The sequence below is a fragment of the Rhinatrema bivittatum genome, chromosome 2 (assembly GCF_901001135.1).
Source record: "Rhinatrema bivittatum chromosome 2, aRhiBiv1.1, whole genome shotgun sequence".
Taxonomy (NCBI): domain Eukaryota; kingdom Metazoa; phylum Chordata; class Amphibia; order Gymnophiona; family Rhinatrematidae; genus Rhinatrema; species Rhinatrema bivittatum.
In genome coordinates, this window is record NC_042616.1 from 640,840,688 (window position 1) to 640,912,776 (window position 72,089).

A 72,089-nucleotide genomic window follows, 5' to 3' on the forward strand; every position below is an offset into this window, starting at 1 on the left:
CCCACTATGGTTTCTGATGCTAAAGCATACATCAATTCCTGCAATACCTGCGCTCAACAGAAACCCCCGGCCAGTCAGCCATGGGGATTGCTCCAGCCACTTCCAGCTCCCGAGGAACCGTGATTGCACCTCTCCATGGATTTCATTGTGGACTTGCCACCATCCAAGGGTCACACGGTTATATGGGTTACCAGAGATAGGTTTCCCAAAATGGCCCATTTTGTTCCTTTACCAGGGCTACCATCAGCTCCACAATTGTCACGCCTGTTTTTCCTCCACATATTTTGGCTGCACGGCCTACCCAAGGACATTGTTTCCGACAGAGGACCACAATTTGTTGCCCGTTACTGGTGCGCTCTTTGCAATAAATTTGGCATTAACATCAGTTTAACTGCAGCGTACCATCCGCAAGTCCACTGTGGTTTCTGACGCTAAAGCATACATCAATTCCTGCAATACCTGCGCTCAACAGAAACCCCCGGTCAGTCAGCCATGGGGATTGCTCCAGCCACTTCCAGCTCCTGAGGAACCGTGATTGCACCTCTCCATGGATTTCATTGTGGACTTGCCACCATCCAAGCGTCACACGGTTATATGGCAAAATCAACAGCATCCTCCTACATCTCCCCACCAAGCCCTCCCCCACTTCCCCTCTCCCAAATAACACCAATCATCGCCTTGGATCCCTCGACCTCACATCCACCCTAGAGATAGAAACTATCCTAAAAAAGATGAAACCAGCCTCTCACATAGCAGACACTATCCCCTCAAAAACCCTCCTTGCCATACCTACCACCATTGCTAAACCCTTAGCTAACATAATTAACTGCTCACTCACCTTCGGCAAAGTCCCAGATCCCCTTAAGCTCGCTGTGGTCAAACCCCTTCTTAAAAAACCCAACCTCGACCCCACTGACCCAGCAAACTACAGGCCCATCTCCAACCTGCCCTTCATCTCCAAGATCCTTGAGAAGGTAGTTAACATCCAACTCACAGACTTCCTTGAGGACCACAAAATCCTCCACCCCTCACAATTTGGCTTCCGTAAAGGTCGTAATACTGAAAATCTCCTCCTAGCAATCTCTGACTCCATCCTCATAGGCATGGACCATGGTAAATCATACCTCCTCGCCATCCTTGATATCTCCGCAGCCTTTGACACAGTCAACCACCAAATTCTTATTTCCCGGCTGGCTGAAATAGGCATCTCTGACACTGCACTATCCTGGTTCTCCTCCTATCTCACCCACAGAGAATACTTTGTACAAATTGACAAGTGTAAATCCTCACACATCCCACTGATACAAGGTGTCCCCCAAGGATCTTCCCTATCCTCCACACTTTTCAACATCTATCTTCTCCCCCTCTGCCACCTCCTATCTGACCTAGGCCTGAACTTTTTCCTGTATGCAGACGATGTGCAAATCCTCATCCCCATTCAAACAACACTCAAGGCTTCCCTACAATATTGGGAATCCTGCCTTTCCGCCATTAACTCCCTATTAGCCAACCTCCACCTTGCACTCAATGTAGCAAAAACTGAAATCCTCGTCATCTCCAATCAACCTGAGTACACAACCCTTCCTACTGATCCCACCCCCGCTCTAACCCACTCACCTTTACCCTCTGTAAGAGACCTAGGAGTCCTACTAGACCAACACCTCAACTTTAAACCACACATTAAGTCCCTACTAAAAGGAGGTTTCTACAAACTCCACATTCTTAAAAAACTGAAGCCACTCCTCCATGCCCAAGATTTCCGATTAGTTCTGCAGACGACCATCCTTTCCAAACTCGACTATTGCAACTCCCTTCTGTTAGGCCTCCCTCATTCCACCATCAAACCCCTACAAATTCTACAGAATGCCATGGCAAGAATTACTACCAATACCCGCAAGACTGAACACATAACCCCTATACTAAAGGACCTGCACTGGCTACCAATCCCTTTCCATATTCAATACAAAATCCTCACCATCCTGCATAATGCCCTGCATAAAAATAACTCTACATGGCTCAAGGACATGCCACGCTTCCGTACGTCTAATCGCCCACTAGAACTGGCCTCGCAGGCACCCTGCACACCCCACCCCTCAAAACCGCACACCTTACCAATACCAGAGAAAGAGCTTTCACCATAGCCAGCCCCACCCTCTGGAATTCAATGCCTCCCCATCTACGACTTGAGCCCTCCTTACATGCCTTCAAAAAAGGCAGTAAGACATGGCTCTTCAGGCAAGCCTCTCCAGAAGTTAGTCAAACATAGCCCTCTTCCCCCTCTACATCTGCGGTCGTCCTCCTTCCTACTCGCTCCTCCCTCTCCCCCTCCCTTTCCTCCCATCCTATCTTTACACCCCGTCTGCCTTCGAAGTGTTACCCCTCCTACCAATTTCTCGCTCTGCTTCCCCCCTCTCTCCCTCTCTTCTGTCCACCGTCCGCCATGGAGACGTCCCAAGCAAATAATGTAAATTATGTAAATATGTTTTTTGCCTCTTAAGTTATCTTTTAAGAATACAGTTACAGATATATTGTTCCTCTTACTGTTCTTTTATTGTTCATTCCTGTCACTTCTCACTCGCCTGTCCTTTATCTTTCCAGCTGCTCTTGCCACTTGCCCCCCCTCCCCCTTCTCACCTGCTCCTCCTACCCCTACCATGTTTATTGTAACTTCTGCCTGCTTCAGTTATTTGTAAACCGGCGTGATGTGACCTACGAATGTCGGTATAGTAAAAGCTTTTAAATAAAAGCTTTTAAATAAATAAAAATAAATAAATAAATAAATAAGCCAACGGGCAAGCTGAGCAAATGAAATGCTCTCTAAAATCCTTTCTTCGTGCCTATATCAATGACCGTCAAGACAACTGGTCCGAACTCCTACCTTGGGTGGAGTTCTCTCAGAACTCCCATATTGCCACTGGTACGTCGCCTTTATCTATCGACACCTAAGCCCAGCTGGCCCCAGTACCCAAAGGCTCAACCCGTAGAGAACAAGGGCTGTATTGGTGAAGCTCCAGCTGGCCTCCATCCAACAGCCCACTCCGACTGCCAATGATGGGGACCCGTAGGATCCTTCCAACAGGTAGCGTCAACCCCACCTCAGCCCAAGGACCCACCTCCGGTGCAACATACATCTCTGCAAACTTGCTTTGGAAGTTTTCTTCTCTAGAAGGGCAGTTCCCTTTTTTCTCTTGCAACAGGTTAGATCCATTAAGTCCCAAGCTAGGGTTTGGAAATGAATTGTTAAATGGGCTAGACAATAATGAAGATTATAAAATACCACTGAGGGCTTTGGATTGGCCAATACATTTATCAAGCAGTCCTTCTTGTTGCTGTGTGCTATTGTGTCTCCCTTTATTAAGTCCTCTCTCAACACATGAACAATATCTCCGCATCAGTACCTGCAGAATTCGTACCTCCACTATTAGTATTACAACATCAATTTAACTACTCTTGTCTCTGTGAGCATGGAGAAGGCAAGTAGTAGAGCAAGAAAACTTCACAAATTTAAATTTAAAAAGCCATAAGAGATCTGGAGTAAAAGTATTGTCCAAGTTTTGCTGTTTGAAGTAGAAATCTCTAGAGGAATATCTAGCTCTGTGGAAGTCAGTATATCTTTATTAATATAAATGGATGTGATAAGTCTTCAGAAAATAATAGGCAATTTCTATCTTTAAATGTCCCAGGGAAATGAAAATAAGTGTTATGTGCTGAACAATCGAACAGTTCTGCTTGTCTGTTTTATTAAGCTATAATATAAAAAAAAAAAATTCCTGCACTGCATTTCAGTGCTTAAGCCTGTAATTGTGCTTTAATTGTAAATTTTCCTTTTCTAACCTATCTGAAAGATTTTTTTTAATACAATTCACTATAGCAGAATTAAGGTCCAATAACACTGTTTTCTTTATCTGAGAGCAATTTCAACATCTAAATTCATAACCATAAAGAAAGTAAATTGAATATATTTAAGTTGCTGCCAAATAAAAGAACAGAAATTATGAGGAATGACTGCAGATATTGTAGATATTTAATGAAGAGTAACAGTTTTCTGTGTTGCCATCTTCCTTTAGCTCAGGGTAAAAAAAAGAAAAACACATTAAGAAAAAATTGTGACTGTGTGTAAATCATCACTGGCAAGGTTGATTGCTGCTCTGCCCCAGTGAATAAGAAGCAAGGCTGTAAATAATAGAGAACTATTCTTTTGGTAAGGATAGCTGAGTCATGTAACTCTGATCCATTTTAAAGATTCAGTCTATTGCCCGTAGGAGATAGAAATGAGAAGTCACCTAGAGCATTTTCTGTACAGAAGCCCTTATTCCCTAAATCCCTCACAATATCACAGGATACTTAAAACCCTAATTGAAGATTATGGAGGACATTTGAAACCCACAGAACACTGAAAGGTAAATAAATTGGTTTTGTTTCTAAAATGTTGTCCTTTTAGATATTTGTCATTTATTCCTCAGTTAATTAAATGGCTTGGCCTCTAAGCTTGAAAAAATGATGGAATCCAAAAAGACCCTGCAGAGAGTCCAACTGTTTCTTCATCTGTATAGGTTTCCTCATATGAGTTCAACTTACATAATACCCAATATTCCAATCAAATATATGCTTCTGGTTCCAGAGATGACTCAGCATACTTTTTTTGTTGGTGACTTATGGGTCAGGGTATGTTGAAAGTTCACCAGTTTTGTTATGCTGTGCTTAGAAGCAAAATGCCTTTTTGCAGGAAACAAAACCATGCTTTTCTGCCTTTAATCATCTACTAAACTCATCTGAACCATGTGTTACCTCTGCCCTCCAAAATGTTCATTATCATCTCTCCTTGAATAACTTGGAAGGTGTGAACCATAGCCTCATGGTTACCTTCCTGATTCTAGAAAGCAAAATCATTACCTCTTTGACCTCTCATAAAGAATTCATATGCATTCTCTTGCATATAGGTATGGTCTTCTTTGCCCCATTAGTACATGCAAGACAGAAGAAGAGATAAAGAAGGTAATATGGGCATCTTTGACCTCACTTACTCACATCTGCCCCTTTCACAAATCAGGACCACATACACCAAGGTTTGGGTTAACAGGGCCACATCTTTATTAAACACCAGGGAGGCCCGAGCCTCACAAATAACATGCATAAATTCCAAACGACAAACGCCCTGACCGTCCGCCGCTTCCCCAGCAAGACGGCCGGCACCAGCCACCCGGCTCGTCCCTCCAGCCCTTACACCAAGTTCAGACCCCCGCCTCCTCCCAGCAAGAAGCCAACCTGGTGGACCCCCGCCACTAGCCTGCAAGGAGTCAGGGCAATGGACCTCCGCCGCCTCCCAGCAAGGAGCCCGTACCCGACAACTGCCCCAGTTGTCAACCATCACAAATTTTAGCAGATAACCATCTTGACAAATAACAATTATAAACTGTAGTGGCTCAGGCCATCTGCAATGACAACTCCCCCCCAGCTGCAACAAACAATCACCCCACTACAATCAAAATACAATAACATAAAGGGCGGGTGGGAGGGAAAGAACAGCCGGCTGCCCAGACGCCAATGAGCGACTGAACCGACAAGCCTCGCTCAAGCCCCCACCTCCTGTTGCTGACCTCATGCTGGCTGCCCAATCCCAGCCAGCCAGCACATCCCCAGCTCCCTGCCTGTGCCATGCCTGGAGTTTTTCACTGTGGGAAATGGTGTACTATTTCTTAGATTTCATTTTGCCATAATATTATTTTTTTTATAGTCCAGGGATTCAATGAAGAAAAGCTGCATATCTAAAGACGTGAATATACTATTTTTCATAAATGAGAGCAGTAATTCATCATTTGAAGGATATCCCAATGATGATGATGATCTAGACTTTATTTTAGGAGGTGTTGACTGCTCTGTATCTGAAAATCACATTTCCCATGAAAGTTGATGGGGATGGTGTTGAAGATACCTACATTCTCTAAGTGAAGAAATTAGACAATTTCTTTTATCCCCCATTTTTCCTTTATTTTGTATGTAACACATGAACCACATTGTGTGTCCCAGAGCAGAGGCGGTTCTATAATGAGGCAGGGTGAGGCGGATGCCTCAGGCAGCAGAATTTTGCAGTTACAAAAATGCCCCTCTTAGATCGCCGTTGTGGTGTCCGCCTCACACTGCCTCAGTGGCAAATCAAGGGGGGGGGGGTGGGCAGAGCACATCAGGAAGATCGGCGGGATCGTGGTGCTATCACAGTCCGAAGAAAAAGTCACCCTTAGATGCTTCTCCTCCCTCCTGCCTGCGGCAGCCCTGGAAGAAAAACATTGCTGAAGCCACACGGACAGGAAAGAGGAAGAGCATCCGCCATGTGCAGAAGACTAGCTACATCCTGTATATGTGGCACGGCCGCCGCAGATCCCATCTCGCGGCAGCTGAGAAGAGGAGGCTGGTAGCAGGGCCGCTGTGGATCCCAGCTTGCGGTGGCCTGAGAAGAGGAGGCCCAGCAGCAGGGCCGCCGCGGATCTCACCTCATAGCGGCCTGAGAAAATTAGGGCCACCGTGGAGCCCATCCCGCAGCGACCCACAAAGAGGAGGGCCAAAGGTGAGAAAGGGGCTGAGGCCCAGTAGAGTGTATGTGTGTATGAGAGTCAGTTGAGAGATTGAGTAATTTGAGAAACCGTGTGTGGGCGTGAGAGCCTTTATGTTCGGTGAGACAGCATGTGAGAGTGAGAGCCTGTATGTGTGAAACAGCATGTGGCTGTGAGAGCCTGTGCCTGTGCACATGTGTGTATGTGTGAAAAAGAGAGCCAGAGAGTGTGTGTGTGTGTGAGAGAAAGAGAGAGAGAGAGACAGCATGTGAGTATGAGAACCTGAGTGTGTGTCATTTCTTTGGGAATTCTGACCCTTCCTTTCCCCCTTCTTGTAGCATTTCCAATCACCGGAAGGGCCAGACTCCAAGGGGACTCTCTGCGCCCCTCCCCCATGACCCTCTCGATGATTTGACCTCTGCTTTGCTTTTGGAATGGGCGGGTGCCACCTCATCCCTCGTCTCAGGCAGCAGATTGCCTTGAGCCGCCTCGGTCCCAGAGAATGTGAATCCCAGTGTTTTCCTCGGTAATAATTTCCCAAAGAGAAATGTGAGCATGTTCTAGAGGACATGTGACAGGTTGATGTTGGAGTTTCATGTGTAAATGAGCACTTGTGAGCAGCTGCAGTGAATGGAGCTGAAGGAGAGAAAATTCACTGTGGGAATGGCTGGACAAGGAATGCCAATCTGAAAGTGAAGCTCTGAGCTCCTTGAAGAAGAAGTAAGAAACCTGAGCTGTGCGATGTTTCCAGTCAGTGAGGACAATTGAAACAGCACATAAAAGAGGATCCTCACCACATATGTACATTCTAAGAAGAATCTTCAACCTTATAATATGGTAGCTCCGCAACAGACAGGATTCACTGGGCAGTTCCTTCTAAAAAAAAAAAAAGGGAACTGTACAGTACAGAATGAGTCAGAAGATCTTTTTCTTGGGTAAGCTGTGGAGAAGCTGCATGCTTTAAAATCCCAAAGCCTTACTCTGCTTAGCATATTTGAAGTTTGAGTAAGATATAGTGATGATTTGTCTACCGGGTTCAGATCTGTCGTCCCAAAGCGTTAAACTCATACGGGAAGAAATTATTTCAAAGAGGAGAGATTTGTGAAATCTGCGAACTGTGAAATGGAATGTTGAATGGAATCCTTTCTGCTCAGCACAGATAATTAGTGTCTGTATACACTAAAATTGTGCCTGTGAAGTCGTTTGTTATTACTTGGACTGTAAATAAAATTCAGACCAGTTGAAGCCACAGTTATTTGAGTTATCTGCATTCTTTTTAGGTCTTGACTAACATAAATCAGGGTTGCTGCAGAAAGGATTTGGTCAATCCTGCTTCTGAGTGCTTTAAGTCCTGATGTGAGCTTAGAGTCCCTGAGCTTTTAACAGCAAGATTGTCTCATCTGACCTGTCCCCTTAACGGTGCAGGAACTTAGAGGCTGGCCTGAAGACCCTGGCACATAGAATCGAGGCATGATGATATTTTTGGGGTTAATTAGCCTCATAGATGACACCTCTTATACATAAAATGGAGGATGCAGCAGTCATTAAATTCATTTGACAATATAATAAGATAGGAAAACAGAGCTCTTAATTCACTCAAACTCTCTGAATAGGTAATCCCCTCAAAGTAAAAGAGAAAAAAAAAAGACAGTATGATGACTTGGGGTAACAGAACTCTGGATTTTTAATTCACTCACAAGGTTTGTGAATGGACAATCCACTCAAGAGAACCAAAGAACTAACTTCTATAAGTTCTCTGAGTATAGCCAGAGTGTCTGCTTGTTTCATCAAAAGAATAATGCTGGATTCCCTTGTACAGCTGTAAGAAGGAACTCTTTAGAAATATGCTGCATGTCCCAAGAGCAACCCTGACTTTCCCAACAAAAACACTAGATATGCCTGCATATAGAACAATACTGGATCTCCTCATATAACTGTGAGATGGATGTGTTTTTGGTAAAATTGTAATTGTGAATGCTGTTATTGGTAGAATAGCATGTAGTTGTTGTTAATAAAAGTGAATAAGTATAACTCATATTGTGTGACTTTTGTGTTATTGGCAAGTAACTTTAAAGACCTGCTATCCTCTCACAATGACTGTTGCTGTGATGATTGTGCTGAATTGGTTGAGGAGTACAAAAATAGGAGAACAAACCTCTGGGCACTTTAGATTGGAGGCTCCTGGCACAAGATCACAGCATTGGTTCCAGTAGAGCAGAAACCCAAAGAAGCAGGAAGAACTGGCTGGTCCAAAAAAATAAACTAAGTCATCAATTAACTGAACTTATTTAAGAGCTTTTTCAATGTTTGCACAACCTTCCAATGGCATGTTGGAGGTAGAAAGAAAGGGCGACCAAAATGATAAAGGAGATGGAACGGCTTCCATATGAGAAAAGGCCAAAGAGGTTAGAGATGTTCAGCTTCGAGAAGAGATGGCTGAGGGAAGATATGATGGAAGTCTATAACCTCATGAGAGGGCTAGAATGGGCTAATGTAAATTGTTTGTTTACTCTTTCTGATAATACAAGAACTTGGGGGCATTCATTAAGTTAGAAAGTAGCTCATTTAAACAAATCAAAGGAAATTATTTTTCATTCAATGCATAATTAAGCTCTGGAATTCATTGCCAGAGGATGTGGTTAGGGCATTTAGCTTATCTGGGTTTAAAAAATGTTTGAATCAGTTCCTGGAGGAGGTCCATAAACTGCTATTATTAAAGTTGACTTAGGAAATAGCCATTGCTTATTACTGTCATTAGTAGCATGGGATCTATTTAATGTTTGGATACTTGCCAAGTACTTGTTGTTATGGACTCTGCCTGCGGGTCTCCCCACGAGCAGGCACTCACCTTCCTTTCATGCTTCTGCTGCCCGACGAGGCTGGTGCCGCCGGAGTCGAGCCTTCAGCGCAGCCGGAGCCGCGGACTTGCCGTTCCCCTGCGGCCCGGAGGCAGCCCATCAGGTCTCTCTTCGCCATGGCAGGAGCCGCGGACTTTGCCCTGCCTTCTTTGCGGCCAAAGCCGCCACCAATGTCTTCTCCATCTTCGCAGCCGGAGGCCGCAAGCCCCTGTCTTGCCTGGCGGCTGGAGCCACCTCCGGGGCTTCCTGCAGCGGCTGGAGCCGCTGCCGTCATCGGGGCCTGTGTTCAGGCCCAGTCCTGCTTCCTGCACACAGACGTCAGTGCAGGACCACTGTCCATGGTCCTGCACAGCCCTGCTTCCTTCCTTCTAGGTGCGCGGCCGCGCCTTTCTTCAGAATTTAAAGGGCCCACGGCCGGATATGCCCTGGGCCCCACCTATAGACTATTTCCTGCTACAGCCCTATAAAAGGGCTTGTCTTGCCATTGTTCCTTGCCTTGCATCGGAGTTACTTCACTCTGGAGGCTTCTGCCTGCCAGAGCTCCGTCAGGTCTTCTTCGTGGAGCTCCTCATCATCTCATCTTCTCATCATGTCTTGTCACGTCATGTCTTGATTGCCTGAGGTCCCTGTCCAAGTGTCCTGGTGTCTCATCTTTGATCTTCCACTTCCTGATATCCCAGGTTCCTTGGTATCTTGCTCCTGTGTCTTCAGCGCTCCTGAGCCTTCTGGTCCTGTCAGGCCTTGGTCCCTTGGATGACGTCTTTCCCGAGCATGGAGTGGCCTGCAGGTGGAATTTGTTTCTGTGCTCCTGAGCCGTCTTGTCCTGCCAGCCTTTGTGGAGCTCCGGATGACATATGGCTCCGTCGTCGAAGTTCCGCCTCGGACCACCCTGTCCCACTACCTCTTCGGGTAGTGGGACAGGGTGGTCCATGACCAGCCCATTGGGTCCACCCATGAAGGTGGGCTGAGTAGGGCGCCCTGAGAGACAGTACCAATGTCCTCCTGCCCAGCTTCTCGTCTCATCTGGACTTCATCAAAGTTCCTCGTCACTGATGCCGTTGCATCAGCCTTGGTGTCATGTCTTCGCGTCAACCCTTGTCCCTGATGCCGTTGCATCTGTCCTGGTGTCCTGTCTTTAACTCACATCAACGAAGGTGTCAAGGCCTCCGTCTGCCCTCATCCTCAGGCTGGCCTGCTGCTCCATGCCGATCCAAGCGGCAGGTCCGAAAGGGCTCGGAATGGTTGGAGGACCGTTCCCCTACCAACATCATCTTGTTGTTGGTGCTGGGAGCTTGCAGGCCCGACAGAGGGTAAGACCGTAGTCCCACCATGCTGGAACACGCCGTCAACCCTCGGTTTGGTCCTGGATCCATCTGGGGTCGAGCTGAGGCCCAAGGGCACACTAAAACACCTGGTACGTAACACTTGTATCCTGAATTGGCCACTGCTGGAAACAGGATGCTGGGTTTGATGGACCCTTGGTCTGATGCAGTATGGTAATTTATGTTCTTATATATGTTCTATGTGGAACAGAATCATCTTATTGATATGTGGGTGGTTTTCTGAGGAAACACTCTCTCACCCCATGATACAATGCGGATGCTCAGTTCAACATGCCAAATTCATTAAACCAGTCTGGTACTGGCAACAATTAAAATAAGCGTGATTATCCCCACCGTTTTGTCCCCAAATTAGTCCAGTATTCCCCTGGTAGAATTCTACAAACCATCAAGCTGAATTTTCCACTTGAGTGGGAAGAGAGAGCCAGAAAGTAGATGAGCTGGAAGGCTCATCTGCATACTGCTCCCAGCATCCCCCGGGAGAGGAATCCAGAGGTCATAGCAAGTGATCCAGGGATTGAATTCCACAGCCCCAGCTTCCAGAGGCCCCACACCCTTTGCAGTAGAAGAAGACCAGAAGGCTTATCTGCATACTGCTCCCAGAATCCCCCAGGAGAGTTCAGAGGTCACAGCAAGTGAGAGAGGGCAGAATCTCAAATTTATTTAGTGGATTCAAAAAGGTAGGTCATGCAGATAGGGACGTGGACCCGGATATAAACAATGGGATAGCTAACTTTCCTTGAATAGTAAAGAAGTGCATCAACCCTTCTCCCTTCGAGGAACCTAGTTCCAATACCTCTTAACTTTGTTTCTGGTTCTTACCACCAGCCACAGGGTACATTTTAGCATAGGGCAAACATTTCAGTACTGATTTCTCAGAGTTTATGGGATATACAATAAACTATCTGGTACTCCAGGATTTAAAGTAGCAGCCTCACAGTCTTCACTTGAACAGAAATCAGATCTTTTCAATTATCTCATCTTCACCTTGTTCCTCATTACCCCTTATGGGAAATAATGTATATATCCCCAACATCCCCCTGGTCACTCACACCTGACCCCCACTGGTTACACACAAACTCATATACCAATCTCCTTGTGTCTTGGGCCTCTCCCCTCAAACTATGTGCAAGATTCCCTTGACTCATCCACACTCCAGTTCTCATTTTCCTCAGGGCTCCCTCTCATCTCTGGACTCTCCTTCATCTCCTCTTCCAGGCATTCTCTCTTTCCATGACCTCTCTTGGGGGCTCTCTTCCTCATTCACACTCAAATGCTTTCTTCCTTAAGGGGAAGGAATCTTCTCTTTCTCTACTCTGTGATGCTGGATTACTGGTTTACTGTACATGGTGGAAGGAAAGATATCTGAGTGAGGAGGTATAAAGACCGGGTCAATTTGGCAGGAGTTGCCCTTTCTAAACTAGAGTTTGTAAGAGAGGGATATACAGGATGTAATGATCCTGGAATAGACAATCCATGAGCTGGTGGGACCACAGAGACCCCTTCAGTGAAGAAAGAGCCCTACACGGGCTTTTCTCTTCTAGGGGAAAGGCGCAAGGGCATGGAGGATCATCCTAGAAAAGCTGGACAAGAAAAAAGGGCCAAACCCCACCCAAAACTCCAAATTTTATACCTCTTGCTAAACCTCCTTCAACCAACCACCTAACACCAAACTCTTAAGGCGACCCACAAACCAACCCTCATTCACCAATGTGACGGGGTCACTATGCCAGTCCGGATAGGTAGAATAAAGCCAGGAACAAAAAAACTCCCTGGAACCAAAGTCCTAGAAGGAGGGGGAAGAAAACCCGGGCGACACAGAGTCAAGGATATACACTGGTGGTTTCCCCTGTAATAAGAACATAAGAACATAAGAAAATGCCATACTGGGTCAGACCAAGGGTCCATCAAGCCCAGCATCCTGTTTCCAACAGTGGCCAATCCAGGCCATAAGAACCTGGCAAGTATCCAAAAACTAAGTCTATTCCATGTAACCATTGCTAATGGCAGTGGCTATTCTCTAAGTGAACTTAATAGCAGGTAATGGACTTCTCCTCCAAGAACTTATCCAATCCTTTTTTAAACACAGCTATACTAACTGCGCTAACCACATTCTCTGGCAACAAATTCCAGAGTTTAATTGTGCGTTGAGTAAAAAAGAACTTTCTCCGATTAGTTTTAAATGTGCCCCATGCTAACTTCATGGAGTGCCCCCTAGTCTTTCTATTATCTGAAAGAGTAAATAACTGATTCATATCTACCCGTTCTAGACCTCTCATAATTTTAAACATCTCTATCATATTCCCCCCTCAGCCGTCTCTTCTCCAAGCTGAAAAGTCCTAACCTCTTTAGTCTTTCCTCATAGGGGAGCTGTTCCATTCCCCTTATCATTTTGGTAGCCCTTCTCTGTACCTTCTCCATCGCAATTATATCTTTTTTGAGATGCGGTGACCAGAATTGTACACAGTATTCAAGGTGCGGTCTCACCATGGAGCGATACAGAGGCATTATGACATTTTCTGTTTTATTCACCATTCCCTTTCTAATAATTCCCAACATTCTGTTTGCTTTTTTGACTGCCGCAGCACACTGTACCGACGATTTCAATGTGTTATCCACTATGACACCTAGATCTCTTTCTTGGGTTGTAGCACCTAATATGGAACCCAACATTGTGTAATTATAGCATGGGTTATTTTTCCCTATATGCATCACCTTGCACTTATCCACATTAAATTTCATCTGCCATTTGGATGCCTAATTTTCCAATCTCACAAGGTCTTCCTGCAATGTATCACAATCTGCTTGTGATTTAACTACTCTGAACAATTTTGTGTCATCTGCAAATTTGATTATCTCACTCGTCGTATTTCTTTCCAGATCATTTATAAATATATTGAAAAGTAAGGGTCCCAATACAGATCCCTGAGGCACTCCACTGTCCACTCCCTTCCACTGAGAAAATTGCCCATTTAATCCTACTCTCTGTTTCCTGTCTTTTAGCCAGTTTGCAATCCACAAAAGGACATCGCCACCTATCCCATGACTTTTTACTTTTCCTAGAAGCCTCTCATGAGGAACTTTGTCAAACGCCTTTTGAAAATCCAAGTATACTATATCTACCAGTTTACCATTATCCACATGTTTATTAACTCCTTCAAAAAAGTGAAGCAGATTTGTGAGGCAAGACTTGCCCTGGGTAAAGCCATGCTGACTTTGTTCCATTAAACCATGTCTTTCTATATGTTCTGTGATTTTGATGTTTAGAACACTTTCCACTATTTTTCCTGGCACTGAAGTCAGGCTAACCGGTCTGTAGTTTCCCGGATCGCCCCTGGAGCCCTTCTTAAATATTGGGGTTACATTTAAGAAGGGCTCCAGGGGCATAGAGATCATAGAGACAAACACACAGGTGTGAGAGATTAAGGGTGGGACTTCCCTGGAACCAATCATCTGGCAGAAGAGGAGGAGTTACAAGGTATAAAAGAGACTCCCTAACCTAGCAGTTTCAGTCTCCCTCTGGGGACTGAAGGAGAAGGACCATGCTACCTGTTGCTCTGCAAGACTGGAACTTTGGTGTTCCTGCTTAGATGGAAGATGGATGGCTGGCGTGACTTCCAGGAAGGTGAGCCAGGATCTAAAGACTGTTTTAATATCCGGATGTGCCTACTTAAGGATATTGTTTGAGAAACTGTCAGCGGGTAGTTGTATCTGAAGGGACAAGGAAACTATCCTGAGAGATACTGTGGGAGGTGGCAGTTAGGCCCATTGGGCCAGACTTTTGAACTTTTGAAGCCAGTCTTTGTAGGGTGAGTCACTGGCTCACTGAGGAGGCCATCTGCCTTCTAGCCAGGCTGGGAGGGTTCAAACCCTGCCTGGGGACTTGTGAAGGTAAATTACAAAGAACTTCTATTTGAGTTTTCAAGGGACCAGGAAAGCTCTCTCAGGGGCTGGACCTTGGAAACAAGTGCACAGACTGGAGGAAATGTGACAACCAACTAGGAACATTACATTGTCACATTACTCATCTCTGACACATGCCATCCAGTGGTCGTAACTATTACTAGAAGTACAAAAAGTTAAAACATTTCCCAACAGGTCAAACACGATAAATCCTGGGTCTTCTCCATCCAGAATATCCAAACAGAGGGTCAAATTTGGAAGTTTTCCCATATGAATATTCTGGCATACACTAACAAACATTTCCATGTTTTATATTAGATTATAAACGTTGTGTCTGTATAATTTACTTTCCTTTTACTGGATAAGGAAAAGGGATTTTAAGTATCAGTATAGGGAGGAAACCTCATGGATGGGGAGAGGAGAAAAAAGGGGGAGAGGACCAGGGATGTGGAGAGGAAGAGAGGAGAACAAGAAGTAGGATGAAGAGAAGGTGAGGACTGGGAACAGGGAGAGAGAAGGAGAGAATATCAAAGATGAGAGATGGGGAAGATTGAGGGGCGGAAAGGGAGATCAGGTAAATGGGATGGGAGTAAAGGAGGGCGAGGCCAAGATTTGAGGAGAAGGGAGAGGTTGGAAGGATAGTGGACAATTTTCAAACTGATTTATCAGGATAAATTGCTTTTCAAAAATTGCCCATCCCAGGACTAATGCTTCTTTATGAAATAAAATACATTTTTTTTTTCCAGAAAGTGGTATCATGGGGAGGGCAAATTCCTAAGCCATTTCAGCAAGTAAAGTGCCTGCTCTGTATGCAGGTAAAATTATATGCTCAGGATCTGTATGCACGTATTTTTACCCGCAGTGAGGTGTCCCTAGGGCTGGAGTTGGAGAGAGGTTTACACTTAGATGCATTCTTTTTATTTTGAAAAGTATGAGCATAATTGATCTTGGGAAAAATTACCCACACAAATTAGGAAGTATAAATATGTGTGGGTACTTTTGGGAGATAATTTTCAAAAAGAAAGTACATGTGTACTAGGGATGTGAATCGTTTTTCAACGATTAAAATTATCGTCCGATAATGTTTATATCGTCTTAAATCGTTATAGAACACGATACAATAGAAATTCTAACGATTTATCGTTAAAAATCGTTAAATCGTGTTAGTGCGCACTAACTCGATTTAGTGCGCACTAACTGAAAATGATACAAATAAACACTTTCCAGGTCACTGAAGGTCAGTTAGGAATGAATATGTGTTCCTATTGGCTGGCTGCCCTCTTATCTATTGATGTTACCAAGGTTACCACTGAGGTGATGGTTGGGGGGATGGGAAATGGAACTGGAAACTAACGAACACCAACAGAAAATGAAACAAAGTGTTCACACTTCCCAGGTCAGTAAAGGTCACTTAGGAATGAATATGTATGTATGTATTCCTATTGGCTGGCTGTGCTCTTATCTATTGATGTTACCAAGGCTAATACTGAGGTAATGGTTGGGGGGATGTGAAATTGAAACAGTTGGAAGCTTGACAAAAAAAGTAATGTAATGATCAGCACTCACGTGACTAGAACTTGTTTGTTTATTATTTTTGTTAGCAGGCACCTGAAATGCTAGTGCATGTTGAATTTGCCAATCACTGTGCATTTTAGAAAGGTGGTCCTGGCTGGAACTGTACACAGTTCAAATATATGTAATTGATTGTTGGTAAGTGTATTTTTTAAGTAGCCACACTGGCACAAGTATGTTTACTTTTCCTCCTACTTAACTCACTAGCTCAGCTTTGTAAGAAGGGCTTCTCTGCTTGTGTGTTGTTTTTGTTTGGTGTGAGGAGAGCAGAAACATCAGATCTTTATTCAATCTACTACAGTCATCTCTTACAGTGCCCTATCCCTATTAATACCAGGAGTGTTGTGATCTTCCTGCACACAGTGCCCTAACCCTGATACCAGTCTGAGACAGCTCCCTCCCTGCATTACTAGTGAGAGGCTGGCTTCACAGACAGGGGGGAGCTGCCTGACCCTCACTCCTGACTTCCCCCATGTCCCAGCTAGTGAATGGTGTGTGGGTGAGGGGGGGGGGAGGATGGTGAAGTCTGAGACAGCTCCCTCCCTGCATTACTAGTGAGAGGCTGGCTTCACAGACAGGGGGGAGCTGCCTGACCCTCACTCCTGACTTCCCCCATGTCCCAGCTAGTGAATGGTGTGTGGGTGAGGGGGGGGGGGGAGGATGGTGAAGTCTGAGACAGCTCCCTCCCTGCATTACTAGTGAGAGGCTGGCTTCACAGACAGGGGGGAGCTGCCTGACCCTCACTCCTGACTTCCCCCATGTCCCAGCTAGTGAATGGTGTGTGGGTGAGGGGGGGGGGAGGATGGTGAAGTCTGAGACAGCTCCCTCCCTGCATTACTAGTGAGAGGCTGGCTTCACAGACAGGGGGGAGCTGCCTGACCCTCACTCCTGACTTCCCCCATGTCCCAGCTAGTGAATGGTGTGTGGGTGAGGGGGGGGGGGAGGATGGTGAAGTCTGAGACAGCTCCCTCCCTGCATTACTAGTGAGAGGCTGGCTTCACAGACAGGGGGGAGCTGCCTGACCCTCACTCCTGACTTCCCCCATGTCCCAGCTAGTGAATGGTGTGTGGGTGAGGGGGGGGGGGGGGAGGATGGTGAAGTCTGAGACAGCTCCCTCCCTGCATTACTAGTGAGAGGCTGGCTTCACAGACAGGGGGGAGCTGCCTGACCCTCACTCCTGACTTCCCCCATGTCCCAGCTAGTGAATGGTGTGTGGGTGAGGGGGGGGGGGGGGAGGATGGTGAAGTCTGAGACAGCTCCCTCCCTGCATTACTAGTGAGAGGCTGGCTTCACAGACAGGGGGGAGCTGCCTGACCCTCACTCCTCCGGGGTATTGTGATCTTCCTGCACACAGTGCCCTATCCCTATTAATACCAGGAGTGTTGTGATCTTCCTGCATGCAGTGCCCTATCCCTATTAATACCAGGAGTGTTGTGATCTTCCTGCATGCAGTGCCCTATCCCTGATACCGGGATGTGTGCAAGAAGATCACAACACCCCCGGTATCAGGAATAAGGCACTGTGTGCAGGAAGATCACAACACCCCCAGTATCAGGAATAGGGCACTGTGTGCAGGAAGATCACAACACCCCTGGTATTAGGGATAGGGCACTGTGTGCAGGAAGATCACAGCACTCCTGGTATTAATAGGGATAGGGCACTGTGTGCAGGAAGATCACAATACCCCTGGTATCAGGGTTAGGGCACAAGTTCTAGTCACATTGACTGATCACATTACTTGTTTTGTCAAGCTACCAACTGTTTCCATTTCCCATCCCCCATATACTGTCAGTAGGAAACTTGGTAACATGAATAAATAAGAGGGCAGCCAATAGGAATACATATTCATTCCTAAACTGACCTTAACTGACCTGAAAAGTGTCAAATTGTATCATTTTCAGTTAGTGCGCACTAACTCCCGTTAGTGCGCACTAACTCGAGTTAGTGCGCACTAATCGGAAAAAACGATTTTTAACGATTTTTTAACTAAAAAATCGTGCCTAAGACGATTTTCTTGCCCTGCCACACGATTTCTATCATTAAGACGATATGGAAAACGATTCACATCCCTAATGTGTACTTTCCCTTTGTAAAGTCTGCAGATAATTGACTTTAGAAATTAGGGATGTGCCTTCATTTTTAATAAATACGTAACTTGAAATGAATAAGGCCAATTTTACTTTGTTCTAAACAGAATAATCCGAATGGCTAGTGCCTGTAATGGAACAAATTGTCATTTTATTCATTTTCTGCAATTTCTACATGCAGTTCTGTAGCTTTCACACACATTGGCAAATCGTGCACACAACCACCAATATTCACACAAGCTACCGAACTGCATACACAAATTGCTGAGAACGAGAGAACAAAAGAAACATACAAAAAGAAATGGATAAATAATATCTTGTAAAAAGATGCATTCTTGCAAGATAGCATTGGAGTACTAACATCGTGAGCGTGGAGTTCTTACCTCTGGTTTATTTTTTGAAAAATGCTGTTTGAAATGCCCCATTTGACCAGGAAAATGCAAGCCCGGGAAAAAACTATCCCTGAAGTTGCTCATGGGACCCCCAGAACCGGTCCGATGGATGTCCACGTTCTTAGAGGAGCTGCAGCATCGGGAGTTGAGTCGCAAGGGCAGGGAACTGAAGGAGAGGAGTTAAGTTCCCTACCGGACTCTGAAACAACTTTGTCCCCGATGCAAAGGCAAGCGCCAAGGAATCCTGCGACGCTGAGAGACCCGGATGGGAACCCGGAAGCGCTGCAAGCCGAAGGTGCCAGCGGCGAGTACCGGTCAGGGAGTTCACCAACGGGAGAAAACAGTGGGGAAGAACAGCCCGGAGGGCTAGAACAGCCCGGAGGGCTTGAAGCTGACCTTGGCAGCCCAGACAGAGGCGGATTAGAGTTCAATCAACCTGGGAGTACATCTACGCCACAGCAGTTAAGTTTAAAAATGTTTCCTTACAATCCACAAAAACCGGGACAGATAACGTTAGAATCTTTGTGGGAAACTATGGTCGAGTTGGGGAATCTGATGATAAAACAGACTGAGCCATTTAGAAATAAGATTGAAGATCATGAAAATCGAATAAAATCTTTAGAAAATACGATAAAAGCTATTAATAGTTCCGAAACTGAGAAGAAAGTGTTATTGGATTCTGTGAAAACTAAACAAGAATATATAATTAAAGATAATTTGGTCTTGTTAGATAAAATTGAGAATATGGAAAACTTGTTAAAAAATAAAAATTTGCATATAATTAATTTCCCAAAAATTTCTCATATAACACCAAGAGATATGTTTAAGAAATATATACAAGAAATTCTAAAAGTTTCCTTAGACCAAACTCCACCAATTACACGAGCTTTCTATGTACCTGAGAGAGGGGCCATAAGAAAGGTTTCCAGCGAGACTTTTGACCCTGTGAAGGGACTAGTAAGAAAAGAAAATGGAGCTGCAGATTTAAATTTAACGGACTTTTTGGAAACATCAGACCAGACCCTAGCTGAGCCAGCCACATTGATAGTAAATTTTGCAATGGAAATGGATAAAGAATGGATTTTAAAGTTATACTTTAAATATCGTTTAGAAAAATTTATGGGTTTATAAATAAGGATGTTTCCTGATGTTTCTAAATCAATGCAGAAGAGGAGGAAGCAGTTTTTACTGCTGAGGCCTCAGGTATTACAGATGGGAGCAACCTTTACATTAAGATTTCCGTGCAAATGTCTAAGTTTAAGGATAAGTCTTTTCTTTCTTTTTCTACCATCTCAATTAACACAGTTTTTGTGTGATAATCTTGGAAGTCGGCGTATGTGAGCACCAGTGATTTAGTTTCTTAGCCTTGAAAATGTTTGGGTTAGTCTTACCTTATTATTGAACTTAAGCTCCTGCCGATGTTATAAAGATTAAGGTTATTTTATGAAGATTAGAATGTGATGACCTCTTGGATCTATATTGTGGACTTGTAATGCTTACATATAATTTAATAATTTTTTTTTAACTTAATATTGAAAGTTATGATGTAAACATATGATTTATTGTCAAGAAAATTTATCTTGATGTTATTTAAAAAATTAATAAAGATTAAATTAAAAAAAAAGATGTATTCTTATTTTTTGGAATTCCTGATTATATCATTTTGTTGTAAATGTTATAATTTAATAAAAATTAAAAAAAAGAAACAAAACATGTTGAGCATGCACACCCCTTGTTAGAAATCAGCTCTCCTGCTGATTGAAACCTGGCAACTTTCATGCATGGAGTCTGATCCATGAAGTAGCGACTTGTAGTAACTGGTGAAGGAGGAAATCATTTCTTCCAGGAAGCACTCAGCCTATATGGGAAAAAAAAAACTAAAGATGGAGTAGCTTGTATACACATTTCAGAAGAAAGAACTTCTTTTAGGCTGTGTCCCCTGTCCCACCCTTGGCACAGAAAAAGAGACACATTTGAGTGTTGCTGGGTCTCGGCTAACTTGGTGCAAAAATGCAAGACATTACTTCAGAAAGAGGAAATGCTTAAGAATGATTTATACTGTGGCTTACCTTTATAATTCTTCTCAAGCACCTCACTGCATATTCATTGTGGAGATACTGTAAGGGTGTTCTGCAGAGATTTTATGATGAATAAACTCTCCGCCTGTAAAGGGTGCATCCCTGAGCAGTGAGGTGCTTGAGAAGAGGTATAAAGGTAGGGCAGGGCTTCCCAATCCTGTCCTTGGGTCCCCATAGCCAGTTGGGTTTTCAGGATATCCACAATGAATATGATTTGCATATACTCGAGTCCCCATGCTATCTACCTCATGCATATTCATTGTGGATATCCTGAAAACTCAAAATGGCTGTGGGGTCCCTGGGACAGGTGTGGGAAGCTCTGCTTTAGAGAAGGAGCCTTCTGGGCTGTTCCCCACATTGAGACTGTATACACATGATGAAGAGCAGTTCTTTCACTTCTCTGGAACTAAAACAAATGAGATCCTATTGAATACCTTTCAGCCAGCAAATCTGTAGACTTTCTCCATGAAGGGTAGGGAGGCCTCCTTCTGACTTTCCTACTATAGAACACTTTCCCAGAGTAAGGAAGTCAGAAGGCGGCCTGGTATGCAGACTGTACAAAAACCTTTAAATCTTTGGCTTTCTTTCTTAAACAGGCCTTCGAATGAACATTTATACTATGCATCTTGCTTCAAGTTGGCAGTGTTTGCATAACTTGTTAATGTTGTAGATGTATTTATTTTTTTAAATATTTGTCTTGTTGTTTACTTTTGTACTATTTTCTATGAACATTTGTTTGTACACTACTTAGTGCCCTTGGCTTAGGCGATTAACAAATTTTAATAAACTAAACCAATGGTTCTCAACCAGTGTGTTGCGATACTTCCCGGTCCCCCGCTGAACCAGCTGCTCCCCTACCCAAGAAAAATAGGTCCTCCACCCAGGCAGAACTTGGCAGGACAGCTGGAGTCAGCAGCACCGGCATGCTCTCTTCTCCCCCCCCCCTCCTTCTTCCCACGGCCTGGAAGAGGAAGTGGTAAGCAGCGGGTGCATGCTCGGGAAGAATAGACCATGCTAGTGCGGGCAGCGTCGGCCCAAAGAAGAGAAGAGAGGCGCAGCCTGAGGAACGAGCAGCATGGCTCGGAGAAAAATGAAGAACAACGTCAACCCCTGCAGCCGATGGGACTTTCTCCATGAGGGCTGAAGGAGGTTGTTGCTGCCTTAAGGTTGGAAGTGGACGAGGCTGCTGCTGTTGCTAGTTCAGGGAGGAGAGTGAGTGAATGAGCAAGCATATGTTTGAGGTGCTGTGTGTGAGTGAGACAGCATGTATGTGAATGATTGAGGCGAGTATGTGTGTGATTGAGATCCTGTGTGTGAGAGAGCATGAATGGAAGTGTATGACTGAACCTGTATGTGTAAGTTTGTGATTGAAAACCTGTTTGTGTGAAAGAGTATGCGTGTGTGATTGAGATCCTTTGTGTGTGAGAGAGATCATGTGTATGTATGATTAAGAGCCTGTGTGTATAAGTAAAAGAGCATGTGTATCTGTGTGTGATTGAGAGCTGGTTTAGGTGAGGGAACATGTGAGTATGTGATTGAGAGCCTGTGTTTAAATGAGAGAAAGAGAGAGCGCATGTGTGTAAGCATGTGAATGAGAGTCTGTGTGTGAGAGAAAAAGATAGCATGTATGTGTGCGATTGAAAGCCTGTATGTGAGAAAAGAGACAGTATGTGTGTAAATGTGTAATTAAGAGCCTATATAAGTGAGAGAAAAAGCAAGTGTATATGTGAGCGATTAAGAGTCAATGAGAGAGAGAGAGGAGAAAGTTGCAAGCAAACCATCCCTCCTCCAACTAATTCAAAACAATCTCAGGGCACCTGTATATCAAACATTCCCAGGTATGCAGAGCAAAACATTTTTTGTATCCTTATTATTTTTCATTATTGGGCCTTTGTGTCTGCTATTTTGAAATATTTTATTGGTATCTAGAAATTTTTGATATGAGTTTTTTTTTTAATTATTGGATATTCCATTCATCAGCTGTTTTGAAATAATCTGTTCTTTTTGTTAGTATGATTTTGCTGCTATTGATTTTATATTTCTTGATTTATTTTATAAGGATGGGTGATGTTTCTTTTTTTCCTTTGTTGCACTGCATACAGAGACTCTGGCTTGTTGCGGTTTCCAATTCAGTTTTTGTCTGCATGGTGAGACCGTACCTTGAATACTGTATACAGTTCTGGTCGCCACATTTCAAAAAATATATAGTTGCAATGGGGAAGGTACAGAGAAGGGCTCTTTTGGCCTCTTTATTCCTTGTTAGGTGAGGGTCAGCACAAGTGATTCAGGTGAGGTTTTCTGCTGGCATGTAGCTTCTTTATAGGGCTCTATAGTAGCCTGGCTTGTTCTGTTTTCCTAATAGGAAGTATATTGGTGTCTTTAGGCCTGGTGTAATATTTTCAGTGTTGCCTTTTCTTAAGTAAGGTGTTTGAGTAGTAGAAATTGGTGCTGTTTTGGTGTGGGATGTTTACTTTTTATGCAATTTCTGTTCAGACAGTATATGTATCTTTCCCTTGTGTCATTCTTAACAATAAAAATAATACTGGGCCTTTATTTTTTATTTCCGCTATGAATTGTAATGAGCAGTGAGTCACATGTGAGCGTGGTCTGTCAGGTGTGTCACGATGGGAAAAAGGTTGAGAACCACTGAACTAAACTGAGACTAATCCCAGTGTTCACCACTCTGTACCTCTGTCTTCTCTGTCTGTCTGGGATTAGTCTCTGGATCCTTTAGGAACCCAAGAATGTCCTTTAATCTGGGGTGTCTAAATGCTCTTCCCTCAAGCATCAGTATACTACTAGGAAAGGAAATTGAAGTATTTATTTCATTGCTTTGTGTTCTGCTTTTTAGGCACTGGAAATCAGATTACACTCAGGTTCTGTAAGTATTTCTCTGTCCCCAGATGGACAAAAAGAGAAGAAAGAACAGGAGCCACAGTTGTGACATGAATTTTATGAAACAAGCTCCTCAGTTCTCACTGGACACCTCCTTCTAAGGAGAGCCAAAGAACACTACACATTCCTATTCTTACTACATCATTCAGTGGCTGTAAGGAGCTAATATCTCTAGAAAGGAAAACTTTTGGTGACATTCTTATCAGAGGAATGATAATCTCCATGAATAAAGGAATAAAAGCTAACTACTTGAGAGATTAAGATCTTGACTGCAGGACGCTAAATTCGGAAGATTTCAGGTTTAGTAATAAGATACTTTTTCAATAAAAGAGAAAGAAATGTTAGTTTCAAGAAGAAAAGGAATAACATACTCCATCGCTTATGTGGTAAGCAAATGTAAAGCATTGAATGCTGAATTAACGAATTATTTTTGCAGAGTTAACCTGTTGGTATGGATTAATATGATTGACAAGGAATATCAATGGAAGGAAATTAATCTGAATACAATTACTGGATTTTATGCTATAAATCCAGAATGGCTTTAGTTAGTATTAAAAGTAACAAGGATTATGGTTCAAAGTATTATCTAATATTATCTAATTTTATTTCTCTCAGTGACATCCTCTAAGTAGACATCTTGACAGTGAAGATAATGAAAGTAATGACAGAATCCGGGCCACCATCTCAGCAGGAGGGCCACATATCTTCAGCACCACGGTTTCATACACTTTTTTTTTTTTTTTTTTTTTAAAGAAAAAGAAGCTCGCTGGATTACTTTTTTCTGTTACATTTTAAAGACTGGACAGGGTAAAAAGTTGCATTAAAGAACAATCAACATAGTTTTGATTTCTGAGTAAGAAACGCCATTTATTTATTTATTTATTTAACATTTTTATATACCGACATTCATGAAAAAATATCATATCGTATATGATAACATCAGTACAGCTGTTTAGAGGAATATAAAATGAGTAGCTTTCTGTAGCAGCAAGTGAAGATGCAGAGTAATAGTTCTGCATTCACTTGGATTGTACAGTAATTTAGTGAAAAAGTTCCTTTTTCTGAAGTGTGAATGGATATAACATAATTCATTACATTCCAGTAAATCTGTAGACAGTAAACTACAGCTTGTGGAAAAGTCAATCTTACTTTTCCAAATGCCTCGGTTCGTGACATCGTTTTTTCACTTCAGCATAAGTGCCAATAGGTTATGTAATAGTCTCTACACCATGATTAAAGATAGAGCCAACCATAATTCACAGCTGTGATAACAAGAAGCAGGAATACCAAGAGGTCCAGGAGAACTGTTCAGTCAATGACTGTGATGAAGAGTGAGCATACTTCACTAGTTACATCTGATTATTTCCTTTGTGAACTTGATTTTGATCATGCAGGGGCAGAATGTGATGCTTTGGAAAGACTGAAAGAAACCTGCCACAAAAATGGCACTATTTTTCTGCTTCTTGCTTCCTTCATCTATTTATTTTTCCCTCATTCTGAAAATATACAGCACAAACGTTTTTTTATCTTTAATTAGGTGACAATGACAACAAATTCATCTATAAGTCCCTGCTTTATTGATCCATGAAAGGTATGCTCCAGGAAGCTTCATTGTTATTCCAAAATGGACACTGTCTCCAAAGCTTAACTTTCCGGCCCAGGATGTGGTCAGGCTGGCCTCCCTCATTATTGCAAACAAAGACCAATTCATCCTAATCCGGGAGGAGAGGGAGTGGAAAAGTGCCCAGCACAGAAGCTAGGCCTGGCAGAGCCTGCTCCTTTATTTCAATTATTGAGCCTCCTACCCCCAAGAGATAAGTGCCTAGAGAGAAGTAGTGGGTACAGAATCCGCCCCTAAGTTCACTTAGGGGCGGATTTTAAGAGCCCTGCTCGCGTAAATCCGCCCGGATTTACGCGAGCAGGGCCCTGCGCGCCGGTGCGCCTATTTTACATGGGCCTACCGGCGCGCGCAGAGCCCCGGGACTCGCGTAAGTCCCGGGGTTTTCCAAGGGGGGCGTGTCGGGGGCGGGCCCGATCCGCACGGCATTTTCGGGGCGGGACGTAGCGTTTTGGGGGCGGGTCCGGGGGCGTGGTTACAGCCCGGGGCGGTCCGGGGGCGTGGCCGCGCCCTCCGGACCCACCCCCAGGTCGCGTCCCGGTGCACTAGCGGCCCGCTGGCGCGCGGGGATTTACGTCTCCCTCCGAGAGGCGTAAGTCCCCCGACAAAGGTAAGGGGGGGGTTTAGACAGGGCCGGGGGGGTGGGTTAGGTAGGGGAAGGGAGGGGAAGGTGAGGGGAGGGCAAAAGAAAGTTCCCTCCGAGGCCGCTCCGAAATCGGAGCGGCCTCGGAGGGAACGGAGGTAGGCTGCGCGGCTCGGCGCGCACCGGCTATACGGAATCGGTAGCCTTGCGCGCGCCGATCCAGGATTTTAGCGGATACGCTCGGCTACGCGCGTATCTACTGAAATCCAGCGTACTTTTGTTTGCGCCTGATGTGCCAACAGGGGTACGCCAAATCGCGCTTTTTGAAAATCTACCCCATAGAGAATAGCCACTGCCATTAGCAATGGTTACATGGAATAGACTTAGTTTTTGGGTACTTGCCAGGTTCTTATGGCCTGGATTGGCCACTGTTGGAAACAGGATGCTGGGCTTGATGGACCCTTGGTCTGACCCAGTATGGCATGTTCTTATGTTCTTAAAATACAAGAGAGGCAACCTGAGTACCTGTGCAAAACAATATGAACGAGGTTTCTGCTCTTGCACACGCAATGTTGTGTTTCACAAAAGCCAGGGAAAAGATTTCACATGTTAAGGCCTCTCTCACACATGGACATGCTGCGGCAGCCACAGCTGTGGGAGCAGCACAGTTTAACAAGAAACTTTAGAGAACAGCACCAATGTCCTTAGGATACTAGGAAGACTCCAGGAGTGGTGGAGCTGGGTATAGGACAGCCAAGGCTACAGTTCTTATCATTAAAGTGTCATTTCCTGTGACAAGCTTTTGAGGGGGAGAAGGGGAAGCAGAAACTCTCACATCTTTGTGCGGATAAATTGCTACTTATCTGGATACCTTGTAAAGATATCCAGGTAAGTAGCACTTTGAAATTAAAAAAAAAAAAAAAGTAAAAGGAGCTGCGGCCCAACTCATCCCTCCCCCCCCCCCAACCAAATTTCATTGATGGCCCTGTTGAGCTATGTACCATCTCACATCCCATCCTAAAAGTAAAATATGTTCTGAGGTCCGCAGATCAGGCTTCCTCCTCACCCCTCATCCGCCCGTTCTCTGTTTAAAAATAATCACTTTCCCACTCCAGACCTGCCCCCATCTATCCGTTCTGCATATTAATACTGGGCTGGTGACCCCTCCACTCCTATCACTTGGACCTCTTCCCATCCCTTCTTGTCACTTGCAAAAGTCCTGCCGGGGTCAAGGTACAAGGTCGTTACTCGCTCCTGGCCCTTCCATCGCAGCTTCTGACAGAAACTGCAATGGACGTGTAAGTTACCCAGAGTTTACCTTGCTGCTAGCAGGGATTTTGTAAGTTAAGGGGAGGGAGAATAAAAGGGGGCCCAGGGTGGAAAAGCTGACTATATGGGACAAGTTATCTGGATAACTTTAGCTGAATAACTTGCTCACTAACCGGTAGGGGTGTGCATTCGTTTGCAATGTATTAGCAATCCGCTACATATATGCCATATTCGTTGTATTTGTGGGGGTCACAAAACGTATGGTGAACCCCCCACGAATACAACTTATCACTAATGAATAAACCCCTACCCTTCTGACCCCCGCCAAGCCTTGCCAAAAGTCCCTGGTGGTCCAGCGGGGTCCTGGAGCGATCTCCTGCACTCGGGCCATCGGCTGCCGGTATTCAAAATGGCGCCGATAGACTTTGCTTTTACTATATCACAGAGGCTTCCGGTGTCATTGGTCGGCCCCTGTCACATGGTAGGAGCAACTTGTGCTCTTACCATGTGACAGGGGCCGACCAATGGCACCGGTAGCCCCTGTGACATATATAAGGGCAAAGCCTATCGGCGCCATTTTGAATACCGGTAGCCAATAGCCCGAGTGCAGGAGATCGCTCCAGGACCCCCGCTGGACCACCAGGGACTTTTGGCAAGTCTTGGGCAGGTCAGGAGGGTGGGGGGTTGTAGTTAATTAAATTTAAAGGGTTGGGATGGGGTTTTTTTGGGGGGGAAACAAATACATATGTAACTAATGAACGGATCGGGGTCCCCCGAGAACGGATGCAATGGATTTGGGTCCCGCTGAATATGAATACTGAATGGGACAAATCTGTCCCTGCTGCACATCCCTACTAACCGGCTTACTGAATATTGGGCTCTGTGAGCCTCATTTATTAAGGCTTTTCTGCCATTCTGTGTCTGTGTGGGGGAAAATGCTTAGTAAATAAGTTCCTGTATTTGTTACATTTTGTGTGTGGTGTTATCTTTTTCATGCTATGTACTATGTCAAGCCCCTTTCAGGACAGCCTTCTGCACTCACCCTCAGACCCACACCCTGGCCTGCATATAAATATATATCCAGCTCATCCTGCTGTCTCACAATTTCAGGTGTTTATATATTTTTAGAGATTTTTCAATTATTGCAATTAAAATAGGAATGATATATAATACTTTCCTTTAGTTAATTACAATATGATTAATATGATATAATGTTTCTTTGACTTCTTCAGGGCATTAATCCTATCCTTGCCAGATTTCCAACGCTACCAGTCACTTTTCAATATTAAGTATCTGAAAAGGCATAAATGATGGGTCAGCAATAAACTTCATGAACTTATCATTACCCAAAAACTACAAAGAAATTTTAAGTACTTCAGTCTTGGCATGGATGAAGGACATCTAAGAATTTTATACAGCTTAGCGAGAAAGGCTTAAATAGCATGTAACATATCACATTGATTCAAATCAGCCAATCACATATTGTAGGACTCATTGGGCAAGTCCTTCACATTCAGATTTAAAGAAACATGCTGCATCCTGTTTCAATGTTCAAGCCCAAAGGGCATAATAATTGCATTCTATAAATAATTCTTGTTCTCTCTGCACCAATATCTGATCCCTGTTTCCAGTCCTCCAGTTATTATATATTTGATCCAGTACTGTCCATATTATGTCTGAAAACAAGTGTTGTTCAATAAAATATTATTAGAAGGGTTTCTAGCACAGTGATATTTGCCAAGTATGCAAAATTGGAGAAATTGAATACTTTAGTTTCGGTGAGCTCACTGAATTTACCCATCGATTTACAGAGATAGAAGCTGAGACCCATGACAACAATTTTAAAGTATAGGCCCTAGATACTAGAGGTGTGAATCGTGTGATCGATCATCTTAACGATCGATTTTGGCTGGGGGGGGGAGGGAAATCGGATCGTCGTGTTTTGTTTTGTTTTGAAATCGTTAAAAATCGTAAATCGGAGGAGGGCGGGAAAACCGGCACACCAAAAAAACCCTAACACCCACCCAAACCTTTAAAACAAATCCCCACCCTCCCGAACCCCCCCAAAATGTTTTAAATGACCTGGGGTCCAGTGGGGGGGTCCCGGCGCGATTCCGGCGCGATGTCCCATTCTCTGGCCACACCAAAAAAACCCTAACACCCATCCCGAACCTTTAAAACAAACCCCCACCCTCCCGAACACCCCCAAAATGTTTTAAATGACCTGAGGTCCCGGCGCGATGATCCCGGCGCGATGTCCCACTCTCTGGCCACGGCTGCTGTGAAGAGAAATGGCGCCGGTGGCCCTTTGCCCTTATCATGTGACAGGGCAAAGGTAGCGCTGGCGCCATTTTGATTCCTAGGTCCCGACGTCACGCGTCCAGGAGATCGCTCCCGGACCCCCGCTGGACCCCCAGGGACTTTTGGCCAGCTTGGAGGGAGGGCCTCCTGACCCCCACAAGACTTGCCAAAAGTCCAGCGGGGGTCCGGGAACGACCTCTTGCACTCGAGCCGTATTGCAAAATGGTGCCGGCCGTATGGCCGTATTGCAAAATTGCAAAATGGCTCGAGTGCAAGAGGTCGTTCCCAGACCCCCGCTGGACTTTTGGCAAGTCTTGTGGGGGTCAGGAGGCCCCCCCCAAGCTGGCCAAAAGTCCCTGGGGGTCCAGCGGGGGTCCGGGAGCGATCTCCTGGACGCGTGACGTCGTGAGCTAGGAATCAAAATGGCGCCAGCGCTACCTTTGCCCTGTCACATGATAAGGGCAAAGGGCCACCGGCGCCATTTCTCTTCACATCAGCCGTGGCCAGAGAGCGGGACATCGTGCCGGGATCATCGCGCCGGGACCCCAGGTCATTTAAAACATTTTGGGGGGGTTCGGGAGGGTCGGGTTTTGTTTTAAAGGTTCGGGGTGGGTGTTAGGGTTTTTTTGGTGTGCCGGTTTTCCCGCCCCCTATTTAACGATACAATACAAGTGCCCCTGACGATAAATCATGGGCATTTGTATTGTATCGTGCACTCTAATGATTTTGGACGATTTTAAAATTATCTGACGATAATTTTAATCGTTCAAAAACGATTCACATCCCTACTAGATACTCATGTGCAGGGCCTAGAAAAAGAAGTGCAGGTGGTACAGGAGAAAATAGATGATCTCTAGAATCTAGATCACCGAAAAACATATTAAAGTTCTGGATATTTCAGAAAATGTCCCCGAATATAAACTTATGGACTTTTCCATACTTGGCTCCTTAAGGAATTGAATCTCAGAGAAGTGGGTCACTTGATGAGGATTGAGAAAGTAAATCTTATGGGAGGTAGCCAAAGCTGCAATGGAAAAGAGACCCCAAACTATCATGGCCTGAATACTCTTCTATACTAAACTTTTAATAATGCGGGCATATAAGAAACTTGAAACTTGGCTAAGGCGGAAACGCATCGGCAGGAAATGGCGCCAATCTGCTCTTACCTTGTGCACGAGAAAATTAAGTTCATGCTAATCTTCTCAGCCATGCTACAATTTACCTTGCAAGGCCAACAGAAGAAATTTGATTTGGCACCCGAGGCAAAATTTTTCCTGCATGAGTAACACCCGCATTGGAGTACTCACTAACTAACATGTTTTTAAAAGATCTACCATTTTTTATGCTATTTTTCAGCTCTGTTTTGGTAGCTCAGCAACTTGTTAATCGACTTCTCATCCATGATTATATTATACTGCTGACCATTACATTTTTTGGTTTTCATACTGTTTGACTTTTGCAACTGCCCTTCTAACACGACGAGTTTATTGACTTCTTTTGCATAGCAGCTTTGACCTTTAAAAAAGTAGTTTATTACCCATCTGTATTCATTTGGTTATGCTGTGGTACTTTTGGAGTTCTTGTGACACCTGGACTCATGGATGTTATGTTAATTTTTTTTCCTCCTCTTCTCTTTTGCTCTATTGAGTGAATATAGGAAGTCACAGGGTTTTACAACTGATGTACTTTATGGGGAAGACTTTTTTTTTTTTTTGCTCTTGTTCTGTTGAACTTTGCTGTTTGTCTGCCTAATTGTTCGAATTATGCACGCATGTTATAAATTTTTATAATTTACATGTGTAAAAGCCAAGTCCTAAGAAAAATATGTGAGTTACATTTCCTTGTGTAAATCGATAAAATTAGGAGCATAAATACAAGTGCATAAATATATCCACTTATCTGGATTTTTTTGACTTATCTGGTTAAGTGGCAGCAAAACTGTCACTTATCCGGATAAGTCTTAAAATGTGTTACTTAGTCAGATAAGTAAGATAGCCGGATAAGTCTTCAAATGCTTTATTCATCTATCTTACCTATACAGCTAAGTAGTGCTTTTCCTTAATTTATCCAGCTATCTTCCTTAGCCAGATAAGTCTTAAATAGTGCTACCTAGCCAGATAAGTTGCCACAGTGCTACTTAATCTGACTTTTGTGGCCACTTAAATCAAAACCTATCTGACTATGTTTAAAATAGATGCCACATATTTGTAGATATGTGAACATGTTGTCAGGTAGGTTTATGAATATTTTATATAGTAAGTGCACATTTGTGTGCATGAAAATACATGTGCACAAGTGAGCATTTCCATATAGCTGCATATATGGGCACACTCTCGCATGTTTTAAAATTATCCTCTTAGGGAACAGCTTCTACTTATTACTGGGTAAAAGTAGCATGGGATCCATTTACTGTTTGGGATCTTGCCATGTATTTATGACTTGGGAAACAGGAGACTGCTTGATGAACCCTTGGTCTGACCCAGTATGGCAATTCTTATGTTCTCCTGACATTTGAGTTACCAGCTTATTTCTGAGGCACAAGGCACTTTGTTTAATCTTTGCTACAGCAGTTGATATCTTTGAGGGCTACAACCTGTTTCTCACCCATTGGGATTTTCCTTCTCCTCTTCTGACCAGGATGACAGTGCTGACTATGGGTTCCATCCCCTCCACATCATCCCAAGCCAGTGCACCTCTTCTTATTTATTTTATATACTGACATTTGATCTGAGATATCACATCAGTTTATGTTCAGGTACTGTCCTATCCCCAGAGGGCTTACGATCTAAGGTTGTACCTGAGGCAATGGAGGGTAAAGTGACTTGCCCAAGGTCACAAGGAGGGACAGTGGGACTCAAACCCTGGTCTCCTGGTTCATAGCCCACTGCTCTAACTACTAGGCTATTCCTCCTCCCTCTTATGGGGACCATGCATGCAGTTCTCCACTGGTGGGCCTGTGCCTATGATCATGCCAAAAGACATCCTCAAAGCATCTTGGTTAAATCCTGGGATAAAATTTGGTTTCTGTCTTGTTTAAAAATGTGTTTTAACAAGTTAATGAGCCAAGGATAGTCATCATTCCAAGTTTTATTTTGAATATGGCCGATATTCACAGGAAAATCTTAAGACATTTTTTTTGTCTAGAGGGGTTGTTTTGGACAATTTAAATATACCTAAAATGGTGAGTTCTTGTATAATTCCCAAAAGAGGTGAAATAGTGAAAAACCTAGTGATTGCTTATATAAATACTCATGCAATATGAAATAAGTTTGCAGAAGTTTTTGATCTTAGTTATACTAACATTTTTTGTATGTCCAAATCTTGGGTTCAGGAGACCACTAAGGTAATCTTAAATCAATTGTGTCCTGAAAGTTGTTTGAATGAACATCAACCTCATGCAGATAGGAAAGGTGGTGTATTTTAGTCATTTTTAGTTCCTCCTTGACCCCTCTATATGTATCTGTTCCAATTATTAATGGTGTAGAATTTCTGGTCATTGGACTAGCACATTTTTACTGCTGTCTTGGCCAAGGAAATAATTTCTCAATGCTGCTTCCATTCTGAGTTTTTGTCTCTACTCATGATGGAGTGCACACGTCAAGATGCTCCTTCTTCTGATGGCACTGGCATACATATTTTTAGAAGTCATATGGTTCAGCGAGAAAATATTGCATCCAATATTGATGTTGATGTTCTGAACTCAAATATGACAATCTAACCAGCTGATTGGCTACTGTTTCCATTATATTTAAGTTTTTACATTTTACGTCTATGTATAGTGCATAGATAGTAGAGTTTCAATCATGAATTGTAGATTTATTTTTATTTATTTAAGTTTTTCTATACCGGCATTCGCGATAAAAATTGCATCATGTCGGTTTACAATTAACAAGTAGATAGGGAACAAAAGGCAATAAATAACATTGATCTAAGTAATAATAATAACAAAATAATAGTAATAGTAGTAAAAAACGTTAAACAAGAGAAGGCTAAGGAATGCAGTTACAATAAAACAAGGGAGTAATATAACTTGGATCAGAGAAAAGAAGCAGGGGTTTAAATATATATAACATATATGCCAGTCAATGTGCTTATAGCGTTGAAGAATTGCCCTTATGAGGTAGGGATATTAATTACTATGATTAAGGCAAAGTCTGAGCGAATAGGTAATAATGGAATAGGTTTAGTTTAGTTCAGGAAAGGCTTTCGTGAATAGCCACGTTTTAAGTCTTTTCCTAAATGTAGGAAGGCAGGGTTCCTGTCGCAAATCTGGTGGGATGGAGTTCCACAATGTTGGTCCTGCAGTGGAGAAAGCCCTCTCTCTGGCGGTTATGTGCCTCATAGATTTGGAGGGTGGTACTTGTAGGGTTTCTCTATAGGATTCTCTGATTGGTCTTTTGGACGTGAATTTTTTGAGAGGAATTTGAAGGGTGAGCTGAGAGTGTTGATGTATAGCTTTGTAAATAATGGTTATGGACTTATATATGATTCTGTAATGAATTGGCAGCCAGTGCAGATCTTTGAGGATTGGTGATATGTGGTCTCTTCTCCGTGTGTTAGTTAATATTCTAGCAGCCGTGTTTTGGACCATCTGAAGGGGTTTGGTGTGAGATGATGGAAGACCTAATAGCAAAGAGTTGCAGTAATCTAGTTTCGAAAAAATTATTGATTGTAGAATAGTTCTGTAGTCATGAAAATGGAAGAGTGGTCTTATTCTTTTTAAGACTTGGATTTTATAGAAGCAGTCCTTAGTAGTTGTCTTTTCGTGTATGATGGTTGCATAATATTTCACCTGTCCAGTTTAAGTAACACTTTAAAAATTAAATCAGCAAAAGGATTACAGAAATGTAATGCCCCCTTGACCGATTACCTCATGGATCATTCCTAGGGCTGGGAATGACCTGGCGGGAGCCCCTATAAGGCAGACTCTGTCTATTCTTACGTTTTTGGTGCCTGGTGCCTCCACCTGGGGATGAAGGTGTTAGTGGATAGGATTTCCCTCCATTCACCCCAGGAAACAAATGGGACTGTGAACAAGGCTGGCAGTATGTACAAATATATGTAGGTTTATTAGATTATATAAGTATATACATTTCTACATGACTATATACATCGCTAATAGGATGTCAAACAGCACACTTATCTACTTGTGGTTAATAGTCTCAGGCCACACAACTATATACATTTCTACAAGGTAGCAAGAACATTTAATATTTGGCAGTTTGGGGTTGTTGGCCCCCTTAGAATACCACCATACAGAATAGAAAGGATCTATTGACCAACCCCTTTTGGCTGGGAGGAGGCCAAGGGGGGATGGAAAGCTGAACAGTGTTTACTATCTGTAATGGACCTAGGAACATATAGTAGTAGACTGAAGGGTCCTGCCACATATACATGTACATAGTTTGGTCCTTATTCAGTGGATACTCAGCTCTTCTTGGCTTGTCTCTTTTGTTCATTAAATGGAACATTTCTTGTCATTCTCCAGCAATAGTTTACAAGTATTGATGAACTCCATTTGCCCTGATACCAGTTTACCATTGATGCATCTCTGATCCTGTATAGACAGAAATCAAAATCAAATACGGAAAAATGACACTATGATTTCTAGATCTGATCTAAAGCAATTCGTTCGACAGAGTGATGTAAACTGAGTTATGATTGCATCATCCATGACTTCTAGGAGTAACATAATGCAATTCATATCAAGTATGATGCAATAATGGTTTCAGATTGTATCATTCAATCATTGTTGTGCCCAACAAACAAGTACTGTCCAAACCTAGTCATAGATTTATTCTTAGATTAGTCAAAGATATATATTAGTCATTTCTAGTTTAATCTGAGATCAATTCCCTTATTAACTCACTTGTAAATATCGATCCAGAAGCATATCTTAAAAACTAAAGCAAAACAACAATTTTAAGTGTCATTTTTGTTCTCAGTGTCCCACATTTACTAAAGTTTAACTACAATCATTTTGGAAGCATTTTGGCTGTAGACCATTGCAATTGATTTGCTAATTTACTTGTGAACTTTATGCCTTGATCAGATTAATTATTGATTCGTTTTGATTATTTCACTATGCAATCTAGTTTAATTGCTGCACCCTCTCATCCAAAGTTTGGGCACAGCCAAGTCTGAGGAATGTTTGGGTTCCTAACATACAAACTTTAATTTTGATACTGTTGTGACCCCTCCCACAGCTGGAGCCATAGGAGGCCTTGCTCCTTGTGCCAGTGTCCCAGAGCGGCAGGAGCTGCCGACGTCATCTTGTTCCATGGCCTGGAGGCCGCATCCCTGGAGTCAGCTGCAGCAGGACACCGCCGAACCCCATCTTCACAGCTCAGGAGCCACCGTCGCCGCTATCTAGCTTCGCTGTCCGGAGGCCGCAGTCCTCAGGTTCTCCTGCAGCAAGGAGCCGCCTGCTGCTCTCTTCTCTGTGGCAGGACGCCGCCTTCCCACGTCTGGATCTGTTCCTCGGCCCAGCCTTGCTTCTCTTCTCAGCGGCAGCAGGGCCACTGTCCAAGGTCCTACCTCCTTCCTCCTAAGGGGTGTAGTCCCTCTGGGTCCCTCTGGCTCCACCTGAACTCCTCCCAGGGAGCCTCCTCATGTCCAGCCCTACAAAAGGATTCACTCCAGCTTTGCCTTCGCAAGGAGTCAGTTCCTAGCTGGACTGCTCCTGGATCATCTCTTCCAGCTTCTGGTCCAGGAGCCTTCAATGTTGTCCTTTCTCACCTCTGCAAGGCACTCTGTTCCTTGCTTTTAATCCTAGTTCCAAGTTTTATCTTTGCCAGTATTCTGTTCCGACTCTGGAGGATCCGAGGGGTTACTTTGCTCCTGTGCTGTGAGACGTCCTGGGCATGTCCCGCTCCCCTCGTGGTCCACAACCAGCCATCTGGCTGTGTAGGGTGCATAGGGGACAGTGTGGCCCATGACCAGCCTTCGGGTTGTGTAGGGCGCCTGAGAACCTTGCTCGCCCCCCTCTGTGTCCACATTCCTCATCCGAGCCTCCAGTGTGGTCCGTGACCAGCCCATGGGCTGTGTTGGGCGCCTGAGGGACTTTGATAGCCTCCAAGTCTCTTTGTCTACGTTCCAAGTCTCCAAGCTCCACGTCTGGGTCTTCGTTCCAAGTTCCACATCTGAGTCTTCAATCCCAGAGTCTCCATCCGCCCTTCTCTCCTGTCCAGCCTGCCGCCTTCACCATTCCCTGCGGCAGGTCCGAAAGGGCTTGGAGTGGTCGGAGGACCACTCTGAGACCAACCTTGCGTGGTTGGCCTCACCAAGGCTGTGCAGGTCGGTGGGGGCCTGGGCTTCCAGTTCCAGCCCAGACAGGACATTGCCTCACCTGCCTCAGTGCTTCCTTGAAGCTCATCTCCTAGTTCGCTGGGGTCCAAGGGCACACTTCTCCCAGGGATCGGGAGCACTCCCTAGTGTTCCCACCTACAGATCCCCAACAGATACTGTTTCAGCTCTTGCTGAGTCCCTTCTTGATTCATTTGTTGCAACATTAGACCAAGATGCTTCATTAAAACCAATATGTCAAAGGAAAAAACTACTGGCCCCTTAGCTTTCTTGAGATACAAAATTATATTAAAAAAAAGGAATTTTAAAAAGGCTGAATGCAAATGGAGGAAACAAACACACTGAAAAAAGAAAGGAATATATTTACTGTGGTAATATGATAGTAACCTAGTAACATAGTAATAACGGCAGAAAACGACCAAAATGGTCCAAACAGTCTGCCCAGCAAGCTTCCCAAGGTAGTAACTGCTGCTCCGTGCAGGTTACCATCACGTTTCTGTTAAGGGTAGTAACTGCTTCTCCGTGCAGGTTACACCCACTTTTCTGTTAAGGGTAGTAACTGCCACTCAATCAGGTTACCCCCAAGCTCCCATCCTCTAGCCTTTAGGGATCCACAGTGTTTAAAACTGTGAAGGATTTCAAAGGGGTGTGGGATAGTCTTTACCACTTCCTCTGGAAGGGAATTCCAGGCATCAACAACCCTCTCCATGAAGAAATATTTCCTGTTCTATTTCCCTAGTTCTACTAAATTGTTTCCAATGGAAAAGGTTTGTTGTTGACCAAGGATCATTAAAATCTTTCAAGTATCTGAAGGCTTGTATCATATCACCCCTGCTCCTCCTCTTCTCCATGATATACATATTCAGATTCTTCAACCTCTCCTTATTTGATGGAAATGACCCACCATTTTGGTCACACTTCTCTGGACCACCTCAATCCTGTCTCTGTCTCCTTTGAGATACAGTCCCCAGAACTGAACACAGTACTCCATGCAAGGCCTCACCAAGGACCTGTACAAGGGGATTATCACTTCCCTTTTCTTACTAGATATTCCTCTCTCTATGCAGCCTAAAATTCTTCTGGCCTTAGCCATTGCTGTGTCACATTGCTTCATTAACTTCAGGTCATTAAACATTATCACTCCAAGGTCTCTCTCCTGCTCCATGCACATCAGCCCTTCAACCCCCAACACATACAGTTCTTTCGGATTACCATACCCCAGATGCATGACACTGCACTTCTTGGCACTGAATCCCAGCTGCCATATCTTTGACCACTCTTCCAGCTTCCTTAAATCCCGCTTCATTTTCTCTACTCCTTCCGGCATGTCCACTCTGTTGCAGATCTTAGTATTATCCGCAAATAGACAAACTTTCCTTCTATCCCTTCCACAATGTCGCTCACAAAGATGTTGAACTGAACTGGTCCCAACACCGATCCCTATGGCATCATTCTCTCTTCAGAGTAGGTTCCATTTACCATCACCCTTTGTCTTCTATCCGTCAACCAATTTGTAATCCATGCCATCACCTTGGAGCTCACTCCCAAGCTTCTCATTTTGTTGATGAGTCTTCTATGTGGGACTGTATCAAAAGCTTTACTAAAATCCAAGTAAATTACATCGAGCGCTCTTCCCTGGTCCAGTTCTCTAGTTACCCAATTAAAGAAATCAATTAGATCAATTTAGATTCATCTGACAGGACCTTCCCCTGGTGAATCAATACTGCCTCGGATCAAGCAACCCACTGGATTGTAGATAGTTCACAATCTTTTCCTTCAGCGGAGAATCCATTAATTTTCCCATCACCAAGGTGATGCTAACCGGCCTATAGTTTCCAGCCTCTACTCTGCTCCCACTCTTGTGAACCGGAACCACCACCACTCTTCTCCAGTCACTAGGCACTACACCCTGTTCCAGGGATCTATTGAACAGGTCACACAACGGATCCGCCAGCACATCGCTGAGTTCCCTCAGTATTCTGGAATGAACCTTATCAGGCCCCATGGCTTTGTCCACTTTCAGTTTTCTTTGCTCTTCCCATACATTATCTTCCGTAAATGGAGTTTCATCTACTCTATCCCCTTCTATGATTTTGATAACAAGTGACAGTCCTTTTCCAGGGTCTTCCTTGGTGAACACTGAACTGAAGTATTTAATATTTCCGCTATTTCTTCGTCTCTCTCCGCTCACTGATCCTTATCACCTTTCAATTTCACTAAACCACTATGGACCTTTCTCCTTTCTGTGATGTATCTGAAAAATGTTTTGTCACCTCGCTTTATCTCCTTGGCAATCCTTTCCTCTGCCTGAGTTTTTGCTTTCTTGATTACTTTTTTCATCTCCCTCAGTTTGCCAGATAATCCTCCCACTTTTTGGGATTTTTATATTTCTTAAACACTGTTTCTTTTGCTTTTATTATATCTGCCACCTCCTTTGTGAACCAGATTGGTTTCTTATTTCTCTTACTTTTGTTTACTTTTCTAACATATAGATTTGTTGCTTTTATAATTGCTCCTTTTAGTTTGGCCCACTGTTGTTCGACCTCTTCCATTTTCTCCCAGTCTTCAAGTTCTGCCTCCAGATATTTCCCCATGAAGATCAATTCCATTGATTCTATTAAAGATATTTCTTCTCTAATAAGATCAAGACATCTTTAAATGAGTCATGGGAGTTAATCACTATTGTGACTAAATTGCTTCAAGGTGATAAAAGAGTAACTGAAATATCTCTTAGCTATGATGTATTAGCTGACATTTTTCAGATGAAGATAAATTCTGTTAGTCAAGACAAATTCTGTTTGTTTACTGTAATGGCCCTTTTGATTTTGATCTAGTCAAATGAGATTCTCTCTCTTCTGTATCATCAAGGCAGATGTCTGTTACTTGTCTTCCATTAAAGATTTGGACTTCTCATTAGATCCTTGTTCTTCTGCAGTATTTAAAGGAGTGAAACCAATCCTATTTGAAACATTTACAACACTAGTCATAAAGCTTCAGGGAGGATGTATGCTTGCCTTATTTAAAAGAGTCATAGTACACCTTATAATATTATTATTATTATTATTATTATTAGTTTTTTTACACCATCCTTCGGCAATGCCATCATAACGGTTAACAAAATAGTGTGTCAATCAGTTTACAAATATTACTAAAAACAAAATAAAAAAACCAAGAGTAAAGTTTTACAATTTGACAAATAAAAGTAAAGTGCACATCAGGGAAATACAATAAGTACTTAATTTTATTTCCCTTGTTACTCGACCCAAGTTATGCATCTTTGTTTTATGTAACGCATTCGTTTGCGCTGGTTGCTTTGTTATAATGTAAACCGAATTGATTTGTAACTTGTTACATGAATATCGGTATATAAGAGTCCCAAATAAATAAAAAAAAATAATAAAAATTACAAAACTTAATTTTAATATGTTTTTATTAATTATATCATTACAGAGATTCAAAGCTTCATTTAAAAAGGGATTAGGGTTGGGAAATATGAAGTACCGGGACATATTATGGTTAGTAAAAGAGTAGGGTTATGGGTCTTGATATGCAGTGGCAAAAAGCCATGTTTTTAGGTCTTTCTTAAAGGTTTTGAGATTTGTTTGAAGTCACAGGTCGGGGGGAGCGAATTCCAAAGTTTGGGGCTTGCAAGAGAAATAGCACGTTCGCGTATTTGTAAGAGTTGGGCAGAGTGAACTGATGGGATTGTTAGTAACCCTTTGTTAGCTGAGTGGAGATTTCTTTGAGGAATGAAACCTACCCTTGATGCTAATGACCCCAACAATTATTGACCCAATTCTAATATTCCTTTTTAAGGAACCTGATTGAACATGCCGTGCTTCAGCAGCTTTAAGATTTTTTTGGCAATAATAAGATTTCACATGAATTTCAATTGGGCTTTTGGAAGTCTCTCTTCTTGATACCTGGTTGTGAATTTGGATCAAGGGATTATGTACTAGCAATTTTATTAGATGTCTTTGCTGCATTCAATACGATTAATCATGCACTTCAGGTGCAACGATTATAGGAGTTAGGCATAGGTTCTTTGTCATACACTGGTTTCATTTCTTTTTGTCTGATCAATTACAGCAAGTAGTTTCTCAACTACCTTTGCCTAGAATCTTAAAAATGGGTTTCTCAAGGATCATTGCTCTTGGCAGTATTGTTCAATATTTTTCTCCTGATTTGTCACATGCTAACCTTCCTAGAAAAAAGGTTTAGAGTATATGACATTCAATTGTTTTTCCCTTGCTCTTCTGCTGATGCCACATTTATTTCAAAGGTGGTTTCTTCTTTAAGTGAGGTCTAAAACTTATTTAAAGAGAACCATCTTATGTAACATTTTGCAATGACTGAAGCAAAGATGATTAACCAGTCATCAAGCAATCTGCTTGGTGATTGGCTGATTTTAGATGGTACTACTCTCTTGTCATGCTCTGATGTTTTGTCTTGGGACGATGATTGCTGAAAATCTCACTTGAAAACACAAGTTTGTGCACTTACTTATACTGCTTTTTTAAAATTAAAATTGCAGATTTTAGAGCAGCTATGCAGGCCTTGGTTCTTACATGTTTAGATTATTGCAACACCTTGCATATCTGGTAGGAGTGGAGGAGTAGCCTAGTGGTTAGAGCAGTGGGTAACAACCCATGGAAACCAAGGTTCAAATCCCACTCTTGTGTTTTACACAAGTCACTTTACCCTCCATTCTCAAAGACACAGTTAGACTATTAGCTCTGGGGAGGGGGTAGAGAAATACTTATAGTACCTGAATATAATCTACTTTGAAGTGCCAAAAAAAATGGAATATAAAAATCTAAATGCATTTTCATGATTTTACAAATCATTTAGAATGAGGCTGCTAAGATTATTTTTCAAATTCCTTACCAGACACATATTTCAACTATACTTTACAACCGCCATTGGTTACCAATTGCCTGATGTATCAAGTTTAAATTGCTAACACTAGTTTAACAGGCAATCTACAATCTAAGTTCTACATATTTGAGTGACCTCCTTCAGGTTTATGTTCCTTCTAGAAATCTTCAGTCGGAGGGAAAAATGAGACTTTGTGTTCCAGCTGTTAGCTGGCCCTACTTTTTGGAACTCACTCCCTTTATATCATCATTTGCAACTGTCACCCCATCTATATAGTTCAACCCATCAACTTTCCAACCATATTCTTATCCTCCTGCCATTAGCAATGGTAACATGGAATAGACTTAGTTTTTGGGTACTTGCCAGGTTCTTATGGCCTGGATTGGCCACTGTTGGAAACAGGATGCTGGGCTTGATGGACCCTTGGTCTGACCCAGTATGGCATTTTCTTATGTTCTCCTCCTTTTTTGTCTCTTCTATCCTTTACTCATGCTTCCTCTGGAATGCCTGCTTTATCTGTCTATATTCATGATCTCTTTATGTCTCATTCTCTTCATCTTCTTGCCTTGATTAAGACTTGTCTTTCCACCAAGTACTTGGCTTATGTTGCTGCTCTCTGTCATGGAGCTTATCATTTCATCCATACATCATACTTGGTAGGTCATGCAACAGCACTGGACTGCTACTTTCTTCCTCCTGAAGGTTTCAACCCACCTCAGCCCCACTCTTTTCTTCATTTGAGATCAATTCCATCCATCTCATCACCTTACCTTTACTAGAGGTAGCTGTCATCTATTGACCCCTTGATAAATCCCTTTCCATTTTCCTTGCTGACTTTGATTCTTAGCTTTCTTTCTTCTTCAAATCATTATCCCTATCTTTAAACTCTATATTGATGACTCCTCTGACTCTGCTGCCTCAAAGTTCCTCAATCTAAACTTTTCATTTGATTTGAAACTGTATTCTACCTTTACCACTCACACCATGGCCACTGCTTTGACCTAGTTCTTTCTTACAACTGAATTCTCTCAAGCTTCTCTACCTCAGTTCTTCTCCTCCCTAACCATCATCTGAAACTTTTACTTTTAACCACCCTCCTCCTCTGCAGTCTCATCCAATCACTACCACCACCTGTATGAATATCCAGGTTATTGACCATGGCATCCACTCTAGTACTGTCTCACCTCTCTTCTACATTCTTGTCTGATTCTATTGATGAGACAGTTTCTTCTTTAACACTATCCTCTGCTACAGACACTCTTGTTCTACCCATCCCCTGTCTTGTAAGACATGCCAAACCCCACCTTGGCTCAACTCCAGAGTTTACTTCTATTTACTTGTGCCCCCTTTACAGAACATTTCTGGCTGAAGTCCCAGTTCCATGCTGATTCCATTCATTTCAAATCCATGGTCTCCTTCTTCTTCTTGTCTGTTATTTCATTTTCCAAACAAGATTATTATATCCATCTGAAAAACATACTTTCCTCCAATCCCCATCGTCTCTTTGCCATGCTTACCTCCCTCCTCAAACTGCCTGTCTCCCATCCCTCCTTAGCTGTCCACTCAAACTATGGCTGACTTCTTCAATGAGAAGACTGAGAAGATTAATCTTGAATTTTCCTCTAGGTTACTGCTTAACTCCTACTTTATTTACTTCCCTTCCTTTGGCCCCTACAACACTTTCTGTTTTTTATGAAATCATGGAGGAAGAGCTGATCATCTTCTCTCCTACTCCAAACTCACTACTTGTTCTTCTGACCTATTCCTACCCAGCTCCTAAGTTCTATCTTCCTTCCAGTTATAACTTCCACCCTCGATTGATCAATTGCCACTGTGACTGTCCCTTCTTACTTCAAACATGCTGTGATCACACCGCTCCCAAAAAAAAAAAACTATACTAGACCCTACCTGCCCTGCTATCATCCCATCTCCCTCCTTCCTTTTGCATTCAAACTGCTTTAACTTGTCATTCATCTCTACTGTCTTGACTTTTATTCATCTCACACCATTCTGAATCCATTGCAGTCTGACTTTCGCCTTCTACATTCCACAGAAACTGCTCTTGCCAAAATCTCCAGTGGTCTATTTGAGGCCAAAACCAAGGGCCTTTACTTGATCTTTCTCCTTGACTTATCTCCAACTTATGACACCGTTGATCACAATCTACTCTTTGATACACTATACTCAATTGAATTTCAGGACTCTTCTATCCTGGTTCTCTTCTTACCTCTCCCATCATACTTTTACTGTAACCTCTTGTGGTTTTTCTTCCACTACTATTCCATTATTGATCAGGTTGCCTCAGGTCCCTGTCTTGGGCCCTTTTCTCTTTTCTATCGACACTGCTTCCCTTGGTAGTCTGCTTTGCACTGACTACTCTCTGACCAACCTCACAACACCAGAAATTTCCCCACAAGTCCAATCCCAAATTTCAGTCTGCTTATTTGACATCACTGCCTGGATGTCCCACTGCCACCTTAAACTTAACATTGCCAAGAAGGAAATTCTTGTGATCCCCAAATCCTCTTCCCTCTTTTTTTCATTCTGTGGATGACATCCTCCAAGTTCTCTCAGCCCATAACCTTGGAGTCATCTTTGATGCCTCTCCCCTTCTCTATACACTGCAAAAATGTGTCAGTTCTTCCTCTGTAACATTGCTATAACACATTCTTTCCTTTCTAAGCATTCTACCAAAATGCTCATCCACTCAAGAAGTGCAGAGTCATGCATATGGGGTGTGGAAATCCGAAAAAAATGTATTTGATGGGGGGTGAATGGCTGATGTGCACGAAGCAGGAGAGAGACCTTGGAGTGATAGTGCTAACGATGTGAAGTCGGCAAAACAATGTGACAAGGTGATAGCTAAAGCCAGAAGAATGCTGGACTACATAGAGAGAGGAATATCTAGTAAGAAAGGGGAAGTGATTATCCCCTTGTTCATGTCTTTGGTGAGGCCTCACCTAGAGTACTGTGCTCAGTTCTGGAGACCGTATCTCCGAAGGGACAGAGACAGGATGGAAGGGGTCCAGAGAAGGGCGACCAAAAAGGTAGAGGGTCTTCATCAAATGACTTATGAGGAGAGATTGAAGAATCTAAATATTAGGGGTGTGCATTCATTTGTAATATATTGGCAATCCGCAATGTATAGGACCATATTCGTTGTATTTGTTGCGTCGTGAAACGTATTGCGATTTCCCACGAATACAATGAATCTTCACCAAATTATTAGGCCATCTAAAGGAGTAAATTTAAACAAACCCCCCACCCCCTGACCCCCCCAAGACTTGCCAAAACTCCCTGGTGGTCCAGCGGGGTCCGGGAGCCATCTACTGCACTCATGCCATCGGCTGCCGGTATTCAAAATGGCGTCGATAGCCTTTGCCCTTACTATGTCACAGGGGCTACCGGTGCCATTGGTTGGCCCCGTCACATAGTAGGAGCAATGGACGGCCGGCGCCATCTTGTGCTCCTACCATGTGACAGATGTTCCTACCATGTGACAGGGACCGACCAATGGCACCAGTAGCCCCTGTGACATAGTAAGGACAAAGGCTATCGGCGCCATTTTGAATACTGGCAGATGACTGTGTGAGTGCAGTAGATGGCTCCCAGACCCCGCTGGACCACCAGGGAGTTTTGGCAAGTCTTGGGGGGGTCAGGAGGGTGGGGGGGGGGTTGTAGTTAATTAAATTTTAATTGGGAAACGAATAAGAATGGAACGGATCGGGGACCCCTTGCCGAATGCAACGTATCTGCCCCCTCGACAAATACGAATACCAAATGTAACATATGTGGTCCCTCTGCACATCCCTACTAAATATGTATACCCTGGTGGAAAGGAGGAGCAGGGATGATATGATACAGACATTCAGATACTTGAAAGGTTTTAATGATCCAAAGTCAACGACAAACCTTTTCTGTTGGAAAAACATCAGCAGAACCAGGGGTCATGATTTAAAACTCCAGGGAGGAAGACTCAGAACCAATGTCAGGAAGTATTTCTTCATGGAGAGGGTAGTGGATGCCTGGAACGCCCTTCCGGAAGAAGTGGTGAAGACCAAAACTGTGAAGGATTTCAAAGGGACGTGCTTCAACAGCAAGAAGAAATGTGGGTGTGTTTGTGGCATAGTGGACCCTTGGTCACAATGGAGATGACTCCGCCCATGGGGAGGGGTCCCGTGGGAATCACTGCGATAGGCTGAACTCAAATAGCAGACACCTTATGGATAGAGACTTTATTGTACTGCCGTAGATAGATGGTGAAAGCAGGAAGGTAAGGCACTGATCCCAGAAGTGCCAGTACGTTCAACATGCTCAGATGTGAAGTCTCACCCAGATGTTCACAATAGGCGGAAGCCCGCAGTGTAGGTGACGTTGCGGCTGGTGGGTGGAGTTGGAGCACCGGATTGTAGAGGCACTCACAGGAATAATGGCGTCTTCCTGATGGTGTAAAGTTGGGATCGAAAGTACGTGGTGCAGGATATAATGGCTGGTAGGCCCTCAAGGAGCAAATATCCCGATGGTCCAATATCCTGAAATGTAGAAGAGAGAGAGAGACCCCTGAGGAGTGGTTGTCTTGGTTAGAGAGGACCCTGAAGGGCAGTTGGAAGTGAGAGACCCCCGAGGAGCGGGTATCTAGGGCTTCTACAGGAGTGAGGCCCTTGGAGTGAAAGCAGCTTCTAAGCGGGAGCTTAGAGCGGTCAGAGTAGCTAAAACCGAAGTCCTTACTAACTCAAGGTGGTAGCGGAGGCGAAGGCTAGATATACCCGGAGGTACTGACGTCATGCGGTGGGGTCATCCCCGAGGTTCCTGTCATGATGTGTATTTGAGCATAGGAGATGTGCGCGCTCATACCCTAGGAGGCCACAGGAGTGAGCATAGCAGATGGGGACGCCCATCCTGATTTGGAAACGCCGAGACCCTCTGCACTGGAGACAGCCATCTTGCCCAAAGAGAGAGAAAGGGGAGAAAAAGAGGTAAGGCTGAGAGGTTGCAGCCATCTGCGACCGGATGCAACAGTAGCATGGGAGTGAGCCCTTTATGCAGCCTCATAAGCGAACCTATGATGCCTATGCTGGCAGTTTGTGAACGTGTCCTGTAGCAGGACAGACTGGAGCTTGACCTATACCAGCCACTTCCCCCACAGGTTGAGCCCTTGGATACTGTCAGCCTGCAGGGCTGAGGTAGGTCCCTAGGGAGGTGGAATGAGCAAAATTCTAAAGGCACATTGAGGTCAGGACAGGCAGCAAGCTGGAGATACAGAGACATGACAAGGGTTGGCAGCAGACAAACATGGTCAGGTCCAGGCAGCAGGCAAATGTGGTCAGGTTCAAGCAAGAGATCAGTAACAGGAAGTCAGGCCAAGGATGGACAGAAATACAAATGGAAAACTGGATGAGACAGCTGGCAAGGTAAGGCATGGTGAGTCAAGGATGGACAATCAAGGCTGGATGAAGCAAAGCAGGATGAGGCAAGGCTGGATAATGCAAGGCAGGATGATAGGAACCAGGAACACAGGAACAATCAAAAACCAAGAACATAGGAGCAATGCATACTGCTGATGCAGGAAACCTGTTGCTGAGGCATCTATTGCTTGTCCGGAGCAGTTCTATATAGTTGGAGTAGGTGACATCATCCAAGGGCACTGGGTTCAGGCTTCCCACCATGGGCCCTTAAATAAAGATGTGTGCACCTAGAGAGAGGCCCAGAAAGAGCAGGAACATGGTGGGTCCTGAATGCCATGTTGGTATGTGAGCCATGTGGCATGGTCCTGGCGGACTGGAGTGGCGTGACATGGGACCTTCCCATGAGCTGTGCATTGTAAGAGTACCCCCCTCCAAAGTCCCCTTCCCAGTCATCTGGGCCCGGGCTTCCTGGGAAATCTTTTGTGAAACTCATATATCAGCTATGGAGCCTGAATATTAGAGGCTGGCTCCCCGGAATTTTCCTCAGGCCCAAAACCTTTCAAGGCAGTGAGGTACTGGATTTAATTCCTGATCTTCCGCGAATCTAAGATTTCCTCAACTTCACACTGGGTGTCTTCCTCTGCAGTAATCTCTGTGGGCTTGAGAGGTGGTCTGGATGGCGAAGATAAGATTTCCAGTTTTATCAGGGAAACATGGAACACATCATGGATCTGGAAAGACCTGGGTAACTTGAGTTTGATGGCAACTGGTCCTAACAGCTGTTCAATGGGAAATTGGTCGATTGAATCTTGGGGAAAACTTCAATGAAGGCTTTTTAAAGCATAGGTTTTTTGTTCTAAGCCATGCCAGGTTCTTAGGTTGGGGTGGAGGCACTGGGCAACATCTCTTGTCTACCTACTTCTTCAAACATTCTGCTGCTTGCTCTAGGAGATGATGTGTTTTCTGCCAGAGATCTTCAGAATGTGTCCCAATAAGTTGGCTGCAGGGCAGGTGACAGAGACTGGGATAGGCTGGGGTATACAAGAATGACAGCCAAATAATCAATTAAAAAGGTGAGAAGCTTGTCGAGCTATTCACAAGAGTATTGTGGCAGAATTCTGCCCACAGAATTAGGGACACTCAATTATCCTAGAGTTGGTTTAAGTAAGCTCTTAGGAAAGCTTTGAGAGTCTGATTTGTGTGCTCAGTTTGCCTTTGCTCTGGGAGTGATAAGCTGAAGTAAAATCCAAGATAAACCCAAACTTCTTACACAGGCTTTTCCAGAAGCAGGCTGTGAACTGTACTTCCCGGTCTGAGAGAATATGGAGAGGAAGATTGTGCTGCCGGAAGATATGCTAGATGAAGAGACTGGCCAGTTCAGGTGCTGAAGGAAAATCGGGGAGAGGTATGAAATGGGCCATCTTTGAAAAGCAATCCAACACCACCACCCATATAATGGTGTTGCCACTTGAGAGGGGGGAGATCAGTCAAAGTCAGTGGCCAAGTTGGTCCAAGGTTCCTTGGAGGCTGGCAGTGGCTATAATATCCCCCAAGGTTGAGCTCAAGAACTCTTATTCATGGCACATATGGGGCAAGACTATACATATTACTTCATGTTGGTCTTCATAGGCCACCAGTAGTGACATAATATTAACTCCAGGGTGCGAGTCATGCCTGGATGACCCGCCAGATGAGAATCGTAGGCACAGTGAAGAACTTTTTGATATAACGTTGAGGAACTATGGTCTTCCCAGGTGGCACTGTTACTACAGCAACAAACATAATTCTTGTGAGGTTGATATGCTGTAGGGAGATTTGGGGTCAGAGGAGCATGAGAGGGCGTCTGCCTTTCAGTTATTCTCCACTGGTCGATACTGTAGTTCAAAGTTAAACCAACTGAAGAACAGTGACCAGCAGGCCTAGAGAGAGACCCAGGAGGAGCAGGAACATGACTGGGCCTGCATGGCTCATTAGGGGGAAGGATAATATTTTATTATGTTTTGTAGAAAATATTGGGATGCAAATCGTGATACAGATACAAGAAGAACACTGATTTATAGCTTGATTGAAAATAGGGAAAGCTGAACAGCAACATCAAAAAACACTGGGATGAAAATCATGGTACAGATACAAGAAGAATATTGATTTATAGTCTGAGACGAACATATGGTGAAGTATTTGACAGGAGTATTGTAACTTCAAGACAAACACTTGAGTGATTTGGACAATATCAGTAAAATGAATATGACATTATTGTATTGTTAACAATGTAATAAGGTGATCCTTAAGTTGTAATCATTACATTGGGAGATATGTATTAACCCCTGAGGAAGCTCACAGAGAGCGAAATGATTAGGATTCCATATTGTTGGGTATTGGGTTAAGTTTTAACATAATATGAATGGTGAGTGTGAATGTGGGGAATGATTAGGGTTTTAACAATTTGGTGGAGTACCATTTAATGTATTTGAAAAAGATTTTGTCTAAGATGAGCATAAATAAAGGATTGGAATAATAGATACTTTTCTTTATGTTGGTTAAGATTAGCGTGCAAGCCAAGCAGTATGGCCTGGTGGACTGGATCAGCATTCCTCCTGCAGGCGGCTTGAAGCAGTGATGGGAATAAGTAAGGCAGCACACAGGGCCTTCCTAGGAGCTGTGCATCGTTAACACTTGTTTGATAAGTATTTTCATCTTGACTAGATTGTAAGTTTTATGGAGCAGGGCTGCCTTTATGTTTATCAGTACAGCACTGCATATGTTTAGTAGCACCTTAGAAATGACGAAAAGTAGTAGTAATAATAATAACTGGAAGATATATAATTAGCATTCAGGAAATAAGTTAAGGCCCATTTCTTTAACCTAGCTTTTGGTGATTGTTAATTGTGTAGTTTAGGAATCAGCTGTTTAATTAAATGAGGGGTTGCTGTAGCTTTATATTTCTGCTTTGGATGATGAACATTTTTTAGTGTAATATTATATCGTCCATCTGTCTCATGTTTTTTAAATTATGGATGTTATGATATACTTCACAGAGAACTAACTTTATCGTACCTATGGGTTTTAAAATGTCCTAAAATACAGTAAATAAAAGAATTACATTTTTACTTTTGCCTTTTGAACTCTTGCTAGAATGCAAGGAGTATATTTTGCTTTAACTGCATTTTTACAACCAGGGTGATGTATTACCTGCTATATTAAACTTTGGGGGTAAGGGCAGATTATGGCAATTTGATGATTTGATATTTTCTATCTTTTCATGTCCCTTTTCTTCGAAGGCAGCACATTAATCATAGGTTAAGATTAGGGCTTTTTTTGTTTGTTTTAAGCAGTGTTCATCTTTTATTGGTTTAAAGACTTTGTTGGACTCTCCTGGAACAATAGCTATATCACTGAATGCATCTGAAAATCAATAAATACAATTATTAAAAGAAAAAGAGAATCAAAAAGAAAAAAAACTTTGCTTTAAGCTATTTGCTGACAGACCACAGTTGAATATACATAAATGAGAGGGAGTTATATAATACACTAACAGAATTGCCAATTCTTTACACTGGTAAAAGATTTTTCTTCAAAAAAGGAATTTTATACTTTTTAAGAAACATAATGTGATAAAGCATCCTTTGTATTTGTATAGGTGTGTGTTTGTTTATTAATTTGTTTATTTTATTCTTGAGATATATTTGCATACAGTGGAGGCAGTATACAAATTGTCTCATACATATTGATTGTAGATAACCTGAAAACCATACCTGCTTGTGGCTGTTAAGGACCAGAGTTGACAACCCTTGTCATATGGAATTAGGCCTTTTTTTAATGTGTGTTGGGCGTGGGCTTGGCTCTCGGAAGACATAAGTAAACTGAATTGCAATTACAATATAGTAAACCTCCAATACCAAAACTATAATCACTCAAACACAGCCCTATCTATGAAAAGACAACACAGCAAATAATACACCAGGCCCTAGAATATAAATACACCTCCTATCAGGAAAATAGAACAGTCTGCAACATGACCCTACTAAGGTACTGGATGATAGAAGAACACAGACAGAACCATATTAAATACAGAATAAAGAGGCAAAGTATAAATTGAAATTTGCACCCAAGAAAATGAACTGGAAACTGACACAAGCCAAACTTTGTATGCAGTGTGACAGTGTTAAAACAAAATCATCACCATGCTTCATAAAACAATGAAAAAAATAGAAAAAATTAATATTAATTAATAAAAAGAATAAATATTTCAAAACAGCAGATGAATAGAATACCCAATAATTATAAACTGATATAAAAACTTGTATAAGTTCCCAAACACCAATAAAATATTTCAAAACAGCAGACACATCAAATAATAGTTAAAACTAAGAAGGCTTAAAAAAAAATGTCCTGCTCTCCATACCTGGGAATATTTGATTCTAATCACCCTGAGATTGTCATGGATTAGATGGGGTTGGTGCTACACACAGACTTTTTTTTCTCTCTCTCTTTCTCATATACACACATGCTCAATGACTCATATACACAGACTTGCACACACTCGCATATACACTCACTGACACATGCTCACGCTCATTGGCACATGCATGGCCACACTTGCTAACTCACGCATGCTCACTTACACACACTCACTCACATGTTCACTGACTTACACATGTTCACTTACACACATGCTCATTGACACAGACTCATAAGTATGCTCACTGACAAACACACACGGATTCTGACATACATGCTCACTGACACACACCCTCGCACATACACACAAAAACACATGCTCACAGGTTCTCCCACATGTAAACATGCTCATTGACTCACTGACATAAGTACAAATAAAAAAAAGATTTTGACTTACATTGGAGGTTAGGGAGAATCCAGGCATGGGCCCATGAGAATAAGGTCTGTGTGGGTTGTCAGTTAAAGCTCCCGTTAGTGCGCACTAACCTGAAAAACAAATTATTCTGAAATTTTGGAAAAATTGCATTCGTTTATCGGGTCCTCTAAAACAGGACAAATTAGACAATTTTGTTGAAATTGTCTAATTCATTCAAAAAGAATGCACATCCCTCATCTCCTCTTGTACCTTTCATCGATTCAAATGACAGAAAATCTTACGTGATGTCAACTTTGCTGTTCATACCTTCTAATGTGTATGTAACCCCCACCCCCCAACCTACCCCCCAAACCCCACAGTGAGTTTAAAGTGCCCTCTCTTAGAGTGGTATAAGTAGAGGGTAACATAGTGATTTCTATACAGAGGTCCTCTCTCCCTCCTTCCCTCTCTTTCTCTCTCACACACACACATATGTGTGATAAAAACCTTCAGGCAGAAGCAAGTGAAGAGTTTCAGGCTGTGATCAACACATACTAAGATAGCAGCTCTGATGATTTTTATTTTGTTGAAATTTTTATTCTCTATTTTATCACGTCATGATTAATTGAATAGAATTAATTTTGTAAACTGATAATGAGAATTTTTTTTTTAATTAACACCTCTAACCACCTTGGTGTCTTGCTGAGCAATCAGTGTGAGCAGCCATCCAGTACTTTTGCTGCTTGATCAGCAAGTCTTTATGAAATCACAATCAATCTAGCGATGAAATCATACAGGGTCCCAGGGTCTTCTAGACTTTTACCATTATGTAACCCCTCTCCCATGTCCACTCTGAGTGGGTGGGAGGTAAATGCTTTAGGGACTGGTGAGGTCTGACACCCCAGGGGATTCATGCTGAGCAGGGGAGAACTTCTGTTTCAGGGCCCAGTGGACCCTGACAGGACAGCTGGTGAAGAGAAGTTGGAGTTGACAGATGAGCATCGGAGTAGTTATACCTCAAAAACAAAAATCACTTGTAAATGGGTTATCCAAAGCAAAATAAAATTAAAAATATTCATGGGTCTTGAGTCTGGCAGAGCAGAAGCAGATAAAGGAGGCCTGTGAATTGGCTGTGGACTGCAGGAGACCCAATAGTGAGGGCCCAGTTAAAGAGAGATGTGGGACCTAGTGGTTGAGGTGTGAGGCCTTTTGTGGCCTTGTGGGGCCAGAGGCAGCCAAAACCCCCATGAGACCCAGTGGAAGTATTCCTGTGGCAATGTGAGAGGGCTCGATATGAGCAGAGAGAGCAGCCTGGGCAGGTGAAGAAGCTGAGAGGGGATGCTGAGCTAGAAGCGAAAAGCCACAATTGAATAAAACCATGGGAACGAGTCACAGAGCCCAGAGCAGAAGGCATCATTGGGCCATGGCAGGAGAGGCCAGCAGAGATGGTGGGAGCCAGGGAGGTGGTGGCTGGATGCCATGATTGAGAGGGGCCCTGGAATTTTATTTTATTTTTATTTAACAGCTTTTAATATACCGGTGTTCGTAGGGCACATGACGCCGGTTTACAGTAAAACTTGAGAAAGGAGGAAAAAATTACATTAAAACAGGGAGCGGGTGATGGAGCAGGTGAGAGAGGGGCGGGAGATGGGGGGATAGACAGAGGAGGAAGGGATAGCAGCTTAGAAGAAAGAGGGTTACAATTAACTTATAACTTAGGTACAGTGATGACAAGAATGGGAAGAAAGCAGAATCAGCAGGGCCATGGTTGAGAATGGGAGAGACAGCAGCAGATGGGAACAACCACTGAGGCCCATGAGGGAGCAGTGACTGAGCCAGGCCACAATCTCTAGCAGCTGCAGATGTTGGCCCTCCCACTGCAGACCCGAGAAGCAGTGAAAGAAGCAGAAGCAGCAGCTCACAGCCTCCAAGAGCAAGAGGCAGGGAGACAGCTGGTGAAGAGAAGTTGGAGTTAACAGATGAGCATCTGCTACTACCAACTTCCCCTCCTGTCGCGTGCTAACCTCCTATTGTTGCAATGTGCCTAGGTATGGTGGTGAGTAAAGAACTGAGGCACCACTGTGGTTTTAACAAGAAAGCTGCAACTGGTGTTTGGAGCCTTGGGGAAGCCCTCAAAGCAACGATGCCACCTAGACTACAATTTTGCTGATATCATTGATGACGTTAGCAGGACCCACAGATCCAGGTGGGGGACAGCTAAAAGTATAAAAATAAAAGGAATAAATTAAAATAAAATAAATGTTAGGGGTCAAGTGAGGAGACCCCGAGGTAGTGACTGAAACCACCTTCTGGTCTACAGAGCACATTTTAAAAATATAATTTTCTCCAGATGATTCCTAATGATTTTGGGCTTAAAAAAAAACCCAAAACATTCGAGTCCTATGAGGTGATGGTGGTGGTGGCCAGAAGGGAACATGGAGACCCTGACCCAGTTATTATTTAAAGTGCCAATGTAATAGTTTTTAAAAGGTGGGCATAAATGAGAGAAACAGGCTAGAAAAATTGTCTGAGGATTTATGGCAACATGTCTGAACATGAAAGGATATTAGGAAATTTTTATGGCCAGATAAAATACTTTTAAGATGTTTTTGGACTTGAAAATTGTTGTTTTTCTGGATAATGGTAGTGTCCATCCATCCCTAAATTCAATGCTCCATCCTAACACATCCCAGAAGAAGCTAAGACCGCTATGGTGACGTTGGAAATTTCAAAGTTGTTGCCAGAGTTGCATGGAAACAGTTTCACTAGCCACCTGTGAAGTGGCTGGTGTAGCAGTACCAGACCAAGTCAAAGCACAGATATATTTAAAATTATGAAGCACTGATAAAGGAGAAAGTTATAAAAAATTTCCCAAGGACATGCATATTTGATCCAAGGGGGATAGGAGGGCTGGCTGATGCTTATTAAGGGAATGCTCATCCAGTACTAGAATAAATGAGACCCGTGACATCATCAGAGTAGGGATATGGGGAAGCTAGGAAACTCATCAGCAGTTTTAGAATTTGATAGTGAGCTGAGATGATTTGATGCTGAAAGGAAATACTGCACTAGTTCTCCTCTCTGAGAGTGAAAAAAAACTTACAAAAACCACTTAAAAACCTGGCAGGAACAATAGTGCACACTCTGGCATGAGTCAGGGTAGGAATGAATAGGGCTTAATTATTATTTAAAAAAAAAAAAAAACAACAACAAAGGTTAGAGCAATTAGATTTAAATGTAAATGACAGCTGACCTGCAGTTGATTAGTGTCGGCATTGATTCAAAAGGAAATTATTTTTGGAAAATTGTTTGTGAAAGAGAGACTAACATGTAAAACACAAGACTCCTCAAGCTAAGGAAAGTACTTGTCAAGACGAGTGGTTTTTAGTGTGCCCTTGGGCCTCAGCCCGACCCCAGATGGATCCAGGACCGAACCGAGGGTTGAAGGTGCATTCCACCATGGCAGAACACGGTCTTACCCTCCGCCAGGCCTGCAAGCTCCCAAGGCCAACAACAGGATGATGTTGGAATGTGAATGATCCTCCGACCATTCCGAGCCCTTTCGGAGCTGCCGCTTGGATTGGCATGGAGTAGCAGGCCTGGCCTGAGGTCAAAAGCAGACGGGCCTTGACACGAAGACATGACACCAAGATCGATGCTACGGCATCGCAGACTAAGACAAGATGCCAAGGCTGATGCGGACGGCATCAGAGACGAGGGCTGGCACAAGACATGACACCAAGGTAGCTGAAGACATGACACCAAGGTTGATGCGACGACATCACGGACCAATGGTCGATGCGACGGCATCCCAGACCAAGGTCGATGCGACGACATCCGGAACAAGATGTGAACATGATTCCAAGACTGATGCAACGGCATCCGAGACGAGACGAGGAACTTGACGGTCCAGATGAGACGAGAGCTGGGTGGAAGAATATTGGCACTGTCTCTCAGGGAGTCCTACACAGTCCACCCGTGGGGCTGGTCGCGGACCACTATGTCCTACTGCGTGCTCTACACAGCCCGAGGAGGCTGGTCATGGACCACGCTGAGAACGGGACGAGCGCAGGGAAGAATCTAGCCGAGGCAGAACTTCGACAACGGAGCCATAAGTCATCCGGAGCTCTGCAAAGGCTGGCAGGATATGACGGCTCAGGAGCACAGGACACCAGTCCACCTGTAGGCTACTCCACGCTCGGGAAAGACATCATCCGAGAGAGCACGGCCTGACAGATACCAGAAGGCTCAGGAGCGATGAAGCAAACACCAAGAAGGGCAGAACATCAAGGAACCTGGGACATCAGGAAGCAGAAGATCAAGACGAGACACCAGGACACCTGGTCGAGGACCTCAGGCATGAAGACATAGCATGAAGACATAACTTGACATGGCAAGACGAAATGAAGAGGAGCTCCACAAAGAAGACCTGATGGAGCTCTGGCAGGCAGGAGCCTCCAGAGTGAAGTAACTCTGATGCAAGCCGAAGAAGTAGTGATGGAGCAGCCCTTTTATAGGGCTGGAGCAGGAAGTCCACTCCCTAGGTGGGGCCAGCACACTTCCTGTGCCTGGACCTTTAAATTCAGCAGAGAGGTGCGGCCGCGCGCCTAGGAGCAGGAAACTGGCTGTGCAGGACCGTGGACAGCAGCCTGCATAGTGTCGACGTCGGGAGGAAGCAGGCTGGCCTGAGAAGCAGGCCCGAAGACAGCAGCAGCAACAGCCACTGCAGGAGGCCCCAGGGGCAGCTCCAGCTGCTACTCGAGCCCAGGGCTTGTGGCCTCCCTGCCGCGAAGATGACATGGCATTGTCAGCGGCTCCCAGCCGCAGGGAAGGCAGGAAAGTCCACGGCTCCGGCCGCGGTGAAGAGGACATGCCAGGGCGGCCTCCAGGCTGCAGGAAGAACTACAGTCTGTGGCTCCAACCACGCGGCAAGGCCCGACTTTGGCGGCATCCGTGCCACGTCGGGTAAAGAGGCAGCATGGGTGAGTGCCTGCTCGCGGGGGAACCCGCGGGCAGGGTTTCATAACAGTACTAAACAGAAATTTACACTCAAGTCCAGTGTGTTATTAAGTTGAGAAATATTTCCAACAGATCTTGGAAAGCACCTGGATGGAAACTTTCTCTAGTAAGGGCTCCAAGGAGAGAAGTTATTTCAAGTAAAAAGCTTGTACTTTTCCACTGGGAGAAAGCTAGTTGGATCTTCTGTTCTCGAAAGAGTCTTGGTATTAGAAAGTAAGACAAGAAGCTAAGAAAATAGCACTCCAAAAATGAAAAAAGAAAGGCATCAGTAAAAGGAAAAGTAAAATTTAAGTAAGAGTAAATTTCTCTCTGATTAGTGAATAAAAAGTAGTAAGGGAGATTTTCCCAAAGGTATTGGTTTCCTACTCTTGCTCCTGTTCAGAATTAATAGGGTCATTCATCAAAATGCATTATGGCATTAACGCACACAATAATTATATTACTGAATGGCACAAATGCAAATTTTTAGAAGGGGTGGGATTGGGGAGGGATTTGGGCAGGATAAATTAAAATGAGGGGCAATATCGCACTGTGTGATAGCATAATGCATGCTATTGCATGGTTTTAATGCCAGAAATAAATACACCTTTTTTCCTGACATTAAGCTGTGTAATATGTCTGAAATGCCCATAACACAATTTGTGATACATTTTTCAAATTGCATTTTGGCCTTTTGTGAGCTTAGGGAGGGTGTCTTCACTGTATTCAACTATTTATATCTCTATAGGAGGTGGTGGTTTAGGGTTTAGGGGCCAGTTTTAGATGCGGAGTGAGATGTATGAACAGCACAGTACACCGAGGAGAAGATTTGATGTCATTTGGAGTGAGAAAAGTCTCACAAAGATGAAATTTCTACTATGTTCTCTCGCCCTAGTTTGATAATACCCTTTATAGAGTCCATTAAGCTAGGGCGAGAGAACATAGTAGAAATCTCATCTTTGTGAGACTTTCCTCATTCACATGACATCAAATCTTCACCTCAGTGTTCTGTGCTGTTCATATGTCTCACTCTGCATCTTAAACTGGCCCCTAAACCACCACCAACACCTCACCTCCAGCTGTTAGCTGGCCCTCCTATAGAGATATAAATAGTTGACTACTAGAAAGGCCTCATAAATAGTCTCTCTCTCTCTCTCTCTCCAGTGTATAAAATGTTTACTGCACAGTGTTGTAATTCTAAAAATGCTCCTTTTTCTTACTGCATGTGTTATTATAGCATTTTGATGAATCTAGGGGATAGTTAGAAAAAACATAATAATTCTTTGTGTTCTTCTAGTTAGCTAAAAGCTAAAAATCCAACAGCCATTGAAGACAACTCACCAGGGAACATAAATAGTTTTAGGAAGAACTGTTGGTGCCAGAGAGGTAGTTACTTTATTGGTTTTATTAAAGGCAGGTTAGTAGGAAACAATAGACCTGCAAGTCAAGGTTTCCAGCTAGTGCACTCTAGCTACATACTCAAGAACATGTGCCAAGACCTACAGTAAAGTTACGTGTGTACACATCATCAAAACATACAGATCTGTTTTTTAAAGATAATAAAGAATACACTAAATGAGAAAACAAGTGAAAGGAAAAAGCGACAGATTAAAGAAAGGAAAAGGCATAAAACATTTGCAAATAACTAAACTAATCTGACTGTGCTGCTAGAACCACCGAGTCCTTCACTCTGTGTGCTTGAAAGATTGGGAACTAAGAATAAAGGAAAAAAAGAGTTTTTGTTTTGTGGTTTAACTAAACAATGTGTTGATTAGAGAAAAGTATTGTTTGTTAACAAAAGAAAAATCTTTGCTTTAAATAAAAAAGTTGAATTAGTGTACACAAAAGACAAGTTCATTCCTTTATCCTTTTATCCTTGTCTCCCCTCTCAACTTTGGAAGACTTTGCTGAGTGGGTTTTGGACCCATATTCTTGTGGAAGACCTAGGTGGGAGAAGGGACTAAATTGCACACTTGTGGAAAACATCTGAGAGCTTGCTGCCTTCATCATACATGAGTATACCCTTTAAAACCAACCTCAGCCACGAAAGCAGTCTTCCTTCTCACAGGGCAGTAGTTTACACACGGGCAATGAAATGCTAAGAGAAATCAGGGAAGCTAACCAATTTGGCAGGGCAGTAATAATGGGAGATTTCAGTTACCCCAATATTGACTGGGTAAATGTAACATCAAGGCATGCTAGAGAGATAATGTTCTTGGATGGAATAAATGACTGAATCATAGAGCAATTGGTTCAGGAACCGATGAGACAGAGAGCTATTTTAGATCTATTTCTTAGTGGAATGCAGGATTTGGTGAGAGAGATAATAGTGGTGGGGCTACTTGGCAACAGTGATCATAAAATGATCACATTTAAACTAATGACTGGAAGGTGGATAATATGTAAATCTAAAGCTCTAGCACTAAATTTTCAAAAGGGAAACTTGATAAAATGAGGAAAATAGAAAAAAAACTGAAAGTTGCAGCTGAAAATGTTAAGAATGTACAACAGGTTTGGACATTGTTTAGAAGTACAATCCAGATGTATTCCATACATTAGGAAGGAAGGAAGGCCAAAAGATTGCCAGCATGGTACAAAAGGTGAGGTTAGGCTATTTTATCCAAAAAAAACTTCCTTCAATAACTGGAAGAAGGATCCATCTGAAGAAAATAGAAAAAAAAGCATAAGCATTATCAAATTAAATGTATAACATTGATAAGAAAGGCTAAGAGAGAATCCGAAAAGAAGTTGGCCAGAGGCAAAAATATAATAAAAGCTTTAAAAATTATGGTTGAAGCAGGAAGCCTTAGCAGGAGTTGGTTGGATCATTAGATGATCGAGGGGTTAAAAAACGCACTTAGGGAAGATAAGCCTATAGTGGAAAGACTAAATTAATTCTTTGCTTCCATTTTTACTAATGAGGATGTTGGAGAAATACCCATTCCAGAGATGGTTTTCAAGGGTGATCATTTAGATGAACTGAACCAAAATGACAGTGAGCCTAGAAGATGTAGTAGGCTAGACTGACAAATTGAAGAGTAGCAAATCACCTGGACAGGATGGTATATACCCCAGGGTTTTGAAAAAAGTAAAGAATAAAATTTCAGAACTATTAGTAATAATTTGTAACCTATCATTAAAATTGTCCATTGTACCTGAAGACTGGAGGGTGGTCAATGTAACCCCAATATTTAAAAAGGGCTCCAGGGGTGATTCAGGAAAGTACAGACTGGTGAGCCTGACTTCAGTGCTGGGAAAAATCATGGAAACTATTCAAAAGAACAAAAACACAGAACATATACAGTAAAAAGACATGATTTATTAGAACACAGCCAGCATGGATTTACCCAAGGGAAGTCTTGCCTCTCAAATCTGCTACATTTTTTGAAGGTGTTAATAAACAGGTGGATAAAGGTGAACTGGTAGATGTAGTATATTTGGATTTTCAGAAACCATTTGACAAAGTCCCTCAAGAGAAGCTTCTAAGAAAACTAAAAAGTGATGGGACAGGAGGTGATGTCCACTTGTGGATTGCAAACTGGTTAAAAGACAGGAAACAGAGAGTATGATTAAATGGTCAGTTTTCTCAGTGGAAAAAAGGTAAACAGTGAAATGCCTCAGGGATCTGTATTTAGACTGGTGATTTTTAATATATTTATAAATGATATAGAAAGGACTATGATGAGTGAGATGATCAAATTTGCAGATGATACAAAATTATTCAGAGTAGTTAAATCACCTATGGATTGTGATAAAATGCAGAAGGACCTTGAAAGACTGGAAGATTGGGCATCCAAATGCACATGAAATTTAATATTGGCAAGGGCAAGATGATACATATAGAGAAAAATAACCCATGATGTAGTTACACAATGATAGGTTCCATATTAGGAGTTACCATCCAGGAAAAAGGTCTAGGCATCATAGTGGATAATACGTTGAAATTGCTAGCTTAGTGTACTGCAGCGGTGGAAAACGCAAACCAAATGTTAGGAATTGTTAGGAAGGGAATGGTGAATAAAATGGAGAATGCCATATTGCCTTTCTATTGCTCCATGGTGAGACCGCATCTTGAATACTGTGTGCATTTCTGGTCGCTGCATCTTAGGAAAGATAAAGTTGCACTGGAAAAGGTACAGAGAAGTGCGATCATAATGATAAAGAAAATGGAATGGCTCCCCTATAAGGAAAGGCTAAAGAGGTTAGGGCTGCTCAGCTTGGAGAAGAGATGGCAGAGGGGGATTTGTAACAGGTCTATAAAATCATGATAGGAATAGATAATAGAAGGACTAGGGGGCACTCTATGAAGTTAGCAAGTAGCACATTTAGAACTAATCAGAGAACATTCTTTTTCATTCAACACACATGTAGTGATACCACTTGCGGGGCCTCACTCACCTTCTGGCGCTACCTCTGCAGCTGGAGTTACCACCGACACCACCTGTTTCATGAGGCGGTGAGATGCTGTCAACGCCACCTCTGCCTTTCTGTACAGCTAAAGCTCTACTGATGCCAACCATCGTGAGAAAGCCCCGATGCCCCTCCTGACAGCATCTCTGCTTCGGGCTTTTAAAAGGCCACTTCTCCCATTGCTCCAGGCCTTCACAAGGGTTTCTTGTGGCACGCAGGTCCTTCACGGTCTCCTGTTTCTTGTGCTCCTCCATGCTCCCGGTCTTCTGGTTCCTGCTTCCTGTGGTCCAAGTCTGATCCAAGTCTTCAGTGTCTCCAGAGTCCTGTCCATGTCTTCAGCGTCCAGGCCAGATTCTTTGCCCCTTATTCAAGTCTTTGGAGTCTCTTCCTGAGTTTCCTAGCTCTGAGTGCAAGTTCCTGAGTCTGAGTCCAAGTTCTGAGTTCCTGAATCTTGTTCTGAGTTCCTAGTTCCAGAGTTCCTATTCCTGATCTCCAGAGATCTTGTTCCAGCCTTTTGCCTGTTCCAAGTCCTGAGCCATCATCTTGTAATGAATCTTCAGACCCTTTGTCTTATTCCAAGTCTTCAGAGTCTTCATATTGTTTTGTCATATGTGTTCGGAGTCCTCAGTCCTAAGCTGTTCCTGTGGTTAGTCCAAAAGGGTTTATGGAGTGGCCAGACAGCTACCCCAGAGACAATCATGGGTTGCTGGGTCTCATCAGAGTTGTTCTAGTCCCTGGTTCATCTGTTTCAGTTCCAAGACTTTGTGTTCCTGTTCCAAGTCTTCATCTCCACTTGAGCCTTCAGTTTATCCCAAGGCTCCAGTCTTCGGTTTCAGTCTAGCTCATGCCTGGATCAGCTCACCTGCCAGTGGCATGGAACATGGCCAGCCCCGGGGTTGTGTTGGTCATGTTGTGGTACAGGAGCTCATGCTCACATATGTCCATCCGTTTCACAACAGCACAATTAAGCTCTGGAATTCATTACCAGAGAATGTGGATAGGGCAGTTAGTGTAGCTGGGTTTAAAAGACGTTTAGTTAAGTTCCTGAAGGAGAAGTCCATAAACTGCTATTGATAAAACTGACTTGGGGAATAGCCACTGCTATTAATGGCATTAGTAGCATGGGGTCTATTTAATGTTTGAGTACTTGCCAGATACTTGTAACCTGGATTGGCCACGGTTAGAAACAGGATGCTGAGCTCACTGGACCTTTGATCTGACCCAGTATAGTGACCTCTTATGTTCTACTAATGAATTACAGAGTTTAATTGTACATTATGTGTTACAATTTTTTTTTCACTCAATGACATAAGTAATAAATATTTAGTATAAAAAAATGAAAAGTAAATTAAATATAGTATAATAAATAAGAGAAAAAATAAAACATAATCATAACAAATAAAATGAGACACCCCAGATTACCTGAAATCCAATGCTTTTCTCCTTACATCTCCTTTTTCTCCATTTTTGTGCCAGATGGACCTTCTTGCACCTCTGATCTTCTAATTGAGGTAGAAGTATGGTACTCTTCTCATCTCCTCCAAAAGATTTGCCTGGGTGGCAAGGTTATTTCTGATTGTGCAAACCCAAGTGTAAACCTGAAATCTTCAAATCTGGACCTGCCAAACTTACAAAATCACTAAAAATTCATAAAGAAAAAAATAAACGGATATGGCTTTTTCTTGCAAAGGTCAAGAAACTCTAAGGATAAGGATAAAAGCTATCTTTCAATGCCTAGGAAACGTTACTCCTTAACCAAAAGTACAGTTACAAGTTACTTTTGGTGACTCTAGACTACTCTGTGGCTGATCATACAGTATGTTTTGATATTGGCAATATAAACTGAAAATGATTTTCTCAGTTTGCCCTCGTGGCTTTGTGTAAGTGCTGTGCATTGCCATGTGAAAGGTACCTCTTTGATCCTTGAGCTGGGTCTTCTTCTCCCTGGGTTGCTAGATCTAGGGATAATGTAGAGGGAGCATTCACAATCCCCAGTGTATATGGGGTTTGAGGTTGGGGTTGGGGAGTGGGGGAGAGAGAAGGAGTTATGTTCATCACTTAAATGTGACACCTAGTGGACAGATTCAGGGCCCATGATTGCAGCGTTCCAGAGAGAGCCCCAGGTGCATGAACACAGGCCAAGGCCTGTTGCTGCAATGACCAACATCAATATGATGAGGGATTGTAAAACAGGGAAAATCTCAGGGTAGCAATGTATGAGAGCTTATGGGGGCCAGGATCCCAGCACTAGGAATTCAAGGGAGCAGAAGGAAACTGCAAGAGTGAAAATAAATTAAAACAAACAAAAAAAAATTGTATCTTTATTTTATGGGATTTCTTCCCAATATCCTGCATCTCTCTACTCTCTATCTCTGGCTGCTGGATCTGTCAAGAAGCTGCTGAGATGGCACAAAGCTTTTTCATAGGCGCCATAGGGGTTTGGTTCACCTCCAGTGTTGGAACAAATGTTATCTTCACATATAAATTCTAAAAAAGATTGGGGACTATATTTTACTGCTAGATGTCCTTGGCTAGCATTTCAGCCTAGTGCATGTTTTAAGCTAATTAGGCTGAAATAATTCTTTAATACCTTGACTCCTTAAATGTCATAAGATCCCCTTTTAATTTTCTCAATAAGTATAATAGTTATCACTACACCTTGGGGCTTGCATACAGGGATTTTCACATAGCATAGAAGAGGAGCTGCAGGATGCATTAGCACCAGAGATAGGAATAGCTGGTGGTAATTGGAGAAACAGAAATGCATTTCCTCCAGTGCTGTACAAAATACAAAGATATCAGACATGCATATTTCCCAACACTGACAGAGATGATCAAAGACTTCCCACAAAAGAATGAGCAGGAAAATCTCTTTATAATCCTGGGTGAGCAGGAGAAACAGCAGCTGTAGCAGCAAAAGATGTGGAATGCTGCTACCAGGCCAGAAATGACATCTGGCCAAGGACAATACGAACCAGCTCCAAATGCCCTGAGTCGTTTTAAACATTGTACTTTCTATAACCTATAACTTTAAAATCATTACTTTGTAATTCTTTCCCTTTCTTTTTTCCGCCTTTTTAATCCAATCATTCTGTATATTACTTTGGCAACACGTGTAAAATTGTCATGCCAATCAAGTTATCTGACTCAGATGACATTCCGCGGTGTCCTGCAGGTCCTCTGAAGTCGAAGGAGCAGAAGGGGGTTGCCATGGTAACCCTGCGACAAGCTGCAAGCAAGCTGCAGATTACCAGCAGATTCTCACTTCAGATGCGACCACAAGGGACGTTGGATACTTAAGAAAGGCCAAATCTCTCCATAATAATGAAAACCCTCCTTTTCTCAAACCATGATTGATGATTCACAATTTGCAATCTGTAATCACTGGGTGTCGCTGGAAAAGACAAATCAGATTACGGATCACTAGGATAGATGCATCTAAAAAGGCAATCTATTCCACGAGTATTCAAGCCTCTAATATCACATCCTCACAACCTTTTTTGCATCATTCTCTTACTGCACATTCTTACAGTCCTACTTGTAACCAGTCTGATTTTTGTTACTGCTTTTCTGATTTTTTTGGCACAAAGTTAAATGATATATTAACTATAGATTGCACACATAATGATGCTTTAATTTTAGGAGGAGCCACGTAGGAGGATTTTGAACCTACTTCCACTGTTGGGGTCACTGAGATAATAACTAGTAGGGAGGCAAATCTTTGTCCCATGAATTTGTGTTCTAATGTAATGAGAGGACCTTGCACTCTGATAATTATGTTCATCACTAACTATGTTAATGCTTCATTATCAGAAGGTCATTTACCTAAGATTTTGAAAACTGCTTCAGTCAGGCCCAACCTTATAAAACCTGACATAGATCCAGGTGATTTGATTAATTATCATCCTGTCTCATCAATGCCATTGTTAGCTAAGGTCATAGAAAAGGTTACTTAAGCAACTGTTTGTATATTGATGAAAATAGCCTGCTTGACAATCAGTTCAGTTTTAGACCTAATCATAATAAGAACATAAAAACATAATATATGCCATACTGGGTCAGACCAAGGGTCCATCAAGCCCATTATCCTGTTTCCAACAGTGGCCAATCCAAGTCACAAGTACCTGGTAAGTACCCAAACAATAAATAGATCACAAGCTACTATTGCTTAATTACTGTCATAGCAGTTTATGGATTTATCCTCTAGGAACTTAGCCAAACCTTTTTTAAAGCCAGTTACACTAACTGCTGTAACCACATCCTCTGGCAATGAATTCCAGAGCTTAACTATGCCCTGAGTGAAAAATAATTTTCTTCGATTTGTTTTAAATGAGCTACTTGCTAATTTCATGGAGTGCTCCATGGTCCTTCTATTATCTGAGAGAGTAAGTAACCAATTTACATTAACTTGTTCATGTCCTTTCATGATTTTGAAGACTTCTATCATATCCTCCCTCAGTTGTCTCTTCTCCAAACTGAGCAACCCTAACTTCTTTAGCCTTTCCTCATAGGGCAGCCGTTCCATGCCCCTTATCATTTTGGTCACCCTTCTCTGCACTTTCTCCAGTGCAGCTATATACTTTTTGAGATGCAGTGACCAGAACTGCACACAGTATTCAAGGTGTGGTCTCACCATGGAGTGATACAGAGGCATTATGACATCCTCCATTTTATTTTCCATTCCCTTCTTAATAATTCCTAACATTCTGTTTGCTTTTTTGATTGCCACAGCACACTGAGCTGACGATTTCAATGTACTATCCACTATGAATCCTAGATCTCTTTCCTAAGATAGAACCTAACATTGTGTTATTATTGTTTGGGATAGTGATGGGTGGATCCTTGGGCTGGTGGCAGATGACCATGCCCCCAGGGGAAGAACCCGAAAGGGACCACTGATCAGGCTCAGAGTATGGAGACAGACACACACTAGTTCTTTTATTAAACAGTATATTGAACCACCAGAGATGGCAGTAGTGAGCTGGAAAGCCCGGCTGGGCTGTAGTCCCTCAGATACTGGAACAGTGATCCCTGGAGGCTGAGCTGTAGAGAAACTGAGATATAGTGAGTAGGCAGGGTATGCAGATGGTAACACTCACACAATGTCCCAATAAAGCCCAGGAGCTGGAATGTTTAGGCCTTCGAGGAGCGAGTACCTGGTTCCAGAGAAAGCTCAGAGAGAATAATGGTAACTCACTGATGTAGCTGATATAGTTAGTAGTGATGACTTCCAGGCAGAAGAGTATATGAAGCAAGTCTGGGAACAAGGGCCCTCAAGGAGCGAGTACCAGTTCCAGACTGTCACCTGAAAAACAAAGGAGAGAGTGAGGCCCCCGAGGAGTGGGTACCTCTGGTAAGTCCAAGGAGGCAGAGTAGCTTAGGTAGTGAAAACCATGCTAACTCGATGTGTTAGCAAATACTGAGACCTTAAATATCCGTCACGGGTGACATCATCTTCGGGGGATGCCCCCGTGGTTCGCGCCATTGCCAGTACTTCAGTTGGGGCCGCGCCGTGCACATGCCCCTAGGCCTCCAGGAACATTTATTTATTTATTTATTTAGCTATTTTCTATACCGGCTTTCACGACCAGGGGTCACATCAAACCGGTTTACATTGAACAGTTTGTGCATTAAAACATAGAACTGGAACAACTAACTGGTGCAGAAAATACAGTTACAATGAACAAGGAATTATACAACTGGGAGAGTGGGAAGAAGAAGAAGAAGAGAGTATAACAATTAATAGAAATGCATTTACAATGGATCTTTACAAAATATGTAACTTAAAGACCCAGACTGAGAGCAGTCCTGGTCTGGAGTAGGTGGTGGATGATTAAGACTTTATAGTGGAGTTATGAGATGATGCGAACTCTGACAAAGTAATTAAGGGATAATATTAACATGGGTTAATCTAAGATCGGAAAGGCTTCTCTGAAAAGCCAGGTTTTTAGTCTTTTTCTAAAAGTTAGTAAGCATGTTTCCTGGCGCAGCTCTACTGGGATAGAGTTCCATAGGCGTGGTCCTGCTGTTGATGGTGCTCTGTCTTCAAGTGATTTGTGTTTGAAGGCTTTGGCGTGTGGAACCTGTAATGTTTCTTTATAGCAATTCCTGGATGGTCTGACTGTGGAGTGTTTTTCCAGGGGGATTTGTAGATTTAATGGTGCGATATGATGGATGACTTTGAAGATGGAAGTTATGGACTTATACATTATTCTGTATTGAATAGGTAGCCAGTGAAGGGCTATCAGGATCGGGGTTATGTGGTCGATTCTCCTAGAGTTGGTCAGAATTCTGGCAGCTGTGTTCTGCACCATTTGTAGCGGTTTTGTATGAGAAGCTGGAAGGCCTAGTAGAATGGAATTACAATAGTCCAGCTTGGAAAATATAATTGATTGTAAAATTGTTCTGAAGTCGCGGGAATGGAAGAGCGGTCTGATTTTTTTGAGGGTGTATAATTTGTAAAAACAGTCCTTGGTCGTTTGGTTAATGAATGGTTTTAGGGTTAGGCGGTTGTCGAGGATAACTCCTAGATCTCTTACGTTTGTGGTTTGCAGGTTGGCTGGTGGATTTGTGGTGATCTTGTTGTTGTTGTGGGCTATGATGAGGAATTCTGTTTTTGAAGCGTTGAGAATCAGGTTCAGACTGTTGAGGAGGTGTTTGATCTCCGTTAGGCAGCTCTCCCAGAATTCTAATGTGTTTGTAATGGATTTATTTATGGGGATAACGATCTGCACGTCGTCTGCGAATAGGAAGTGTTTTAATTTTAGTTTAGTAAGAATGGTGGATAGCAGCGTCGAGCTGGTCTGGGAACAGTCGAAGATTTGCGGCAGAAGAACGCTGCGGCAGCCAATCTTCCCGCGGTCGAAGAGGGAGGCGCCAAGGAGGTAAGTAGGGTGGAGAGATGGTGTCGGGCACTGAAAGACACAACATGTGTAACTACAGCAAGGTTTATCTTTCCTATATGCATTACTTTGCACTTGTCCATGTTAAATTTCATCTGCATTTGGAAGTCAAATCTTCCAGTCTTGCAAGATCCTCTTGCAATTCATCACTATCCGCTTGAGATTTAACAATTCTGCATACTTTTGTGTCATCCACAAATTTGATCACCTCACTCATTGTACCACTTTCCAGATCATTTATAAAGATATTAAAAAGCACCGGTCCAAGTACAGATCCCTGAGGCACTCCACTGTTTACCTTTTTCCACTGTGAAAACTGGCCATTTAATCCTACTCTCTATTTCCTGTCTTTTAACCAACTTGCAATCCACAAAAGGACAATGCCTCCTATCCCATGACGTTTTAGTTTTCTTAGAAGCCTCTCATGTGGGACTTTGTCGAACGCCTTCTGAAAATCCAAATACACCACATCTACCGGTTCACCTTTGTCCACATGTTTATTCACACCTTCAAAAAATGTAGGAGATTTGTGAGGCAAGACTTCCCTTGGGTAAATCCATGCTGGCTGTGTCCCATCAAGCCATGTCTATCTAAATGTTTTGTGATTTTATTCTTTATAACAGTTTCCACGATTTTTTCTGGCACTGAAGTCAGGCCCCCCCACTTGATCCTGAACCTTCATGCTGCGCTGAAAGCCCTAAATCTCAAGATCTCTAGACTTGATTCTCATCAGAACCAGCAGTAAAGTTACATGGATAACATGTGGACAAGTGCCATAGTCAGCTTTTTTAAAATTTGGAGTTACGTTCATAAGTCTTGGACCCACCCAGAACACCCATGCCCTGCCCATGCCCCACCCCTTTTCTGCCCCCTTATTCTTGACATATACAAGGGTATGTACGTGCATACCTTGCGGTTTCTTAAAATACAAGTTGCTCACTCATGGCCCGCATATGCATGTATGTGGCATTTTTTGCGCGAGCAATACTTTTAAAATCTACCTCTTAGATTGTAAATCCTCTAGGAATAGGGGATTTCTGAATGTAATCTGCTTTGAAGTGCCTGAAAGAGTGGAATAGATATAAAATAAATTAATTCCTATTTCAAGGGACTATGGTCTGAAGCTTCCTAGGCCCTTTCTACTGTTCTATTCAATATCTACATTTCTCCAATCTGTCATGTCCTTGATAAATTAGAATTAGTACATGCTGTAACATTCAGTTTTATTTTCCAACTTCCTCCACCATTCAAGAAACATTGACAAAATCTCCTCTTGCCTTTCTACCATTAATAATTGTTTAACTTCTAATAAAGTTGGTCTTAAACTCAATAATTCAGAAATTATGCTATTTTCCCATCTTCCTATTACTCAAATGCCCAATACATTATCCTTTAAGGAGATACAAATTTCAATTTCTTGCCAGGATCAAAACTTGGTGTTGCGCTCGGGGGTGGACCCTTGTCCTGGGGCAAGGATGGAATGGCTCCTGAAAGGGAACAGGAGGTAACTGGCCCCAGGGGGTGGAGCACGAGGAGACAGAGACTAGGTAGAGCTTCACCACTAGAAGCCCGAGGTCCCCCCGGGAGAAGCCCAAAGGGACCCGGGCCGCTTGGACTTAGGTGGGCCTTGCAGGGTCTCCTGGGAGTATGGAAGTCCGGCGTGCCCAAAGACACAGAAGGAGCACGGTCGGGTTCGAGCTGGAGCAGGGAGAACCAGAACAGAGTTGGTGATGACAAGGCGAGGAACAGAGCCAGAATCTGGAGATGAGGTCAGGCAGGCGAAAGGTCAATGTCCATAGGTCAGTCCGAGGAGTGGTCAATGAGGCAAGGGTCAGATACCAGAGGTTAGACGAAGTCAGAGGCAAACAGAGGTCTTGAGGCAGGCGGCAGGCAGGCGAGCAGGTCAGGAGCAGGTTGAGGTCTTGAGGCAGGCGGCAGACAGGCGAACGGGTCTGGAGCAAGCTGAGGTCTTGAGGCAGGCGGCAGACAGACAGGCAGGTCAGGAATTAGCTGAGTTCATAGACAGGCAGCAGGCAGGCAGGCAGGTCAGGAGCAAGCCGAGGTCAGTACCAGAAAGTCAGTCCAAGGGTACTACCTGGGTTGACAGACAGGACTCAGGAACATGGATGCAGGAAAAAGTCAGGAATGGAACTGGAACAGAAGGATCCTGGAACTAAGCAGGAACAAGTGCAGAGACAATCTAGCATACAAGCCGACCCGATTGCCAAGGCAAGGAAGTAGAGGCAGGAACTTCCTTATAATTGTTAGATCAATCAGAGTACACCACGGAACTAAAACCCGTCCTCAGCCCTACAAGTGTCCGGGTGGTCCGCGTGCGCATAGGGGCGTGGCTAGCATGGCAGGAGACACCGAACCTCGGCATGAGGCCTGGCACACAGAGGAAGGTCCGGCGACCACTACCACGGGATGCTGGAGCCTAGCTGGGCTAGCAACTATTGTGAGGGAGAGCGTCCCGGGACCCGCTGAGGAACTCTGCAGGTGAGCGGTCCCGTGCGCGGGATGACCGCAGGCGGAGCGCATAACACTTGGGAGTCTTATTTGTTTCCTCATTGTTTTCATGATCCTATATTAAGAACATCATAAGAAACTTTCTGGAAATGTTGTCTCCTTCAAAACCTGAAGCCATTTCTAATGCACACAGATCTCAGAACTGTTATCCAAACATTAGTCATAATGCCAATGGATTATTGTAGTTCTCTACTTTTAGGTCTACCTTATCCCACTGTTAAACCCCTTCAGCTGATGCAGAATGCAGTCACCTGTTTGATCACTGATACCTCCACTCAGAAAACATATTACACCAGTTAATATACATTAGGGGTGTGAATTGTGTGATCGATCATCTTAACGATCGATTTTGGCTTGGGGGAGAGGGAAATCTGATCGTCATGTTTTGTTTTGTTTTGTTTTTTTTAATCGTTAAAAATCGTAAATCGGGGGAGAGTGGGAAAACCGGCACACCAAAACAACCCTAAAACCCACCCCGAACCTTTAAAACAAATCCCCCACCCTCCCGAACCCCCCCAAAATGTTTTAAATTACCTGGGGTCCAGTGGGGGGGGGGGGGGTCCCGGCGCGATCTCCAGCTCTCTGGCCACAGCTGTGTTGAGAAATGGCGCCGGTTTCCAGTTGGGAAGAGGATCAGATTTAAGGTTCTGATCTTGATTTACAAAGTTCTAAATTGTCTGGCCTCACAGTGCTTCAATACAATCTACCAGAATGTTATGATCATCTTTTCATAACCTTCTTGACATTCCCTTTATTAAGACAGTTTGCTTATCAGAACCAAGAGAATGTTTGCTTGGGGTAACTGGGCCTTTGCTCTGAAACTCCTTGTTGAAAGAGAACAAGAATCAGACATTATTGGAAAACTTTAGGAAATAGCAAAAAGCTTTTCTTTTCAACCAAGCTTTTAATACTTGGCAGTATCGGCAGCCCGTAACAGTTAAAGGATCATACAGTGTCCATACTGACAACTTAATTTCTTCACCTTAGGTGATGGTATGATCTGCTGCTGGGGTTAAAACTGAGTTTATGTGGGAGAATGAGAATGTGTGATGATGTCATTTGTTTAATTTGGTTTTGGCTTTCTTTGCCCTTTATAGATTTCTGTTTTAGGCCTAGATTTTCTAAGACACAACGGCGTCGTGAATCACGTGGTACCGGGGGGGGGGGGGGGGGGGGCCTGCGATAGTTGCCGGCTTTCGCACCCAATAGCGCCATCGTAAAAGGTGGTGCTATTGGGTGCGAAATTGGAAGTGAAAAGGTTTCTTACCTTTTCGCCGTCCATGCTGTCTTTGTGGCGTCCGCCCTGGTGCCACCCTGACTCCTCCTGTTCCGGTCTTGATGCCGCCCCCTTTTCGCGTGCCATCGCTTTGAAAAATGACCCCCTTAGTTTTGCCAAACATATAGG